The sequence below is a fragment of the Malania oleifera genome, chromosome 7 (genome assembly GCF_029873635.1).
Source record: "Malania oleifera isolate guangnan ecotype guangnan chromosome 7, ASM2987363v1, whole genome shotgun sequence".
Taxonomy (NCBI): domain Eukaryota; kingdom Viridiplantae; phylum Streptophyta; class Magnoliopsida; order Santalales; family Ximeniaceae; genus Malania; species Malania oleifera.
The window spans coordinates 98,683,507-98,755,595 of NC_080423.1; the positions used below are offsets into that span (position 1 = coordinate 98,683,507).

Genomic DNA, 72,089 nt, shown 5'->3' on the forward strand with positions numbered 1-72,089 from the left:
CCCCTCCCATGGGAAACAAACAACTCCTACCTAGTGAGTCAAACTATTGACACCAAAATCATACCTCGATCTTCGCATCCACATATTGTGATGACCACCTACAATCAAGAAGAAAGAAAAGCTTGGGAGAGCTCAATGGTGCGCATCCACAGATTGTGATGACCACCTATGTTGTGATATGGATCGTATAATGAAGATGTACAGTGGAATAAATAATAACAAGTAAATGTAAAAAACACACACAATCAGAAAAAGATCAACACAAAGATTTACATGGTTCGACAAAACCTACATCTACGGAAGTAATGACACACGAATTTCACTAAAGAAATCAAAATGTACACAATACACTTCAATAATAATCATCTCACATCTCAAAATATGCCCAGATGACATATATAGAAGTTCCTTGGAGGTTTCCTCCTGTTTGCCCAACCACTAAATGTTCCCAAATTCAAAATTTAGAAAAACTGCTGCAGCCTAGGCACCTCTCGTCGACGAGACCAAGAAGACCCTTCGTCGATGAATACATGACTCTTGTCGACAATATCAGAAAATTGAAAAATTCCTACTCTCGGTAATTATTTATCGATGAGCTTCAAAACCTTCGTCGATGAACCTTTGTTGTTCCCTCGTCAACGAGCATAGGCCTCTCGTCGATGAGTCCTGCTGTGCTGCCCCCTTTATGTTTTTCCTTGTAACGACCCAAAAATTTTACCATTATTTTTATAATTTACTCTGATACCCCTGTAATACCTACTATAACCTCTCAGGGTCTGGATGACACTAAGGTATCCCTGTACATAAATCGATACACTTATGCAGTGGAAAACATAAAGTTATACATTCGTATTTATAATACCATAATTCAGTGTTTCCAAACCATATATACATATTTACACATCACCCCATTTTCATCTACTCCAAAAATATATTCCCCAGAATACACTTACCCTTTAAGATAGAGTAGTACAAAAGATCCCTCTATCTGCGAGCCTGATCTGCTCGCTTAGCTGGGTCACCTAAAAAACGTTAAACCACACTAGGATGAGACAACGTCAGTATAAGGAAATATGCTATTACTAGTGTGTGGCGACTGAGTTTTATAAACATTATATTAACAATATTTGAAACTGTAAAAGTTGGTAAATCGATATACAATATAACTTTCATTTATCATATTTTAAAATATAACTGTAATATCTGAATTTTCTATTTTTTCATACTTCTAGTATCATACTATATTGCTGATGTTCTATAAATCTATATACATATATATAACTGAAATGTTTACCCTAAAAAAACTGTACGTCATGATTTAACCCCTCATGTCAGGGTTGTGCGGCCCGTAGACGGGACTTAATCTTGGTTGGCCTACCAGGTAAGTCAACTATACTCTACCAATCCTCAGTCTGACCCAAAACTGCAAACTCTCCAAGGCTCGGAACTGGTAACTACCTTGTCAAACCGGTCTCCTCACCCAGAATATTGGGAAGACTGCAATCTCTTCAGACACAGTTAGACGGAATCCACATACTATCTGAGATATGTGGTTGCACTCTGATCTGAAAATAGCAACGGTACCGTGCTCTACTAACTGAACATAACTTGATTCATCAGGGTCTAATACTGTATAAACTATTTCTATAAATATCCTACTATTTTCATCATGATTCCAAAATAACCATAATACTATAAATCTTATTTGAGAATACTGTAATATCTAACTAAAATAAATGTAATATTTGACTGTATAATCTGTAATGTCTGAGTGTTATGGTTATGAAAAGTATGGTATTCTGTAATTACTATAAAATATTGGTCTGTATAATATCTGTATAATATCTATCTGGTAAATATTTGTCTAGTAAATATATCTGTCTATATATATACTGTAAATCATGATATTCTGAAAACTATATAAATTCTGTACTAATCAAATATCTACTCAGGCCACACAATTAAATAATTGGATTCACATGCTCTGAAATCTGTATTTTCTGTAATACTAATATTTTATAATCTGAATAATAATAATGTAGTAAAACATATAATTTTTGCTGATAATCATACTAAAATTCCTAGCATAGCATATTCTTATACTAATATTTCGCTCATGACGTACTATCCCCAAAATCTTGAAATAATACATATGTACATATTTTCAATAAATCAACCATATTTCCCCAAACTCACTTGGTCATAAATTCTCTAAATTATAATTTACCTGGGCTCCTGAAAATATTTATTAGGTCTTCAGCTCATGCCTGTAGGGTCTCAAAACACTATATTCTTGAAAATATAATATCCTAATTTTACTTCACAAAATTTCAGTATATTCGCGTATAATACTAAATCTAACCTCAAATGAACTAGGTAATACTAAAATTGCTCAAATAATCTACTCACCCTGGTTTTTGGATGGTTCCCAAACTTCTCACATCGACATTTCACTCTAGCTATGTTGTAGAGAATCTCCCCAGGATCACCGTGGTAGCTTTTGATCGTCGAACCAGGGAGAGGCGGAGCTAGAAACTTAAAGAGAAGTGAGAGAATCTCATTTTTAGAGAGAGAAAATGAGAGAGAAAATTTTCTACGCTGAAAACCTGTTTCTGCATATTTATAGATGTCTTGAAATGTGACCTCATCAATGAGCCATGCCACCTCGTCAACGAGTCTAAGAAGAGTTCATCGACAAACACTTACTCTTCGTCGACGAAATTCAGGTCTAGGAAACTGTTCTCTCGGTATCTTCTCGTCAATGATTCCAAGAAACCTGTTCGTTGACGAACGCTCCACCCTGCTGGCCTTTTTAAAATTTTCCTTTACTTCCTCCTTTCTTTTATTATTTAATTACCATAATTCTACGGGTTTCTACATTCCTTCTTTTCTTATAAAAAGAAAGTATAAGAGTCATAAATAACAATCTCCACTTTGGCGATTATACGCCCCTTAGGAGAATCTCAAAAACATGAACTGTTTCTCTTTCAACTTGAAAACGCTTGGTTTGGTATGTCTCCCTTCTATCACTTGGAGACATGGAGTAGTCCAACCAATGCTTGAACTTCTTTAAAGTAGCAGATTTAGTCAGAATATCTGCTAAATTATCAAATGTGTGAACTTTCTCCAACACAAGTTCACCCGGAGCAATCAATTTCCGAACTCTGTGGAACCTCACATCAATGTGCCTGGTCCTAGCATGGTATACCTGATTCTTCACCAAGTAAATGACACTCTGACTATCACAATGCAGCACCACACCATCTTGCTGTAACCCCAGCTCTCTGACTAAACTAGTAAGTCATAAGGCTTCTTTAGCAGTTTCGGCAACTGCCATATACTCCACCTCAATCGTGGACAATGCAACCAAAGACTGTACCATGGATCTCCAACATACCAGTCCTTTTACAAGGGTAAACACATATCCCGTTGTAGACCTTCTGTCATCCATATCTCCAACATAATCTGCATCAACTAACCCCATAACTAAAGGACAACCCTATTGCTTGCCGAACATGATGTCATATCCTGATGTACCGAACATGACGGCGTCCCAATGCTGCCTTCCTGGATTAAAGAGAAACTTACTCACCACGCTTATAGCATGTGCCAAATCTAGCCTCCTACATGCCATGGCATAATTAAACTCCCAACAGCACTAGCATAGGGGACCTTTGACATGTCCCAGATTTCCTCATCCGAACTTGGGCAATCTGCAGTAGACAACTTGAAATGATTCGCTAGAGGTGTACACACCGGTCTTGCATCAGACATGCTAAACCTCTCCAACACCTTCTGCACATAACTGCCCTAAGATAACCATAATCTCCCTGCAGTCCTGTCATGGCAAATCTCCATCCCAAGTATTTTCTTGGCTGAACCAAGATCCTTCATGTCAAATTCCTTATGCAACAGGTCCTTTAACCGATTCACCTCAATTAAATCTCTTGTAGCTATCAAGAGATTTCATCCTGTTGATGAAATCTCTTTATGGGCTAAATCTCTTTATTGTACGTCGATGACATGTTAGGTTCTTATGTAATGATTCCATCTCCTCAATCATCGCTCCCATCCACCTATCTTTCTCCTGGTCGTGCACTACCTCTTGAAAAGAAGTTGGATCATTGCAACAAGTAAGGAAAGCATAAGATACTAACTCATCAAAACCATACCTTGATGGAGGCCTGATAGTGCGTCTGGACCTTCGTATAGGAATATCGTCGACTTGCTGGTTTTTCGAGCTAGAGCTCCCTGCAAGCATGGGACCATGATCATTTTCGTTGCTCTGGGCTTCCAACTCCACCTGCACAATATGTTCATCACTACCCCAGCTTTCTGGCTCCTGTTTCTGTTCATCAAACTCTTGAGTACGCTTCACTATAGCCTTCTCATCAAAGAATACATCTCTACTGATCACCACCTTGTTTGCCACTGGGTCCCATAACTTATACCCATTCACACCCTTTCAATATACCAAGAAGATGCGACGACGAGACTTCGGGTCAAACTTAGACCTCTCCTCACTAGACACGTGGACATAGGCTAGACACCCGAATATCTTCAATTCAGAGTAGTCTACTATATTTTCCATCCAAACCTCTTTCGCCACTTTTCCCGCTAGTGATGCCCTTGGTGATCGATTAACCAGAAAATAAGTCATACTAACTACCTCGGCCCAGAAGTTTTTCGGTAGCTCTGCATTCAATCTGAGACACTGAGCCCTATCAACAATAGTCCGGTTCATCCGTTCCCCCACACCATTTTGCTGAGGTGTCTGGCGAATTGTAAAATGTCTCTTGATGCCCTACTTTGCACAAAACTCCATAAACTGAGAATCAGCGTTCTCAGTTCCACTATCTGACTTTAAATATTTGATTCTCCTCCCTGTTAGGTTTTTCACTTCAGCCTTCCAAATCTTAAACTTGGCAAACGTACTAGATTTGTGACACATGAAGTAAACCCAAACCTTTTGTGAATAATTATGAATGAAACTCACATAGTACACATGTCCAGCCTTTGATGCAACTCTAACTAGGCCCCAAACATCTGAATGTACATAGTCAAGAATTCCTTTCGTCTTGTGAGTAGCTGATCTGAATTTTGTCCTGTTTTTTTTTCAAGAACACAAAATTTGAAAAATTCCAAATGACATGATTTTAAATCTTTCAACAATTTTTTCTTGTGTAGTTCTTTCATGTCATGTTTTCTCATATGCCCAAGACGCATATGCCACAAGACGGTCTCATCTAATTCAGTATCCACGGTTGCAATTCCACCTATAACGGTAGTTCCCAATAACGTGTAAATATTCCCATCCAGTTTCGGCCCTTTCATCATAGTCAGATTACCTTTCCATACTGTTAAGACTCCACCTTTAGACTTGTAATTAAAGCCATTACAATCCTAAGTACCAAGAGATATCAGACTCTTTCTTAATTCAGGTATATGTCTTACATTACACAATGTTCTTACAGCACCATCAAACATCTTTTTCTTTACATTTCCTATGCCAATGATCTTGCAAGAAGCATCATTACCCATAAAAACTGATCTAGAATTTACTAACTCGTAAGTGCTGAACTACTCCTTGTGTGGAGGCATGTGATAAGAACATGCCGAGTCAAGTATCCAAGAGTCCGTTAGATTATCCGACTCCGCTAAAACTGATAGAACATCACCATCTTTTGAATCCTATTCTTGAACAACATTCACGGATTTAGAAATCCGCTCATGCTTACTAGCATTTCCCTTATTCCAATCCGGACACTCCGGTTTCACATGCCCCTTTTTACCGCATTTATAACACCGAATTTCTTTCTTTTTCTTGGATTGATTTCGAGATTTCTGATTGGACCCATTTTTAAACTTTCCTTTACCTTGCTTATTACAACCCTTTATCACAAGTCCTTCTCCTTCATCACATATTTTCAATCTTTGATGAAAATTTAACAAGGCACTTGTTACTTCTTCCAAATCAAATGTTTCTTTTTCCCACGTAAGAGTGGTCACAAGATTTTAGTAGGTATGAGTCGAGGGCAAAGAATTTAACAGCATCAAATTCTTATCATTCTCATCAAACTTCACATCAACTCTCATAAGATCACTTATGATTTGATTAAACGCATTGATGTGTTGATCTAGACTAGATCCTTCTACTATTTCAAGCCAATATAAACGATGCTTAAGAAAAAAGTTTGTTATTGAGAGATTTAGATATGTACCGACTTTCAAAATTTCGCTAGATAGCCGCTGGAGAATCCTCCTCCATCACCCGATAGAGAACTTCGTTGGCCAAACACAAGCGTATTGTCGACGCTGCCTTTGCTTTCAAATCTACCCATGTTGTCTCATCCATTCCTTTCGGTTGAGTATCAAGCAATGCTTTAGCCATTCCTTGTTGCACAAGAATGTCTTTCACTCTCCTTTGCCATAAATCAAAGTTTCTAGTTCCATCGAATTTAACAACGTCAAATCTTGCAAAAGACGATCCCGATGCCATAACAACTTCGCTTTGATACCAAGTTGTTGTGATATGGATCGTATAATGAAGATGCACAGTGAAATAAACAACAACAAGTAAATGTAAATAACACACACAACTAGAACAAGATCAACACAAAGATTTACGTGGTTTAGTAAAGCCTACATCCACGGAAGCAATGACACACAAATTTCACTAAGGAAATCAAAATGTACACAATACACTTCAATAATGATCATCTCACATCTCAAAATATGCCTAGATGACATATAGAGAAGTTCCTCAGAGGTTTCCCCCCGTTTTCCCAACAACTCAAAGCTCAAAAATTCAAAATTCATAAAAATTGCCGTAGCCCAGGCACCTTTCGTCGACAAACACAGGACCTCGTCGATGAGGCCTAGAAGAACCTTTGTCGATGATTACATGGCTCTCATCGACGATGCCAGAAAACTGAAAAATTCCTGCTCTCGGTAATTATTCGTCGATGAGCTTCAGAACTTTCGTCGACAAACCTTTATTGTTCCCTTGTCGACAAGCATAGACCCCTCGTCGACGAGTCCTGTTGTGCTGTCTCCTTCATGTTTTTCCTCCTTCATTTTTTGCTTATAAAAATAGAAGTATAAGAGCCATAAATAAAAATCTACAATCAAAAAGAAAGAAAAGCTTGGGAGAACTTAATGGAGCCTTTGAGGGCTTTCTTTAATGCTCAAGTTATTGGGAATGGAAGAAGTAAAGAAAAAGTAGCAATAGTACTTGAAGTTGTTCTCCCAAGAAACCATTTTTGGTATTAAATGTTGTGTTTTTAATTTGTGAGGAGTTATAAGGTCTTAAAGAATCACACCCCTTTATCTTCCTTCCTTTAGTTCTGAGTTACAATCCTTTCATTTCCTTTACTTAACTTGTAATAACCCCAAAAAGGGATATAAGAGATTAGTGGAATGATTTCAAAAAAAAAAATAATAATAATAAATAAATAAATAAATAAAATTAATTAATTAATTAATTACATTGAAAATAAAAAATAAAAAAATAAATGATAAAATAAAAATAAATAAATAAATGAATAATTATTAATTAAATAAATTAAATAATTATTATCATTAATTAAATAATAATATTATAATATACATTATATATATATATATATATAATTAAAAAAAAAAGAAGCAAAGCTTCCTGAAGCTTTTAAGCATCAGGAAGCAATTCAGAGAGATCTAGAGAGTCCTACGCAGCCCCCCTCTGAACTTCTCTCTCTCTCTCCTCTCATTCTCTCTTCCTCTCTCCTTGATTTCGTGGCGGATTTTCTCCCGACCGAAAATCGGAAGATACTGCTGGACTTCATTCTCCGTTGCCATCATTTCTACCGAAGCGGATCGGTGGTAGGAGCGGCGTAGACGTATCTCCTGGGGTAAGCCAATTTCCCTTTTTTCTTTAATTTCTTGCAAATTATAAGCCTGATTGACGAACGAACACCACCACGAGAATCTAGGGATGATTCTCTACAAGTCTAGCGGGACGAAATTCTCATGGGGTCGTCGTGGGCAAAACCTCAAATTTAGGGTATGGGGTTATTAAGGGGCTTATTTTTAATTAATTAAGATTAATTTAGAAATGCTAAAATGTTGAGCATCTAATGTTAAAGTAGGATTTCTGAAATTAAGGGTCTGAGTGAGCGCCGCTGGTATAATTTTGGTACCCGCAGGCAAAATTTAGAAAATTAAGTGGGGGTGTTAAATAATAATTTAAATGATAATTTGAGGTATATGAAGCTTAGGGAAGGTTAGTTGAGTATTGTTTTGGGGGAAATGAGTTAATTAATCTAGAAAAAATGTAAATTGCAGGAGTTGAATTTCGGGCGCTAAGGGCGTAGGATTTGGATCCTAATAAGACTCTCAGTAAGGCAGGTAAGGAGAATAAATTATAGCAGTATTTTTACAATTACTATTTGAGCTAATATGTGAAAACGTGCATATGATACTTTGTCTGGAAATTATTATGATATAAATATCAGATAAATTGCGTGGCATTTGGGTAATTTTAAATTGAGATATTTTAGAGTGTGAAATATAAATATGAGTAATTTCTGAGAAAATATTGAAATGAGAATTATTGATGTGAATAGTGAAAAATAATGAATTATGGTATTTATATGTGAGTAGAAATGTCTTGGCTGAAAAATGAGATTTTGTAAATTACTGATATTGGAAATAATGAAATGTGGTACTTACTTGTGAGTGAAAATTATTGGCACGAGAAAAGAGTTTGTACAAATTATTGATATGAGTATTTTGGGAAAAAGTGAAAAAAAACGTGAAATATGATATATGTACTATTACGAGATGATAGAAAGTGCACAGAAAATGATGAAAATATTTATACTGAACTGAATTGTGATATACTGAAATATAATTAATGAAATGTCAATACCGCATAATGATTGCGGGTATGTGGTAGTAAACCCTGTTGGATGGTTATGATATTGAGCACGGTACCGTTGCTAGTGGTGTTAGTGCAACGACACGGACTCTCGGAGCGTGTGGTGTGACAGTCGACTGTGCCATTTTGTAGGGTTGTTGGGTCCCCTGAGTTCGGATCAGGGTTATAGGCCGACCAGTCGTACTACAGACGCGATATGTGATATGATATTTGATCTAACTAGGTCGGCTAATCGCGGTTAGATCCAGCCTTCGGGCCGTACAACCTTGACCATGGGGGCAAGCATGACGTGGATAGAAAGATCCTCAGGGTGGCCATGAGTTACAGACGCGATGTTGGTATTTGATACCAAGGATACTCATGATTCGGAAAGTAAAATTGAAAACGGAAAGTGAAAGAATGATAAAATTGACTAAAATGAGAAATGAAAGAAAGAATGGAAATTGAGAAATAAAGAATCTTAAATATGAGAAATGAACCGTGTAAGTTAATGACATAAATAATTGAGTTGAAGTGAAACTCTCCGCCTGAGGGCTTACTGAGTAAGGTAAGTGCCCTGATAAGTATCAGATGTGGTCATACTTGGCTGCATAACGTGTTAGGGCAGAGGGAAGCTACCTGTATGGGCGGGTAATCTTCCCTATTCTCAGGAACTTCACGGATAATTATTTGTTGAAATTATTGAATTTAAGAAATGATTTTAAAGCTTATAAAAGCTTGTGTTGTATATCTATATGATTATGAGAATATATTTGCCAATGTATTTTCTCAGGTGAAATGATGATTTGAAAAGTAAGGTGTATTATAATTGTACTCATATGGCCACACACTGTAAATAATTTATTCCTTCTTACTAAGATGTGTCTTACCCAAATTATCTAAATTTTTCAGGGAATAGGGATAGACAAGGTGATAGAGCTCTGTGACCATTGGGAGTTGAGACCCTGATACACAGGGTGAGTTTCTGGACTAGGGAAGGTTTAATTCCCCTAGTGTTGTAACGACCTGCCTAATTATCTGATTTTTTTTTAAAACATACTCTGATACCATAGCATTAACCTAAGCAGCAAGAAGCAAGAATCATACAAACATCCCCATAAACCAATATACACAATACTAGAACCAATACCAGAGTGCTGAAATGTTTTCCAAAATATACAAAAATAATTGTATCCCCAAAAATGCCCTCAACTAGTTAGGACTACAAAAAATCATTCCCAAAAATGATAGTCACTTTCTGATGAAGCATTACAGATGCCCTCTATTTGCGAGCCTGATCTGCTCGCCTACCTGGATCACCTGAAAAATATTTAAATACTAGGATGAGCCAACGCTCAATAAGAGAAAATATGCTATTACTAGTGTGTGACAAATGAGCTACTATATATATCATGAAATCTGTTTCATATAAACATGAATAACTGAGTACAAAAGTACAGTACAAATAATAAAGCACACCACCCCTTTTCCCTATTGCTTAACATATCAGTATTATGTTTATAATTCAAAATACTTCTAATGTATATAAGTAGGATCCCCGTTTCTGTAAATCAATACGTAAGTAATAGTAACTGAAACTGTTCCCTATGGCTGTGTCATGACATGCCTCTCATGACGAGGTTGTGCGGCCCGTAGGCTGGATTTACCCTGGCTGGCCAACCAGGAATAAATCACTAAACTCTATCAGTCGACCTGCCCACCTCAACCCATATCTGGATGGGGAGCCTAACCTCTTCAAGGGCCCAGGTGGTCGACTGTACCACGTATTATCTGAATAGGTGGTTGCACTCATAAAGTAACATAGTATCTGTAGTAACGGTACCGTGCTTTGTAGCTGCAAGTCCAACAGGGTCTGATATCATATAATACTTTTCTATACATATCTATCTGATTTACCATGATTCTGAAGTAATTATATTAACCATGATGCTGCATAACGTACTGAAATCTGAATAATCATAACATGGAACTGCATATTCATAATACTAGAATTCGTATAATCATGGTACTGAAATCCATAACATCATGGTACTGAAGTTCACATAATCATAGTACTTAAATTCGTAAAATCATGGTACTGAAATTCATAAAAATCATGAAACTACAATTTGTAAAACATATCCCCATACTACATACATATTCACAAGCCACACCATACTTTAATACATAATTTTCGTAAATAAATACACTGTATAATATTTAGAAACTTCCTAACATAGTATATTTCCCTTACCTTAATTCTGAAAAACCCCAACTGTACTCTAGCCTGATACCCGCAGGGCCTCCTACAAAACACCCTGAAACCAACATTTTCCAGAACTAAACATTAGTATTTTTTCGCCTACATTATTTTCTATAACTGTCGTAAGGCCAAAAATAGGTTAAAAGACCTTACCCTAAATTTGGGATGATTTCCAACTCTATTTCCCCGACGATCCGCTCCGATAAATGGGTAGAGAACTCCGCCAGGAGCGTCGTGGTAGCTTCGGATCGTCGATCCGGCGACTAGTGGGGCCGGAAATGAAGAGAGAAGGGAGAGAGAGTCGTAGGAGAGAGAGAGAAAGAGGAGAGAGAGAGCGGCTAGAGAAATGACGAAATCCAAGTTTTCCCCATTTTTATACTGCCGAATTCGTCGACGAGACACGTCACCTCGTCGACGAGTCCTTTACAAAATTCGTCGACGAAACCCTGTATTCGTCGACGAAATTCACACTGCCCCAAACCCTCTCTCGGTATTTTCTCGTCGACGAAGCCCTGTGTTCGTCGATGAAATCCTTGATACCTTCATCGATGAAACCCTATGTTCATCGATGAAGTCTACGGCCTCCTTCTGTTTCTGTATCTATTTTCTCTCTCTCTTATTATTAAAAAGCTATTATTCTTCGGGTCACTACAAGTGTTGAGTAGTTTTTTTTGTAACTTTGTGATAATGATGTATATGTTTGTATATAGATACTCTGGATATTGTATTCTAAATGATATAAATACACCGTCTTTCGTTGTTAGATTTATAAATAAAATGACCTTTTACCTGGTACCCAATGTGGGTCGAGTCGTGCAAATGATAGTAGGATTGTTGACGTGGCTGATTTGTGAATGTTATGGATAATGTGTGATTATTTATTGATTTTAAGAAAAAAAAAATTATACGAAAATTGGGGCGTCACATAACTGCCTTCGGTTATACCTTATATGTCAAGGTGTCTCTTTGTCTTTCCAATTATAGATATTATTTTATTCTCTATCATGTGTGTTTGTGTGTGTGTGTATGTGTGTATATTTTTAATCCACTTTTTTTAACCTCTTGGTGTTGTCTTTTCCACAACTAGTATGGTTTGTTTGGCCTAGTGTCACGAGCCAACTATTTTCACACTGTTGTGAAAGGGTCGTGCGGCGCTAGCTAAAGAAATCTTGTTTAATTAACCAGCATATTGTTTACTAACATTCATCCACAAAACACTTTCATTAGCATTCAATCAAATGGTAGCGGAAACAGTAAGCAATCATGAAAACAATGGCATGCAAGCAGTAAACATTGAAACTACGCAATTCATTAACACTTTCGTTGACATTGTGTGTTTAGCGAGGGAGGCAAGTAGGCTAAATATCTCCGTTTGGTTGTAAAAGGGTTTACTCAAAAAGTTGGCTTTGATTATGAGGAGACATTCGCACTAGTTGCTAAGATGACATCTGTACATACTTTCACTGCAGTAGCTTCCATTAACCAGTAGAACCTCTTATAGTTAGATATAAAGAATGCCTTCCTAAACGAGGATATCAAAGAGGAAGTTTATATGTTTCCACCTCCTAGTGTTCCTCATCATCCAAGGGAGGTCTGTAGACTAAGAAAAGCTTTGTATGGTCTTAAATAAGCTCCTGGGGCTTGGTTTGAGAAGTTCTCTAAAATGTTTTGTTCTTTTGCCTTCCGCTCAAGTGATCATGAGTCTACCTTGTTTACTCATTTCTACATCTGTTGGCCGTATTATTCTCCTTATTTATGTAGATGATATGATTCGAACTGGTGATGATACAAATGGGATTGCAAAGTTGAAATCAGAGCTGCACCGCTACTTTGAAATGAAATATTTGTGTAACATCCCTCAATAAAATACAACATAATAAATAAAATGGTCGGCCCGAACCCATGGGTAATGGGGACACCTATCATACACAGCGGAAAACCTAGTAGTAGTAAACATAAAAATCCATACATCCATCCATAAAACATAATATCAGAGCTTTCTATTAACATCAATATACTGTTCATATGTACAACCTCCAAAAAGTCAAAATAATACTAGGACTTTGCAACAAAAATCTCCTAGTCCTAGCTTAGGGCTTACCCTTCTAGTAAGGAAGCACCAATCACTCAACGGTGGCCCTGACCTGCTGGTCTCTCTGGGTTTCCTGAAGAAAAATATGTTAATGTTGGGGGTGAGATACTTCTTAGTAAGGGAAAGTAAATTAAATACAGTTGTGTGGCAACATGAATATTTAAAGTGCTTATACACATACAGTATATTTCATAACTCTGGAAGTAATCATAATATCATGCTGGATAATCATGTATTTTCATATTCGTTAATAAATCATAACATTCATAACATCTGTTATAACTCGTAATACTGAAAATATACCCAGGATGAATAGCTAGCTATTGTCATGTATTACCCCCCATGACGGGTTGTGCAGCCTGAAGGCGGGACCCGACAATAGTTGGCCAACCACTGCCAAATCAAATATGTCTGTAAGTATGATGGGCCCACCACACCCTGGTCCGGACTTCCAGGTGGACGTCCACACTCTACTGAAAGCCACATCGACTATCCATCTCCCATCCCCTCGTGGAATGGTTAGCACTAATACGGCCTCGTGCCAAATCTGATCTACCCATAGCTACGGTACCGAGCTCTTGGTCTAAACTAAACTAACATCCTGGTTGTGATAACATATAATACATGATCATACATAACATCATTACGGCCTCATGCCGAAACATAGATACGGCCTCGCGCCGAAATCATACGTATGGCCTCGTGCCAAAATCATAGTAAATATGGCCTCGTGCCAATAATATCAATACGGCCTCGTGCCGATAGTATAAATACATGGCCTCGTGCCAAAATCATATAAATACGGCCTCGTGCCGAAATCATATAAATACGGTCTCGTGCCGATAACATAAATATGGCCTCGCGCCAAATACATTTCAGGTATTTACATTTGAAAATAACTCATTTATCATATATTCGTCAACTCAATATAACATAACCCATCTTCCCAAAATACCTGAAAATGTATTTTACTCGTAAAAGCATTCATATCATATCTCATTTTACGTAAAATAATATTCATGCCACACATGCTCTATTAAAGGTCATACTTCATATTTTAAAATCATGATTTTCAGACATCTCATACATACATATACTTTTTAAGCATCATAGCAGTATTTTCCCAATCGTACATTTCATTCATAATAAACGAATATATCATATGTTTTTTTGAAAATAAATCTACTCATAATCAATAATAGTTTACATGGAAAAGAACTGTTTTAGTTTACTCCCTTACCTGGCTATTGAGAAAGCCCCCCTAAAATCCTAGCTTGACCCCCCCCCCCCGGTAGGATTTTCTACTCAATATCCTGAAACTCAAAACTCCCAGTATTAAACATCCATATTTTCATGCGTACATCAATTTCTATTACTACCTCAAAGTCTAATTTGGCTTAAAAAGACTTACTTCAACTTTGGGATGATTTCCAACTCCGTTTTCCTGTCGATTCGCTCCGGTAAACTCGTGGGGAACTCCGCCAGGATCGTCGTGGTAGGTTCGGATCGCCGATCCGATGACTGGTGGGGCCGAAAACGAAGAGAGAAGGGAGAGAGAGTCGTAGAGAGAGAGAGAGAGAGAGAGAGAGAGAGAGAGAGGAGAGAGAGAGGCTTCTTAAAAATGATATTTTCCCCGGATTTTCATACTTATAAAACAGAGGATTTCGTCGACGAGCCCGACCTTCGTCGACGAAGTCTACGGCCTTTTTCTGTTTCTGTTTCTATTTACCCCCTCTCTTATTACTCAAATTTCCATTTTAAATTCGGGTCGTTACAATTTGGGACTCCTAAGATACTTTCTTGGCATTGAGGTAACATATTCTCATAAAAGTTATCTCCTTTGTAAAAACCCCCAAAAAGAGATATAAAATATTATTGGATTGATTTCCAAAAAAAAAAAATTAATTAATTAATTAATTAATTAATCGGATTTAAAAGAAAAAGAAAAAGGAAAAGAAAAAGAAATTAATTAATTAAAATTTATTTTTATTTTTATTAATAAAATATATTATTATTAATATTAATTAAATATATTATTATTATTATTATTATCCTCCTCCTGAAGCTTACTAGAAGCTTCAGGAGATTCAATTTTAATTTGAATCTCTTCTTCTATCTTCTTCTGCTATCTTCTTCTTCTTCTTCTTTCTTCATTTATTTATTTATTTTTTACCTGCAACTCTCAGAACTCTCTCTCTCTCTCCTCACGTTCTCTCTCCCTCTCTCCTCGATTTCGTGACAGACTTTCGCCCGATCGAAAATCCAAAGATACCACTGGACTCCATTCACCGCTGCCGTCATTTCTACTAGAGCGGATCGGTGGTAGGAGCGGCGTAAGCGTATTCCCTGGGGTAAGCCATTTTTCCTTTTTTCTTTAATTTCTTGCAAAATATAAGCCCAATTAACGAACGGACACCATCATGAGAATCTAGGGATAATTCTCTACAAGTCTAGTGGGACGGAATTCTCGTGGGGGTGTCGGGCCAAAACCCCAAATTTGGGGTGCGGCGATTATTAAGAGACTTATTTTTAATTAGTTAGCATTAATTTAGAAATGCTAAAATATTAATCATTTGGGACTGAAGTAGGATTTCTGGAATTTAGGGTCCGGGTGAGCGCCGCGGGTCTAATTTTGGGATCCGCAGGAAAAACTTGAAAAATTAAGTGGGGATGTTAAATAATAGTTTAAATATTAATTTGAGATATATAGAGCCTAGGGAAGGCTAGATGAGTATTATTTTGGAGAAATAAATTAATTAATCTGGGGAAAATGTAAATTGCAGGAATTAAATTTCGAGCACCAAAGGCGTGGAATTTTGGGTCCTAAGGAATTTCTCAGTAGGCAGGTAAGGGAATAAACTAAAGTAGTAATTTTTCATACAAATTATTATTGATTATGAGTAAATTTATTTTCAGAAAAGCATATGTTATATTGATATTACGAATGAAATGTACGATTGGGAAAATACTGCTATGATGATTAAAATGTATATGTATGTATGAGATGTAAGTAATTCACGATTTTAGAATATGAAGTATGACTTTTAACAGCATATGTGTGGCATGAATATTATTTTATGTGAAATGTATTATGATGTGAAAGATTTTATGAACAAAGCATGATTTCAGGTATTATAAAAATATGAGTTATGTTGTGATGGTTTTGACGATTATGTGATAAATGATGTATTTTCAGTATATATATATACCTGAAATAATTTTAGCGCGAGGCCATATATTTATGTTATCGGCATGAGGCCGTATTTATGTTATTGGCGCGAGGCCATGTATTTATGTTATTGGCACGAGGCCGTATTTATGCTATCGACACGAGGCCGTATTTATATTATTGGCGCGAGGCCATATGTATGATTTCGGCGCGAGGCCGTATCTATGTTTTCGGCACGAGGCCGTAATGATGTTACGTATGATCATGTATTATATGTTTTCACAACCAGGATGTTAGTTTAGCTCAGACCAGGAGCTCGGTACCGTAGCTATGGGTTAATTTTGGCACGAGGCCTTATTAGTGCTACCGTCCCACGAGGGGATGGGAGATGGATAGTTGATGTGGCTTTCAGTAGAGTGTGGACGTCCACCTGGCAGTCCGGACCAGGGTGTGGCGGGCTCATCGTACTTACAGACATATTTGATTCGGCAGTGGTCGGCCAACCATTGTCGGGTCCCGCCTTCGGGCTACACAACCCGTCATGGGGGGTAATACATGACACCAGCTAGCTATTCATCCTGGGTTTGTTTTCAGTACTACAGTTATAACAGATGATTGTATATATGTTATGATTTATTAACAGTTGTGAAAATATATGTTTAGCCAGTACGATATGATGATGTTTATAGAATTATGAAATGTACTATATACGTATAAATGCATTAAATATTCATGTTACCACATAGCTGTATTTAGTTTATTTTCCCTTACTGAGAAGTGTCTCACCCCCAATATTATTACATTTTTCAGGAGTCCCTGAGAGACCGGCGGGTCAAGGCCGCCGTTGAGATTAGTGAGATTACCCCGTGAGGAGGGTAAGATTTTGTACTAGGGTTAGAATTATTTTGTGTTTGACCCTAGAGATATTTTGATGTATATGAGGATGTATAGTAGTACAGTATCATAATGTTATAAAAGCTCTGGTATTATGTTTTATGATTGGATGTTGGAGATTTTATGTTTACTGCTGCTAGGTTTTCCGCTGTGTTTGACAGGTGTTCCCGCTACCCATGGGTTCGGGTTGACCATTTTATTTATTATGTGATATTTTATGTTAAGAAATTGAGGGACGTTACATCCTCTCTCAGTCTAAGTATACAACATATGTCATTCAAAAAGCTCGTCTTACTAATACTCGAACTGTAGAAACTCCTTTTGAACTCAATGTTCATTATACCTCTTCTAGTGGGGTTCCATTGGTAGATCCAACTCTCTACCATACTATTGTTGGCAATTTGGTTTATCTCTCCATCACTCGAACTGATATTACATATGTGGTTCATATTGTGAGTTAGTTTGTCTCCTCTCCCACTACGATTCATTAGGCTACTGTTCTCCATATCTTACATTATATTAGAGGAACATTATATCAAAGTATATTCCTCCCTTCTACATCTACTTTAGAATTTCGTGCTTATTCTGATGCTGATTGGGCTCAAGCTCCTACAAACTGCAAGTCCACAACTGGTTTTTGTATTTTTCTTGGTGACTCTCTCATTTCCTGGAAAAGCAAGAAGCAATCTGTAGTTTCTCATTCTTCTACTGAGGCTGAGTATCGTGCCATGGCTTCAACTACTACTGCAATAGTTTGGTTGCGTTGGTTACTTGCTGATATGGATGTCTTACTTTTTGAACTCACTCATATGTATTGTGACAATACTAGTGCTATTCAGATTACTCATAACTCCGTCTTTCATGAACGCACTAAGCATATTGGAATTGATCGTCATCTCACATGTCATCATCTTCGCCTTGGCACCATCTCTCTCCCATTCATTTCCTCTACCGTGCAATTGGCTAACTTCTTCACAAAGTCTCACCCTATCAGTCATTTCCAGTTTCTACCCGGCAAACTCTCAATGCTTCTCAGTGCACCATCATGAGTTTGAGGGGGGATGTTACATTATATATATAAGCAGGGGCACTTTAGTCTTTGTATCATTATTAGGGTTAAGGTTTATGTAATTAGATCTTATCGTATTCAATGTGGAAATTAGGCTTGCCCCTTGTGTGTAGCATTGTATCTCTTATGTTCTCCCTCTTTTTGTATTTTGGATCTTGAATATTTTCAAGATCCACCAATCGGATCTAGTTCAGTGGTTCATTTTCAAAACATTTTTCCTTATCAAATTGAATATGAAAGACAGAAAATAACACTTATCTCTGGTCTTCAGCTCCTCCAATCTTTAAACCCCTTTCTTTTGACTTTGTCTGCAATTCTAAATTCCTAAATTCTTATCTTCAAAACTTTCAAACTCTCTGAATTCAGCTCCGGTGCTCCTTCTGCAACCTTATAAATTCTTCAAATCTCAATCTTCTATTATTTACCCTTAATTTGCTTATGTGAAACCAATTCTCTATGTGAGAATTTCGCTGTCTATTTCACTGTGTAAGAAACCTCTATTTATAGGACTTAAGGACTGATTTGCATTCAATAGGATTAACCAATCAAATTTGATTTGCTCAATCTAATTTTAAATTCAACCACCGGTTTGATCAATCAACCTGTCAATCATCTTTATTTCTGATTTCTTTGCACACGTCTAATTTTTCTTTTCTCTTTCTTTGCAAGTTCAAATTGCAAATTAAAGATTGGTAACCCACTTTCTGCTTTTTTTTTTTTTATGTTGTATTTTTGCTCTTTTTTTTTTTTTGTTATGCAAAATTTTAATTTCTCCCTGTATTTTTTTCTGTATTTCTTTTTGTAGTATTTTGTATTTTTTCATGAAAAAAAAATTAAATATATATTTTTTTGGTTATATAAGGCCCGGACCACTTTGCGTGTCCACAAATATGATTACAAATATTAAGCAAAACTAAATAATAATATCCAAAATTAATTTTTTTGGGTGTATCTTTTATAGCTCCCCTTGTAACCCACTATCATATCAAGAAGTACTGTCTCTTGTTTCAAACTCTATTTTCTAAACCAACTCATTTAAAAATTAATGAAAGAGATGTATATCTTTCAAAACTCAAATATCAAAGAAGATTTATAAAAATTTTGAAACCTCAAAATAAGTTTATGTACATTTTTTTTTTTGGGTTAAAACATGAATATTGTATGTTTAGAGAAATTTTGATTTTAATTTGTATTAAATTTGTATAAGATATAATAGATTAAATTAAAATTTATCCAAATTAATCCATCTAAATTCAAATCTGAACTTCGAGATCCATGCTCAAAAGTAAGCTCCAAAATGAGCTATGAATTTTTCAAAAGCTGAAAGCTCCGATGCATAGCACATTAAAAATAAAAAATTCAAAAATTTTCAAAAATTAAAAAAATAATAATTAAGGTTTGTTTAGTTGTGAAAAATTATTTATATTTATATTTTTTGTTTTAAAATAATTATAAAACTGCATGGCCCATTTTTTAATATTTATACATAAATTTAAAATAATAAAATATTTAAAAAATTAAAAGTGAAGAATGAAAAAAATGTCATTTTATTATATAAAAATTTTGGAAAATAATAAAATTTCCTATTCTAATATTTCCAAATTTCTTGAAAATTTTAAAATATTAAAAAAATAATTATTTCTTACAAGATAAAAGCAAAGGAATATTTTCCATAACTAAACATGAACTCAAGTTTTCTCAGGCATCATTGAGTTTTTTTTTTTTTTTAATTATAGGCTAGGGGTTAGGGATTTTTGACTTGAGGCAACAAAAAGTCTCATTATTTTTTCACTTCTTCAAACTAGCTGGCCAAGAAGATTGGTTTGGAAAATTGGAATCCCATCTACAGTCAATTATGGTGCCCTAGCTAGCCAGTTTGTGAATGTGAAAGATTCATTTTTCATTTGCTGTCAAAAAAAAAATGAATCTGGAGATATTGCCTTTTTTTATTTGTCACTACTAAGAAAATCTCTGGATGCACATCTCTACCAATTCAGCAATAGGATTCTTATTTTCACAAAATAGCCTACAAAATAAAATAAAATAAAATAAAGGCTAGAAATTGAAAGATGCATAAAAGCATATGATTGCTCAAAGAAATAAAAAGTCACAAGAGTAGGCCTCAGTACTTTTCTGATAGCTCCAACTCTACACATATAGGATAAGAGGGAAGATTCCTAACCTTATCATTATTCATACATACAAAGTCTACATGTGGCACAAAATAGGAGTACTGCAGAAACAAGGTTGATCAAACTGCAATGCACGGCCAAGTTTCTCAAGAGACTCTGGTGGCCGTGGCTGCTAGCACCGTGTGGGGCGTCTACCGAGGCCTAGAACTCGGCAGGCTGGTCGATGAACTACTCCCTGATGTTATTGGCAGGGTAGAAGTCGTCGAGGGCGATGGAGGTGTTGGCACCATTGTAAAGCTTACATTTCCACCAGGTACACATATACATGCATGCATACAGATTCACAAAAAAAATTACAACTTCATTTAGGGAGGGTATTGACTTAGCTTGGGTAAAGAATTTGTGAAATGAACAATTAGTTTTACTATATGCTCTTGAATATTAGTGAAAGTTGCCAAATATCTAGCTCATTTAATTATTATTATTTAAAGAACTTTAGTTGCTCGAGTAGATCAATCTGATTTTGACCCAAATTTTTATTTTATTTTTTCTGGGTTTCAGCAAACAGTATAGATGTGGACTAAAAAATTATTGTTGAATTTCATGAAGCTTTTACAAATATTTCCTCTTGGTAGAGTGTCCTAAAAGTATACAAATGTTTTCCATTTAGATTTATGCTTAATTTGGTTTGGCTCCCAGACCAGTTTCCACTTTGCACCGGAAGCTGTGGTATTGTGTGTGTGTGAGAGAGATTGAGAGAGATTCAGAAGGCACCAAACCCTTTTTTGTTATAAATAAGCAATTTTCATTAACCCAAAAAATATGTATGCACAAAGATCAAATCCCAAATCAATCAATACTGGCAAAAGACATCTTCTCACAGCAGAAACTAAACCTGTTGTAAACAGCCAACTAGGAAAAGATGGTTATCCTTCAATTTCAAACTACACTTCAACCTTAAGTTCACAATGGGAACACTATTTCTTTAGAACTGCAGGACTTGTGTCTATGCCTTGGGCAAGGCAGAAGCAGAGTCTCCTTTAAGAGGCAAGGCTAGACCATGATTTGATCTCTTTTCGGTGTCATGATTCTGTCAGGAACACTTGGGGCTGGTTATCTAAAGGAAATATTTACTAGGATTGACGACGAGAAGCGCATTAAGGAAACTGAAATCATTGAAGGAGGATATAAGGAGCTTGGGTTTCAAGTGTATCGAATTCGCCTAGAAATCATTGAAAAAGAAGCTGAATCAGCCATTATCCGATCAACAATAGAGTATGTTGTGGATGACAAGTTTGCTGACAATGCTTCTCTTGTCACCACCAAGCCATTAGAAACCATGGCAGAAGCAATTGGCAAGTACCTTGCTGAGAAGAAAACCAAAGCCTAGCTAGCTAGAATGTATTGATTTCCTTAAATTCGCTCTTTACCAGTTTGAAATAGTTACGCTTTTTTGTATGTGAGTGATGATTAGAATGCTTGGTGAGAAGAATCCCAAAGACAAACAAATAAGAGCTTGAATTTGTTGTACTAACTTTCAGGTCAGTGATGCAACATATTGTTAACATATTTTTGCGCCCGAGGATATGGAAAATGTTGGAAATTTACCTTCTGCTTGCTAGTTTCTTTAATTCGCCTCCATGTTCAGTGGATCAACATCGTTTTCATCAGCGTGTAAATTGTCAATGATATCGTCATCTTCTGTTAATTCATTTAATTTTCTTGATGATCTTATATCAAACTGTTCTCCGCCAGGCACTTCATAGGAAGCATCGTGGAACCTTCTTTTTTTGCTCAACCCAACCAGAATCCTGGAAAAAAAAGAAAGTCAAAAATGGATTGGATGGGTGGTTGGTCTTGTTGGCCTGAGCTTTCCCAACCTTCTCATTTTGTATTATTCATTTTGAACTTGATTAGTAAAATGTTGAAGAGTATTAACCTGCAACTAAGACCACACTAGGTCAGCTCAGCCGGCAATCTGTTTTCCAATTGAAAGAAGCAGACAGGGTTAAAATGAGTGAACCCAAATTCGATAATCTTCTTCCCAATATTTTAACGTGTTTCATTACATGTAATAACGAAAGGTATTGGAAAATCAACTGCAACAATCGCATTGGTCCTACTTGCGGTACATTTGGTGCATAGGAATGGCATGTAATCGAGGGGATTCAAATCAAATTTATCACTTGGTTTTATCATGCTTCCCATTCAATTTTTCATTCCATTCCTTTCCTATTAATGTTTTTTGACAGAGAAAATCTAGAAAATGTGCAATTAATAGCAAGTAATTATTCAATTATCTATAGGCATATCAGCTCTTGTGCACTCATAAGCTCTTTGGGAGTTCCCAAAGAACTCCCTCATCACGAATAAGCTCTTTCCGGCCCTCATTCGCTGAGAAATAGGTAAAGCTATCCTCGTGCCAGTTCAGCTCCTATTGACAAAGATCTGCCATTGGTTTCAAAATGAATCTCAGATGTTGGGTTTCATCCAAAAACAGAAAATCATACAGAATAGTTAATTTTCCCCCATCCCCCCATCCCCCCGAAGTTGAATCTGATTGTCCAAGATTATTACCTAATAAACTTAAAGTCAAGCTTCACTGCAAGCTTGACTCTTTACGTGCTTATAAAATATATGAGCAGGAATGCATTGGTACCGTGACCAACTCCTATCAGTAGAAAAACTGGACATTTTCCTTTTCAATTAGTCCGTTCCACAAAACAATGCCAGCCATCCATATTGACCCATAAACATCTTTTCTATGCTAACTCGCCTAAGAATTCACAGGACTCTAATGCTATACTTTATTTTTATTTTTATTTTATTTTTTGTGGTACATACCTCCATATACAGCCATTTGGTTAATTTGAGAATGATGATCATTGGAACATCATAAAAATATGATTGAAAATGATATCAAGGAAGAGGCTGTTACTAATTCTTCACATCACATACCGCTATCAGGCCGCCAGGTTTGAATAGAACTAAAAATGCACATTAAGTTTAAAGCATACTGACCTATCAATAAATCCTCAATAATTTTAACACCTTCTGAGAATGACTTTGAATCATAATGCAGTGTGCAAGCATGGGAATAATTGAATATCATTTTGCTTTTGTTAGGACATTTTATCACAATAATATCTTTCAGATTTTAGGGCACTATTATTAAAGCAACACTTGAGTTTTTTTCCTGGTTTTTAAAAATATTTTTATCACTCTCCAAATGTTGTCAACCTAACTGATTTTATAAAATGAAATATAGAAACTTTTAATTCGGGTGGTACCAGAGGAAGTTAGGACTTAGGAAGTTTGCCCTGCACCACATACACAAACTTTTGATTCCTTATAATACTGGTAACTATAACACTAGACAGAAACAAAAACTATAAAACATAATCTGAATGAATCAAGCCTGCCCAAGAAAGAACTGCATTTCAGCATGACAATTTATAAGCAATAAGCATCCTTGGTTCACAGAAGTAATATAAGAACTTGACTAGATACCGCAAATTTTGTGCATAGCTGTTGAATATCATAAATTAAAGGGAACTTGACCTAGGGAGACATCTAAATGCACCCTAATGCTTACCTTCTTTGTCCTTCATGGGGAAAATTGTCAAAGTGAAGGTCAGAAGGAAAAGAAACTTGGGTAATTTTATATTATAGGAATTCCATTACAAAGAACTCCACAGAAGTTAGGGTCATTGAGATGCAGAATCTCATTGAAAATCAGTATGAAGAAACATGACTCGCTTGCTGAAAGAATTCCATTACAAAGAACAGTGTACAGAATATATACAATACATAAGGATGCAAGCCAAATGCAACACACAAAATGCATTCAACTTATTCTTAACAACACTATAAGGCATAAATGCAATTTTTGTAATGCAATTTCTCAAAATTCAAAGAATAAGAGATGGACTACCTCTGTAGAGGTATGCAGCCCTAGGGTATCCACAGACCATTAGTATGTTCACCTTCTACTCTCTGTGAACTCCTTGGATGTATCTCCTAATCTTTAACTGCATGTTTGGTGTGTAGGAATGGAATGGAGTCGGATGGAATAGAATCAAATTTATCACTCAGTTTCTTCACATTCTCAATTCAAAATTTCATTTCATCCCGTTCTCACTCCCTTTAAAGAGATCATCACAGCCATCCTCTCACTCCCTCAAAAAAAAATCATTACAGCCATCCTTCTCACATAATGAGTCAAGTTCAGCCTTGAAGGGTGCTTTGCACTTGTCTAGCATTTTCCTAACACCGTTCTCGAATACACACAGGCTGCTCATCTATTGCAATGGCTGTGATGCTTTGCAATGGCTGACAAGCCATGCTCATCTATTACAAATGTACCATATATGCATGAGTTTGGAGCATTCTTCTTATGCAAAGAACCCACGTTGATCTATGTGGCAGGGGATCTTCCGATTCACATCAAGTGTGTTCCTACTACTTAAAACAAACAATTTGAACATTCCATATACATATATATATATATATATATATATATATATATATATATATATATATATCAGCATATAAAGTCATACACTCCACTATCAGTCCCAGCTTCTTGGCTAAACAAGTTGAGATGGCACTTCGTGGGTACGGTTTCTCTGCTTCGGGTTCAGACCGTAAGTTCTCTCGAGGAAATTATCAAACACCTTCTGTGTTATCTGTGTTTGGGTCTTTAGCAGTTTCAATTACCTGTATGTAAGCTCAGTTGCCAGACCCATGTGATGCAATTATGCAATGGAAAGCACAAGAAATGCTAAGGTTACAGTTGATTCACTTTTCTGAGAGAATTAATGAAAATTGTACAGGATGTAATAATTTGGAAAGTTCTTCATATAAACGCTTGTGTTATTCCATCTAAAATAAAGTAATATATAAAATTTATAAATAGTTATTCCTCATCTATTCTTAATTATGAATTTATAAAATCTTTGACATTATTATATGCTTTATAATAATAATAATAATAATAAATTTTATATGTAAATTATCAAATTCTGTTCTTGTAACTATCATACTGTTAAGAATAGACATCCGAAGTGAAAAATTGATACACAACCTGTATGGCTGACTGCTGAAGACACAATTGCAGTATGGGGAGCCCCTAGTAAACAAGAAGATTTGGTTTGTGCATAACTATAAAATTTCCCCCTTTGCTCGAATGGCCACACTAAAATATGTCTTTGTGCCAATGACCACATTAAAATTTTTAAAACATCAGGATTATGTTGAAATACATTGATTTTACTATGTTCTACTACTAAATTGTATAACAAAATTAATTTATTCAATATAAGAAGTACAAATGAAAGAAGTGGCTATGCTTTGAGAAAATAATAGTGTCCATGTTATATATTTGTTTTTTTTATTTTATTATTATTTTTTTTACCACATAGCATACTTTATAGTTATCAATAAATAAATGGAGGTATCGTCCTTCTTTTAAAAAAAAAAAATAAAAACTTTATAGTTAAATCATATAAGATTGAATAGAATAGCAATCTACCTAAATGTATTTATAATGTTTATAGTTCATTCCTATCTGACTGGATCCGAAGGCCTACCCAACTAGGAGTTCCAGCTCATAAAAGTACATATACTCTAAATGTATAGTCTACACATGTAATATACGGCGGTATGATCCTTTATTTGTAGCTTGCCGTAGCTTGCCTAGTGAATTATCGCACTTGACACCGCCTGAGTTAGTTCTAAGGACTTGCCCAAATAGAAATTTCAGGTCATTAAAATAAATAATTTAAGGCTTGAACATGGTTTTTCCAGACGACTGTATCATCAAATGGGTATGACACATGAGGCCCACCAGCGAAGAAACTTGATATGTTGGTTTCTCAGAAATAATTTAGACAGTTATGCAAAGAATAAACGAGTTTTCCATGACCTCTCTTCTCTTTCCTTAAACACAACACATATTTGCAGGTTGGTCAAATAAGTGTCATGCAAACCTCAAATGCAATTTCCACAGTATTTGCAGGATTTTTCCCCAACACCAAATTTTCAATATCCCTAATGTTTGGAGCCATGAAGTTCTAACTTTGAATTTAAATTTATGTCAATCTGAATAAAATATAATACAAAATAATAATAAATTTCATCCAAAATTCACATAAATTCAAATCAAAGTTAAAATCCATACTACCAAATGCAATGCATGTTCATCTCGGTGATTGCAGAACATGTCGAACAACCAATTAATATCTCAGAAGTGTACAATGCGACATGCCAATCCAAATTCTATTATGCATCAGAAACCTCATAAATAACTAAAGCAGTTCGACAAAAGAAAATTGTAGTTATACATTCTCAGTAATACATCCAGCAGAAACTTGAAAAATATCCATGGCCCTACGAAGCAGCAAACTTGGGATGAGGGAAGGAAAAATTACAGATGGGAAAGGTCAATCCTAGTTGTGTAACCAAAGGCCCAGTATTCCCCCAGGCCCTCTTTTCTGTGATGGGGTTACATTTGGGAAGGGGGGTAAGGGGATCAAAACGCATAGGAAAAATGATGGTGCAGTAGATAGTTCTCAGATCCTAACAGTGTCTGATGTAATGCAAATGAACTCCAACACTTAGTTACATCTCGTATTTCTGATCATCAAGAGAAACAGATATGGGAGGAGAAGTACACAGGTTTCCTTCATTCAGTGGCTAATCAACAGCCATGGCTTCTGAGACCCCACTAGCATCCTCCACCCCATTCTTGTGTTCTTCAATCGTCATTCTCTTCTCATCAGCCAGATTCTTCTGCTCTTCCTCGATGGTATTCTGCAACTCATCCACCTGCAGATGAATTAACAGGGTAAGACACACAAGATTGCTAACAGCACCAAGTGTGATAGTCCCATCCCACCACATAATGAAGTCCAGCAATAACATTGACATCTATCTATAACATGTTTTCAATAAATGGACAGGAGCAACTAAAAATGAACAAGTAATTACAATCTAAAAATACCTGACAATGCAGCAACTAGGGATAAAGGAATTGAAAAAAAAAAAAAAAAAAGACAATGGAAATAAAATCAGCATCATAACATTTATGTTAAAAGAGGCACAAAACTAAAATTTTATTAATCGCATTTGAGAGTCCAACACATGCTGAATGGCTCCATCTTTCCAATTGCTGTAAATTTATCATCCATAATGATGCCATCAGAAGTTAAGAGCTCTAGAATTATTATTATTGATAAAAAGAACCAATAACAATAGGCACAAAGAACGAACTACAGTACACATGAAAAAAGATTCATGAGCTCCAGAGACCCCCCCCCCCCCCCCTCTCTCCCAAACTCCATCAAAAACTATGGACAAGAACCCTGATATTTACAAGAAAATTATGCATTCCAATTTTAACTTTTTACGGTCCATAATGGCTAATTCTCAGTGATCAGTTTGCAAGAAAGAATAAAACATGAAACACTCATAAATCAATGTCTATGAAATGCTCAAAGCCTCCCTTAAAAGAGCTTTTAAAATCTCATGCTCAAGGCTGTTTTCAAATTTTCACTACAGTAAGAAGACCCAACTGAATTATTCATTCCAAGAGATGATGTGTTAAAAAATTAAAACTAGAGTTTCATAATTCATCATGCTAAAATCAGGGTTGTCTTCCTGAAAAAGTCAATATCTTTATGGACAAAACTCATTTGCAGAGAACATTATATATGTAAAACATCACAGGCATATTTTAGAAGAGGTTTTGTTATATTCTAAATATTGTAATTCATCCTTAAATTCATCCATTTTCTTTTTTTTTCTTCGTGCTCAATAGGAGCTAGACAACAAGAATCAAGCTCTTCTCCACTAGCACTGAAAAGCTGCTTCACTGTGATAGCAGAAAATATCGAGTTCCCTCAAAATACGGCACAGCTGTGTCAGAACCACAATTCCAGGGAAACCCCAAGCACCAATTTTAATACGTGAACAAATTCAGAAGGTTGACCTGACAATGGTTTCACATCGCGTGTCATGCCTAATAGTGTTTCTTCCCTTGTCCCATGCTGGAAAGTGAAAAGTTAGGCGGGTTCCTCCAAAGTAGAAGAACAACGGCACCAGGAACCTCTCTGTGTTCTGGAGCATTTGGGCAGAAAGAAATGGGAAGGTTTTTGAAGGGACAGCTGCCGGTACAGATTGAGAAATATCTTAATTCACATGTTAATTTTCAAATCAGATCTCACTCCTTGCCATGAGTTCTTATTTTTATGAGATTAGTTCTTCTTTTGGGATGGCACCCCATTGGTGCCCTTTAAAATACAAATTATCTCTTATATATAAAAAAAGGTTGCTGCGAAACCACTTCCCCTGCATCCAACAAGTAATCTCAACTCTCTCTCAAACCCAATTCAGCAAAGCCTCAAAGTCAAAATTTTCTAGTTACATTCAAGAGGACCACAAGTCAACAAGAGGCATCAGGAAAAAAAAAAAAGAAATGAATGATTACAGAGTAACGCCCCAAGACTGCTGACAAGATCAGACCTTTAGGTTCTATAGGTTCTCTTAAACTTGCTCTCGGTGGTTGTTTTGAGGAAGAGTTTTCTAGCTGAACCAGCACCACAACAGTGCAGGTACAACAAGGATCTAAGGGATCACCTTGGATATTTTTATACTGGTTCACTTTGAATATTTGTGAACTGGTGTAGCACCACACATTTTTAGGGGGAAAAAATCACCACAGCTCATTTTGAACAACACAATGACCATAATAAAAACACCAACAATATATTTAAATTGGTACATACCACATGCAACAAGAGAGAAAATTGTTTCTTGCGAAGCTCCAGTGTCCTAGAACTGGCTGTGCTCTCTGCCTCCAAAGCTGCAATCTCTTTCTCCATTTCTGTTATGGTCTTCTGCATCTCTGATCTTGGTGGCTGCACAGCAATTAATCTTCTGATTGCCTCACACTCCTCCTTGTGCTGCCTTTCAATCTTGCTCTCTTCAAGTTGTTTCTTCAGATCATCAATGTCCGCCTGCGCCTGGAGAATCTGCTGATTTATCTCATCTTCTAGCTCATTAAAATTATCTTTCTCTCTGAGGTTGGCATCAATAACAGCTTTGCTTTTGAGGAGTGGGAGCTCAAAAGTGGCAATTTCCTGTAAGAAGGCTCTAGAAAGTCTCTCGCAGTCATTATAGTTATCTGCATCCTTCTCAATCTCAAGGGCAAAAGCAGTAAACTTCTTCTGAAGTTTCTTTAATGGGGGCTCCCCTCTTGTGGTGGTTGTGCGTGTAAGAAGCCTGTGCTTTATGATTATGTCATCTTCGAGAGGGCTAAAAGCATAGTGTGCTGTCACGGCTTCTCCCTTGCCCACAACTTTCCTTCCTTTTACCAACATTTAAACGACTTGTAGTTATTTAATCCTGCAACATAAGTTTGTACATATAATTCAAACTCAACTCAACAATGCCTTATAGTCCAACTACTTATTGTCAATTACATGGAGAAATACATTGGCATATACACATCCAAGTCAGAAAAGAGATGTTTAATAACAATTGTATCTTTGGGGGTGCTTTCTCTAAGAACATTGTATTTTTTTATAATTAAATTTAAAACAATACAATAAACAGTGTTTTCAAGGGAAAAAGCTTAAGGATTGGCATTTTAACCCATGCAATGCAAGGCACATGCCTCAGGTTGTCTAGACATAAGCATTTCAAGTTTGGTATTTTTTGTGTTAAATTATATTATAAGCAGAGTACAGGCATACACATTGAATTTGTATAAGAAAGGGATTTGAATATTTTAATTTTTCTTACCCAAAATTCTTGAGACATTATAGGCTAACAAGATTGCTTAATCAAGGCAGAGAGAAATAACACACAAATAGTATAGTATTAAGTTACAGAATTAAAGACCAATAAATTCAACAGAACCGCTAAATTCAACAGAAATGCTGTAAGGTCATGCAATTGTCTTTCACATTCTTCCACAAAAAGTCATATCTTTGGCTCATGTTTGTCAATAACAGTTCAAAAAATTGCACGTCTTGAAATTCAAATGCTAACAAAACTATATAAATACAACTCAACAAATCATTGATGCTGCCCCACCACCCATGCCAAACACAAAACCCCAATCCACCCATGTCATATACAAGTTTGGACATGAGCCCTAATTTTCTCAAAAAGGGTGGAAAAGAATGAGAATATCATCCTTGTTAAGACATGTTACGAAGTCGGCACTTACCATCGTCATACAATTTTTGTTCATCTAATACCATGCATAAACTCAAATTTAGGACATCATAATATGCACAAACAACAACAACAAAACAAGCCCCAAGTCACACTAGGTGGGATCAATTACATGAATCCTTTTTCGCCAATTAACGAAATCATGCTTACAATTGGTCAAAACAACTCAAAAGGAATACTCACCAGACACGGGCTGATTTGTAGTGATTCTTTCTTGATTTAAGCAATTTATCTATAAATTTATATGTATAAATACCCTTACAGTGCATCGTAATATTCATACCGAGAAATACAAGATATACATTTCTCTTCCTCTCTTCTTCTCTTCCTCCAAGTTATTTTACATTATGAATTTCTTCATGGTATCAAAGTGTGAAATTTCTTTGGGATAAATTTCTTTTCTCTTCTCAATTCCTCTCTGTTCTTGCTCAGAAATATCAAAGTTTTTCTTCTTTTGATTTACCATCAACGTGACTGTCACACGCTGATTGGCATTCATTTTCCCTTTCATATATTGGCGTTGCTTCTTTTCTTTCTATAATTCAAAGTCGAGGCGTCGTCCTAAACACCTCTGCCTAGAAATTTTTCTTTCTCTCGATTCTTTGTCAAACAGGTGAAATACACCATCTGAAATTCACTGTTCAAGGCTATTGAAGAAGAAGATCACGTGACTAGCACGTGATTCTAAAAAAAAAATTAAAAAAAAAAAAAACTCCTCTAATTCCTCCTTCCCATTGGCTTCCAATGTTGAAAACACATAAAGTTCTCCACATTTTGATAATCCAAGTCATGCCTCGTATCTTTACAATTTTGACAATCCAGGTGTTACTTTGGTCTCTCATCCATTGACCAAAACCAATTACACCACGTGGAGTTAATCCATGCTCATTGCACTCAGCACCAAAAACAAGGTCGGCTTCATTGATGGCACCATTCCCAGGCCTTCAAAATTGTCAATTGCAGAATACCGCCAGTGGTTAAACAGCAACAATATGGTAAAAGCATGGTTAATTAATTCTCTTTCAAAGGATATTTCTGCTAGTGTTATTTTTTGTGATCTTGCTCGAGATATTTGGGTCTATTTGAAGGACCGTTTCTCATAAGTCAATGGTCCTCGGATGTATCACCTAGAACAAGAAATTCACAACCTTGTCCAAGACAATACATCGATAGCCACCTACTTTACTAAGCTAAAGTTCTTATGGGATGAACTTGCATCACTCCAATCTCATTTGTTCAAAGGAGATATAGTTCAATACCAACAGTACCAATGAACCATAAAGTTCCTCATGGGCCTTAATGAATCCTATGGTGCCATTCGTGCTCAGATCTAGTTGATATATCCGCTTCCCACAATCAATCACATCTACGGCTTGGTCCTTCAAGAGGAGTGTCAACGGAACATTCAACTTCCTCCACCCATTGACGGCGTTGCATTAGCAGCCAAAGGTATCCTTTCCACTCCAAAAGACGGGAGACTTTTTCGTAGGACCAAACCGAAATGCACTCACTGTCACAAAGAAGGCCACAGTATTGATCACTGCTACTTCATCCACGAGCTCCCACCTAGCTCCCGCAAGATTGGATCGGGTCCCAAACCAAGTGCTCACCAAATCTCTTCTGCTAACAACCAACCATCCACCAGCAATTTCCCTTTCACCAACGATCAATGCCAACAACTTCTAGCCATGCTCAACCATGCCACTCAAACACCTTCTATGGCACACCATGTAGGTAATGCTGAGTCATCCTTATCAGGTATACCATCCCGTCTTTCTCCTAAAACTCTTTGGATTCTAGACAGTGGAACCACCGACCATATGGTGTGTTCTACTGCTGATTTAACCTACTCGACCCCTGTGCATGATAATACTATACGACTACCAGATGAATCTCATGATGTGGTAACCCACATTGGATCCGTTGTTTTTTCACCTCCTCTCATTTTAAAAAATGTCTTGTGTCCCTTCATTCCACTTCAATCTTATATCCATTCGTGTGTTATGCCAAACTCTCAAATTGTTTAATCTTTTTTCTGCTCATATGTGCCTAATTCAGGACCTACGATCGATGAAGATGATTGGACTTGGAACTTAGCGGGATGGCTTGTATTACTTTACAAAAACAAATCCCGCTCGTTGTCAAGTGGCTACATCAAATTCCCAACTTTGGCATCGCCAACTCGGCCATTTATCCAATAAAATTATGTCTTTACTTTCCAATAATTTTTTTGGCATTTGTTCAAGTTTAGAACCTTGTTTTATTTGCCCATTGGCTAAACAAACTCGCATTGAATTTCCTTCCAGTTCAATTTCTTCTCCTGCACCTTTCCATTTAATACATGTGGATATTTTTTTTTGGGAGGGGGGGGGCGTAGATGGTTACTGTGTTCCATCTCTCACTGGGGCTCAATTTTTTCTGGCCATTGTAGATGACTACACTAGATGTACATGGGTATATTTAATGCGTCATAAATCGAATACCTGTCCTTTACTCCAATCTTTCATTCGGCTCATTAAAAATCAATTTTCAACCACTATAAAGAATATCTGTAATGATAATGGGCCAGAATTTGATATTTCCTCGTTCTATTCAGAAAATGGAATCATTCATCAAACTAGTTGTATCTCTACTCCGCAACAAAATGGAGTAGTGGAACGTAAACATCGTCACCTTTTGAACGTTTCTCGGGCCCCTAAACATTTTTGGGGTAATGCTCTCCTCACAGCAGCTTACTTGATAAATAGAACACCTACTCCTATTTTGGGTGGAAAATCTCCTTATAAAAAGTTATACAACACCCCACCAAAATACAATCACCTTCGAGTCTTTGGATGTATCTATTATGCCTCCACTCACTTCCACCATCCTTCAAAATTCGATCCTCAAGCCATCCACTGTGTCTTCCTTGGATATCCATACGGACAAAAAGTTTATCAACTTTATGATCATACAACTCATAACACCTTTGTGTCTCATGATGTGGTATTCTACGAGGATCAATTTCCATTGAGCCAAAATATTTCTGAGTCACCCTCTCACGTTTTACCTCATCCCATTGACTCTCCAGATCTTCCCTCTGAGCCTTCCACCCAGACACCTCCTTCTCCTATACTTGACTCTTCCCATTCTCCCACTCCCACCATCCCAATTCAGCGATCCACATGCCCCATATAGCACCCTGCCTACTTACAGGATTTCCAAGTCGAACAAGCACTCCCGTCTCGGCCTGCTCCATCCTCTGACTCGGCGTCGGTCCACTCCTCAAGTGTTCTTTATCCCCTCTTACATTTCCTTTCTTATGATTCTCTTTCCTATGCACGTTGTGCCTTCACCACTGCCATATCCATTGCACAAGAGCCCAAGTCCTTCAAACAAGCCATGCAGGATCCTTAATGGCATGATGCTATGCGTGTTGAGATTGATGCTTTGGAAGCCAACTGTTGAAAAAAAGGATCGGATATGGGATGCATGGCAGAATAAATAAAACACAACCAGAAAATTGAGAAACAACAAGAATCAACACAAGAATTAACGTGGTTCGACAAAGCCTACATCCACGAAAGCAACCGCACAAGAATTTCACTAAGAAATGGCAAAGTACACAATACACTTCACAAATGATCTCTCTCTTCTGTGCTCAAAAGAACATATATAACAACATCTCGGAGGTTTCCCTCCAAATTCCCAACCACCCCAACGTTCCAATTGAAAATTCAAATTATTTCTCGCAGCCCAAGCTCACTTGTCGATGAGAACAAGGCACTTGTCGACGATTCAGTGAAAAACACTCATCGACAACCCCATTTTTCTGCTCTCGGTATCTCAGAAACTCTGAATTTTCCTTGCTCTCGGGAACTACTCGTCGATGAGTCCCTACTGTGTTGAACCATTATGCTTTTCTTCCTTCCATTGTTTATGAAACCCCAAGTATAAGAGCCACACCATAAACAACAATCTCCACCTTGATGATTATACGTTCCTTAGGATAACCTGGAAAAACATGTCTAACTACTCCACCTTGAACTTGAAACGCTCGGTTGGGCTTGTCTCCCTTCTATCAATTGGAGACATAGAGTAAGTTCAAGCAATGCTTGAACTTTTTACTAGTAACTGGTTTAGTCAAAATATCCGCTGCATTTTCAAACGTGTGAACCTGCTCCAATATAAGCTCACCTGAAGTAATCAATTCCCAAACCTGGTGGAACCTCACATCAATATGTTTGGTTCTAGCGTGGTACACTTGATTCTTTGCTAAGTAAATAGTGCTCTGACTGTCACAACGCAGCACAACTCCATCTCACTTTAATCCCAGCTCTTTGACCAAACCAATAAGCCATAAGGCTTCCTTTGCAGCTTCAGCAACTGTCATATACTCAGCTTCAGTCGTGGACAATGCTACCAGAGATTGAACTATGGATCTCCAACATATAGGTCCTCCTACAATGGTAAAATCATAACCCGTTGTAAACATTCTGTTATCCATATCTCCTGCATAATCAGAATCAACGAACCCCATAACTGAAGGACAACCCTATTGCTTGCCGAACATGATGTCATATCCCGATGTACCCCGTAAGCATCTGAATATCCATTTGACAGCTTCCCAATGCTGCTTCCTGGATTAGAAAGAAACTTACTTACCATGCTCATAGTATGTGCCAAATCTGGCCTCGTACACACCATGACATACATTAAACTCCCCACAGCGCTAGCGTAGGAGACCTTTGACATGTCTCGGATATCCTCATCCGTACTTGGGCAATCTGCCGTAGACAACTTAAAATGACTCGTTAGAGGTGTACACATCAGTTTTGCATCAGTCATGCTAAACCTCTCCAACATCTTCTGTACATAACCGCCCTGAGATAACCATAACCTCCCTATAGTTTTATCTTGGCGAATCTCCATCCCAAGTATTTTCTTAACTGAACCAAGATCCTTCATGTCAAATTCCTTATGCAATAGTTCCTCTAACTGATTCACCTCAATTAAATCTTTTGCAGCTATCAACATGTCATCAACGTACAATAACAAGAAAACAAGATAACCATCCTCAAGCTTGTTCACATTTACGCAACAATCATACTCACACCTTTTTTAGCCATTTTTGATCATGTAGGAATCAAATCTTTTATATCATTGCCTTGAAGACTGTTTCAACCCATAGAGATATTTCTTCAACTTACAAACTAAGTTTTCTTTCCTTGGTTCAGTGAATCCCTTCGGTTGTACTATATAAATCTGTTCCTCCAAATCAACATAAAGAAACGTTATTTTCACATACATTTGTTCCAAATGAAGATCATAATGAGCTACCAATCCCAACACAATCCTAATAGAAGTATGTAGGACCACAAGTGAAAAAATCTCATCATAGTTTATCCCCTTCTTCTTAGAGTACCCTTTTGCCACCAACCGTACTTTGAATTTCTCTCTTTCCTTTTATGAAATTGCTTCCTTCTTCCTGTATACCCATTTGCAACCTATCGATCTCTTCCCATCTGGAAGCTCTACAAAATCCGAAGTTTGGCTTTTATGAAGTGATTCCATCTCCTCAATCATCGCAGCCATTCACCTCTACCTTTCTCCTAGCCGCCCACTGCCTCGTAAAATGTAGTTGGATCGTTGCAATTGGTAAGAAAAGCATAAGACACTAACTCTTCAAACCCATACCTTGGTGGTGGTCTAATAGTGCGTCTAGATCTCGATATAGGAAGATCGTCAACTTGCTGGTTTCCTGAGCTAGAGCTCCCTGCAACCATAGGACCATGATCATTGCCGTTGCCCTGAGCTTCCAACTCCATTTGCACAACATGTTCATTGCTACCCCAGTTTTCTGACTCTTGTTTCTGTTCATCACAATCTTGAGTACGCTTCACCACAACCTTCTCATCAAAGACTATATCCCTACTAATCACCACCTTGTTTGCCACTGGGTCCCACAGCTTGTACCCCTTCACACCCTTTTAATATCCCAAAGAGAAGCAACGACGAGACTTCAGATCAAACTTAGACCTCTCCTCACTAGACACGTGCACATAGGCTCACACCCAAATATTTTCAATCCGAAGTAGTCTACTGCATTTTCCGTCCATACCTCTTCTGCCACTTTACCTTGTAGTGACGCCTTTGGTGATCGATTTATCAGAAAAAAAAAGTCATACTAACTGTCTCGGCCCAGAAGTTCTTCGGTAGCCCTGCATTAAGCCTGAGACACCGAGTTCTTTCAGCCAGAGTCCGATTCATCCTTTCCGCCACACCATTTTGCTGAGGTGCCCAGAAAACTGTAAGGTGTTTCTTAATGCCCTGCTGCTCACAAAACTTCATAAATCGAGAATCAACGTACTCGGTCCCATTGTTTGACCTCAAACATTTGATTCTCCTCCCCATCTGGTTTTCCACTTCTACCCTCTAAATCTTGAACTTGGCAAACGTATCAGACTTGTGCCGCAAGAAGTATACCCAGACTTTCCGTGAGTAATCATCAACAAAACTCACATAATACACAAGTCCACCCATTGATGCAACTCTAATCGGGCCCCAAACATAGAAATGCACATAATCAAGAATACCTTTCGTCTTGTGTACAGTTGGTTTGAATTTTGCCCTGTTTTGTTTTCCAAGAACACAAATCCTGCAAAAGTCTAGCTGACATGATTTCAAACCCTTCAAGAGTTTCCTCTTGTGTAATTCCTTCATACCATGTTCCCCCATATGCCCAAGACGCACATACTACAAGACGGTCTCATCAGATTCAGCATCTACGGGTGCAACTCCACCTACAATCCAAGGAACCAAGTGATATCAAACTCTTCCTTATTTCCGGTATATGTCTTACATTGCTCAAGGTTCTCACAGCACCATCAAACATTTTTATCTCAACATTTCCTATGTCAATGATCTTACAAAAAACATCATTACACATAAGAACTGAACATGAGTTCACTAGCCTGTAAGTGTTGAATCATTCCTTTTTTGGAGTCATATGGTAAGAACATGCCGAGTCAAGTATCCAAGAGTCCATAAGATTATCCGACTCCAATGAAACTGAAAGAACATCACCATCACTACAAATTGAACCTCCTTCTTAAACCACATTCGTTGATTTCGAAATTCCCTCATGATTTTCAGCATTCCCTTTCTTCCAATCCGGACATTCCGGTTTAACATGCCCCTTTTTATCACATTTATAACACCGGATTTCCTTTTTCTTCTTGAATTGAGTACGGGATTTCTGATTTGACCCACTTTTAAACTTTCCTTTGCCACGCTCATTGTTACCTTTCACCACAAGTCCTTCTCCTTCATCAAATATTTTAAGCCTTTGATAAAAATTCAGTAAAGCACTTGTTACCTCTTCTAGATCAAGAGTCTTTTTTCCCCACGTAAGAGTGGTAATTAGATTTTCATAGGTATGAGTCCATGGCAAGGAGTTTAACAACATCAAAGCCTTATCATCTTCATCAAACTTAACATCAACTCTCATCAAGTCACTTATGATTTGATTAAAGACATTGATATGTTGATCTAAGTTTGATCCTTCAACCATCTTTAGCCAATAAAGATGCTACTTAAGAAAGAGTTTATTATTAAGTGATTTGGACATGAATCGACTTTCTAACTTTCGCCATATAGCCGCTGGAGAATCCTCCTCCATTGCACGATAGAGCACTTTGTCGGCCAAACACAAGCATATTGTTAGCCTTTGCTTGCAATTCTCCCCATGTTGCCTCATCCATTCCAACCGGTTGAACGCCAAGTAAAGCTTTTCCCATTCCTTGTTGCACAAGTATATCATTAACTCTCCTTTGCCATAAACCGAAATTTCCGGTTCCATCGAATTTGAAAATGTCAAATCTTCCAGAAGATGATCCTGATACCATGACAACAATCGCTCTAATATCAATTTGTTGAAAAAAATAATCGGATATGAGATACACAGCGGAATAAATAAAACACAACAAGTAAATGAAACACAGCCAAAAAATTGAGAAACAACAAGAATCAACATGAGATTTAACATAGTTCGGCAAAGCCTACATCCACGGAAGCAATCGGCACAAGAATTTCACTAAGAAATGTCAAAGTACACAATACACTTCACAAATGATCTCTCTCTTATGTCAATACATGCCTAGAAGAACATATATAACATCTCAGAGGTTTGCCTCCAAATTCCCAACCACCCCAACATTCCAATTCAAAATTCAAATTATTTCTCGCAGCCCAGGCACACTCGTCGAAGAGAACAGGGCACTTATCGACAATCCAGTGAAGGACACTCGTCGACTAGTACGGCCACTCGTCAGCGACCCGCATTTTTCTACTATCGATATCTCAGAAACTCTGAATTTTCCTTGCTCTAGGGATCTACTTGTCGACGAGCACAAGACACTTGTCGAAGAGTCCCTGCTGTGTTGCACCCTTATGCTTTTCTTCCTTACTTTGTTTATGAAACCCCAGTATAAGAGCCACACCATAAACAACACCAACCATACTTGGACTTTGACTCCTCTTCCACCCAATAAGAAACCCATTGGTTGCAAACGGGTGTACAAAATCAAACACAACCTAGATGGTTCTGTGGAACATTACAAAGCTCGTCTTGTTGCCAAAGGCTACAATTAGAAAGAAGGTATCAACTACTCTAAAACCTTTGCTCCTGTTGCCAAAATGGTTACTGTTCAGATAGTTCTCACCAGTGATTTGAAGGTGTTTTTGAGGTGCGCCTCAAGGCGTTTTAGGCCAAAAATGCACCAAAGAGTAAGTGAAAAGGCGTAACTCCATTAAAGCGTACGCATCGGGCAAAAAGGCATACGCATCGGGCAAAAAAACTCACTTTTTTACGCCTTAGCTTCAAGGCGTACGCCTTTCGGTATTCCTTGCTTAAAACACATTTTTAAAAGGCCAAAACCTAGAATGCACTAAAACCCTATCCTCCCCCTCTCTCTCTCCCGCGAAGCTTCTTCTCTTATGCTCTGTCAACGAAGCCTGACGAAGCCTCTGCTCTCTCTTCAAAGCCTCGAAGAAGCTTGACGAAGCTTCTACTCTCTCTTTCAAAGCCTCAACGAAGATCGATGAAGCCTTTGTTCTCTCTCAAAGCCTCAACGAAGTCTCTGAGCCTCAATGAAGCCTCTACTCTCTCTTGAAGCCTTTGGTCTCTCTTTCGAAGTCCCTGTCCGACAGGTTTGAGGTTCTCGTCTCTTGTCTCTGAGGTTTTTGTTTCAAATTTTAATTGCTTAAATCTTGTTGCACCTGCTGAAACATGTCTGAAGCTGATTCCAAGGAGCAGAAAAAAGATTTTGTTTGGAAATACAAAAAAGAAGTTGATGGAGAAAAATATTTTGGATGCAAATTTTGTGATCAACGTTGCAATGGGACTGTCACTTGTGATCAACGTTGCAGTGGGGCTGTCACAAGATTTAAACATCATTTGGCTGGTACAAGGAAGGGAATGAAACCTTGCCCAAAAGCCCCTCAAAATGTGAGTGATGAGTGCAAGATTGCTCTTGAAAATTTCCGAGAAGAGAAGGGTAAAAGAAATGAACTTCTTGAAGAGATTGGGCACGGTCCAGGAGGAGGGAGTCAGAGTGCTATGTCTCCATTAGTTGGAGATATTGAGCAACAGAATAGTGGGAGTGGCAATACTCCTAGGGGTAAAGGTCCAATGGATAAGTTTTCATTTTCACAGACCAAACAATCCACTCTAAACTCAAAATGGAAGTAGGAAGAAAGAAATGAAGTGTGTAGGAAAGTTGGTCGTTGTGTGTTCAACAATGCTTTACCATTTAATTTGATGGATGACGTATATTGGCATGTTATGGTGGATGGTATTGCTAATTATGGGTCAAGTTTCAAGTCTCCATCTATGCCTGAGATGAGCACATAGATCCTTAAAGATGAAGTGAAAGAACTCAATGGCATGTTGAAAGACCACAAAAAAAGCTTGGAAGGAATATGGATGTTCTATCATGGTTGATGGATGGACTAATGGTTGTTCAAGGGTCTTGATTAATTTCCTTGTGAATAGTCCTACCGGTACATGGTTTTTAAAATCCATTGTGCAGGTGATAACTGATAATGCTAAGAACTTGATAAATGGAGGAAAAAAGCTTATGGAAAAGCGAGAGAAGCTCTATTGGACTCCATGTGCTACACATTGTTTGGATCTCATGTTGGAAGATATTGCAAAATTAAAGATCCATGCAAGCACAATCCTAAAGGCTAAGCAATTTGTGAAATTTATTTATAATCATTCCTATGTACTTGCAATGATGAGGAAGCATTTCACCAACAACAAAGAACTCATCCGCCCTACAGTGACGCGCTTCGCTACTGCATTTTTGACACTTCAGAGCATTTACAAACAAAAGCGAGGCCTTCAATCTATGTTCTCTTCGGAGATGTGGTGCACTTCTACATATGCAAAAATGCATGTAGGTATAAGGAGTCGCTCAATAGTTTTATTTAACCAACATTTTTGGCCTCATGTGGCATATGTTATCAAGAGTGTTGTGCCTCTTGTGTGTGTTCTAAGGGAAGTTGATTCTGATCCAAAGACCAGCCATGAGGTTTCTCTATGAGATGATGGGTTCAGCAAAGGAAAAAATTGTTGCAAATATTTCTAGAAATGAAAAGTATGGACCCATTTGGAGCAAAATAGATGATAGATGAACTTCACAACTCCATCGCCCTTTACATGTTGTAGGATATTATTTAAATCTCCAATTGCGTCATTAGGAGAACTTCTCTGATTGTAAAGAAGTGAAGAAAGGGCTATTTGAATGCATGGATAGATTGTTGTCATATGAGGAGAGGCTAGCTGCAGATGTCCAATTGGATTTGTTTGATAATGCACAAGGGGATTTTGGGTCTTGAGCGGCTGCTGACTCCAGAATGTTGAGAAGCCCAGGTAAAAATAATATTTCAGTAAAAATTAGTTAATTAGTAGTACTCTCCCCTTATTTCTTCTTATAACTTGGAACTTAAACATGTTTTTTTTCTTTTGTAGCTGATTGGTGGAAGCATTTTGGGACAAAGACACCAAAACTGATGAAGCTTGCTATTCGCATTCTTAGCTTGACATGTAGTGCTAGTGGATGTGAGAGGAATTGGAGCACGTCTGAGCAGGTTCTTAGTTCTTAGTTCTTACTCCTTACAAATGCCATGTTATTATGGTTTCGCTAAAATATGAAAATATCTTCTAATATCTAAAAATTTAAATGGCTTAAACTCAATTGAAGATTCATACGAAAACAAGGAATGGATTAGAGAACAAGAGATTGAATGCTCTAGTTTACGTCAAGTACAACACCAAACTGAGGGAGAGAGCTATAGGAAGAAGAAAAAATTATGATCCAATATTGGTGTCGGAAGTAGCTTCAGATGATGAATGGATCACAAAGAAGGAAGAACCATCCTCCCAAAAGATACTTCTTGGTTTGATAATGAAAATCTTCTAGATGTTGATGCTATAAGAGCTTTGCCCATGGTACCTTTTGAAGGAGATGATGCTCAAGCAACACAAGCTTCTGGTAGCTCACATTCTAATCTTCCTAGCAAAAGGAAGATTAATGATTACTGTGAGAACTTGAGTACATACATATCAATAGTCATTTTTGAATCTACTAATTTATAATTCTCCATTTCTCCTAACTCCTAACCTATAGTTTTATTGAATATGTAGGCACTCAAGACAAAGGCAAGAGGCCAACATTGGGCACAATTGAGGTAGACAATGACGTTGAAGTGGGAGAGGAATTTATTAGTGGAAGAACTCCTATTATAGATTATTTTGATGAAGATGGGGACTTTGATGAAGATCTTAATATAGTTCCCTCTGAACTTTGTTGATTAGGATTTAGATTCTTAGAAATTAGAATCTTGGATGATGAGACATTGTGATGCTGTAATATAGCTTTTGCTCTTCTTTTTTGTAAACTTATGGCTTATTTTTAACATGCATTGTTTGAGTTTGTTAGCTAAAATTGGCCTGCATGATACTTAAGAAATATGTTTTTATTTGTTTCTCCATTATTCTAACATTTTTCTCTTTTTTATACTATAGATAATTTTTTTATTCATTAATTATTTTAAAAAATACAGTCCCAAAATGCTTATGCCTCAATGCCTTGAGGCTTACGCCTCACCTCGCAGAGGGTAAAATGCCTCGCCTTACGCCTTCGCCTTTTAAAACACTAGTTCTCGCCCTTAATGCTGCACAAAATTGGCATCTTCATCAACTCTTGTCAATAATGCATTCCTGCATGGTGACCTTGATGAAGACGTCTACATGCACCTTCCTCCTGGTTTCAAATGAAAAGGGTGACTAGAATCCGCAAACTCAACAAGTCCCTATACAGCCTCAAACAAGCATCAAGGCAATGTTATGTCAAGCTTTCTTCAACCGTCATTAGAATCGGATATAAACAGTCTAAAGCAAGTTATTCTATGTTCGTCCGATTCCACAAAAACAATTTTACCATTATCTTGGTATATGTAGACAGCATCATCATGGCAGGAAACAACTTGAGACAGATTGATGCACTTAAGAAATACTTAGAAGAATGTTTCAAAGTCAAAGACCTTGGTACTTTGAAATACTTTCTGGGGATAGAAGTGGCTCGCTCAAAAACTGACATCTCTTTATCACAAAGGAAGTACGCCTTGGAGATTCTTGAGGAAACTGGATTTCTTGGTGTTAAACAAGGAAACCTACCCATGGAACCAAATATGGCCCTTAGTGAGACTGATGGAGAACTACTCTCAAATCCATCTTCATATCAACGATTGGTTGGGCAACTCAAATATTTGTCCATCACAAGGCTAAACTTAGCATACACAATACACATACTGAGTCAATTCATGGACAAATCTCAAACATCTCATTTGGATGTAGCACATAGGGTCTTACAATACCTCAAAAAATCCCCTGGCCAAGGAATTGTTCTATCAACTTCCAGTGATATTCAAATACATGCATTTTGCGATGCGGACTGGGCTCAATGTAGAGATACTCGGCTATCTGTTACTGGGTATTGCATCCTACTTGGAAAATTGCCTATCTTTTGGAAGTCCAAAAGGCAAAAAACAATTTCACAATCCTCAACTGAAGCAGAGTACCGATCTATGGCATCAACTTGTTGTGAAGTCACTTGGCTAAAGCAACTTCTGATAGATCTCCAGATAGCACATCCACAACCAGTCAAGCTATATTGTGACAACAAAGCAGCCATTCATATTGCATCAAACCTAGTATTTCATGAGCGAACAAAGCATATAGAGATCAATTGTCATGTCATTTGAGAGAAAGTCCAAACTCAAGTTATTTAAACTGTCCACATACCCACAAGTGAGCAGCCCGCAAATCTATTTATCAAAGCACTTGGACCAACACAATTCTGCCTCTTACTCAACAAGTTGGGTGTCATTAATATCCACTCTAACTTGAGGGGGTGTGTTAAGGGAATTGCCCAAACAAAGGCAAATTCACCGAAAGCAAATAAATGCAGGAAATTATGCTTGGAATTGGTCAAAACAACTCAAAAGGAATACCACCAGAAAAGGGATGATTTGTAGTGATTCAAACTTAATTTAAGTAATTTGTCTATAAATCTATGTGTATAAATACCCTTACAGTCCATTGTAATATTCATATCGAGAAATACAAGATATACATTTCTCTTCCCCTCTTCTTCTCTTCCTCAATGTTCTTTCACATTCTAAATTTCTTCATTGTTAAAGCTTGATATACATTGTTGGCCCACAACCTAACAGTTTAAGCTTTTAGGTAAAGTGGTAATCTAACATGGTATCAGAACTGGTTACCAGGAAGTCCTGGGTTATAGTCTCGTCGCCCGCATTTATTCTATGGTATTTAAAAATTTATTGTGTTTTTGTTTATCCACGTGCTGTCGGGTTGCACGTGCGGAGGAGTGTTAAAGCTTGATAAACATTGTTAACCCACAACCTAACAGCTTAAAATTTTAGGTGAAGTGGTAATCTAACAATTAAATCTTTATTCACTATCTCATTCCGAGTAATTTAAGGTCTACCCCTTCTACTGCCCCTTGTAATAACTCACTCTTCCTAATTGGTGCTCTAGTGATTTACATTATTTTAGATCTACCCCTACCCCTTCCACTGCCTCTCATAGTAACTAACTCTTCCTCACTGGCGCACTATAGACCTACATTACAAGTGCTCAAACCATCTGACTCATTCCTCACTTATATTATCTTCTACAGAGCTACGCCTAACTTCTTGCGAATATGTTCATTCCTTAATTTATCTTTTAAGGTTAGACCACTCGTCCATCTTAACATTCTCATCTCAACAACTTTTACTTTTTGGATATGTTGTATTTTAGTTGTCCAACATTCTAATTCATATAGCATAATTAGTCTTATAGTCGTCCTATAAAACTTCCCTTTTAAACTTCTCCATTTTTACCTAACCTTCTTTAACTTTATACAATACATCTTCTTCAATTTCTTCTTCATCTTACATAATAGATCCAATAGATCGCAATCTACTAGTGCTTTTGATTTCTTTATCATCATAAAATTTAACTTTGTCTCCAATATTCGTTCTATTATCACTAAAATTATAATTCACATATTTTGTCTTATGTCTACTTATTCTAAAGTCTCTAAATTCTCAATCTTCTCTGCATAATCCTAACTTAGATTCTACTCCACCCCTAACTTCATCAATCAAGACAATAACATCTACAAACTACACACAACATGAATTTTGGAGGCTCCTAGTCAGTTCATCCATCACTAAAGTAAAAAGATAATGGTTCAAAGTAGATCCCTGATTTAGACCTATTGTGATTGGAAATAACCTAGTCTATCCACCTATGGTTCTAATGCTAGTCATTACTCCATCGCACATATTGATATCCTTAATGACATTATTATACCCACTACATACACCCTTTTTTTTCTAAATCCCACCATAGAGCTTCCTTAGGTATCCTATCATACCCTTTCTCTAAGTTAATAAAAATCATATGCAAGTTCCTCTTCTTTTTCCTAAACTTTTTCATTGCTCTTCTTAAAAGATATATAGCTTTTGTAGTAGTTCTCCCATGCATAAAACCAAATTGACTTTCTGAGACCTTCATTTATATCCTTAATCCTTATTCAACCATCCTTTCCCATAATTTCATTGTATGACTCATAAGTTTAATTCCACAATAGTTATTACAATTTTGAATATCTCCTTTATTTTTGTATATAGGTACTAAAGTGTTTGTCCTCCATTCGTCTAACATTTTCTTAGTTTTTATAATTGTACTAAATAAATTAGTTAATCATATATTTACGTTATTACCTAAGCATTTCCTAACTTCAAGTGAGATGTTATCCGGTCATATAACTTTCCCATTTTTCATCTTTTTTAATGCAAAATTAACTTCATGAACTCTAATTTTGCGAATAAATCTCATATTTTTAGCCTCTTCCTCATTTTTCAAGTCTATGTTTAAGCCTTCTACTTGGTTTTCTTTAAATATCTTATTTAAGTAATTTTGTCATCTTTCTTTTATGTCTTCTTCCATAACCAATATAATATCATCCTCACTTTTTATGCATTTTACATTAAGTCCTTACTATTTCTTTCTCAAGCTCTAGCACTGTATTGTAAATTCACCAACATAAATTTATATGTGTGCCTAGGGTCTAACTTTATTGTAGTTGCCAATGTCTAACACCGCAGCACGCCATGTGTGTATCAAAATGCAACATCCATTCATGGGTCAGACTATAGTTATAGATGCAAGGGCCATAGAAAAATTAAGAAGCGTGACTTTTAAAATTTAGGGAGGCAATCTAGGGTGTATTTGGTTTTAAAAGGAAAAGGTTCTCAATTTTCATTTTCAAATTTTCAAACAAAAATAAAACCTTGTTTTCCAATTTTCCAAAATCCATATGTTTTGCAAGTTTCATACGCACATGTTGGAAAATTGAAACACAAGAAGGTTTTTTTGGGATTCTTTACAAAATTGATTTCATTGGTAAAAAGATCCCTGGTATTCGATCTCTCTCTCTCTCACACACACACACACAACACACACGGAGGTGCGCAAATAAATTTTATTAGTCACAAGTCCTCTTCAACAACTTCTCTGTGTAAGCCAACAAAAACTCCAACAGTTATCACCTAAGTGGGCCGGCATTGAAGCACCCCATCACCATCACCACTCCCAACAATTTTTTAAGATTTTAGATCATAATTGTACAATTTGAGATCAAAAATGAAAGGTTTCCCCAATAACACTATAATTTCAATTAACTAAGTTCACAATTCTAAGGATTTGTAAGATAAAATAACACTGAATCAAGAAAAATTCAAAATGGAAGTGGAGGGAACAATATCAATCATCCTATTTATTTGAATGAAATTTAATAATTTCAAATTTCAAGCATAATGCCTTAAACACGGTGCCATAAAGAAAGGCAAAAATATTTTTAAAAATAAAAAGACTAAAGCAATGAAGAAGATGATGATGAAACCCTCATTCGGAAAGACAGTCTCTTTCCCAAATGAAAATTTAGGGTTTTGAAAACAAGGATACTTCTACAGTTGAGAGAGAGAGAGAGAGAGAGAGAGAGAGAGAACCTAAAAGCAACAACGGTTGGATGCATGGTCCGCCGGTTAGGCTCCAATGGCAGCAAGCGCTCCATCCAAGATGGTAACATAGCACAGGAAGAGAGAGAGCTTGATCGGATAATTTAGGACAAAATGGGAATAAAAGAAATGGTCAGGGACTCAAAAATTAAACGAAGTCCAAGAGCGAGTATGTGTAGTCGTGAGTAAGGGTGTGCAATCGATCAGTTCGGCCAATTTGGCCAATTAACCAAATTATTTTGGTTAACTCCACCCCATAACCGAACCGACCGAATTGGTCTATTTAACCGAACCGTACCCGACCGAGCTGAATTGTCGAGTAATTCAGTTAACCGAATTTAACCGAATAAAAATAAAATTAATTATGAGAAAAAATGTCATAATTGGGAATAGGTAGCCAGGTAATGCATGGTACTGATAGTAGGCAAAGCTTGCGAACATGAAAATAAGGAAAAATTTCATCCGGGTTGGGCCATCTGATTTTGATTCATTTTCATGGAGTGCTCTGTGACAGAACCCCTTCTTACCTATTTTGCAGGTTTGTGAGCTTTTTGATTATTTTCATATTCTTCTTTCCCAAGTATTAATAACTACTTCATCATTGTCTTCTGGAATAAAAACCATATGCAAATTCTCCCTTAAAACAACTAAGTAATTCTCAAAAAAACTTCATCCTCCATCCTCCATCCTTTTATCTTCTTTCTGTCCTTTATTTTATACTTTTGTACTCAAAAAGAGAATTTTGCATCAACTCATCAGACAAATTCTCAACACCAAAAAACTTTTCCATGATACGCAAACAAGGGTTATTGGTAAGAGCAGGGAAGAACCAAAGAAGAAGAGAACAGGGCACTGGACTTTGGGTACAACAAAAGTAAGAAAACACAAATATAAAAAAAATTAAGAAGGAACAAAACTCAAGTTCAATGAACATTCAAACAAATATGAACAAAGAACACAAAGAAAGCCATTTTAAAGAGGGAGACTGATCAACATGAATATAATAATATGGAGGAAATATTCTTTCATACATTTAATCAAACACATTGTGCTCATCTTAGGGTATTGTAAAATTTCAACAAACATCAAACTGCAAAGACTCTTGAGTTTTGAACACAACGGAAAAACGAAAAACCTGAAGGACGGAAGGTCCGAAGGAGTACTGCGAGTCTGTGAGAGTGCGAGCTGCGAAGTTGGGAAGGTGGAAGCCCAAGTCCGAACGGGAGGACTGGATGTGCCGATCTGGAACAGGAGATTCGAACTCACCGTCGCCGACTGTGTGCGAACTATGAAGTGGGAAGGGAACTGAGAAGGGAAGGTGAAGCTGAAGGGAACTGGGACTGGGAGTCAAGGAGTGCTGGCTGCCGGCGAAGTTGCGACTTGCGAACTGCAAACTTGGGAAGTGAAGAGCCGAAGAGGGAAGAGGAAAGACTGGAAGGGGAAAATGGGAAATTAGGATCGAATCCCGAATGGAACGCTTGCAGCCAACCTAGCCTAAAAATTAAAATCATAAATAATATAATTTAATAATTTATATTTAATTATTAATTAATTAAAAATTTAGGTAATTCGGTTAACCAAAATACAAATTATTCATAACCAAACCAAAAACCAAATACCTGAAATTACCCTATTCTAAAACCAAATTAAACTGAACTATAAATTTCCCGAACCGAGCCGAACGAACTCAATCGATTAATTCGGCTAAAACCTAATTATGCTCACCCTAGTCGTGAGTAGGAATAGGCTAAAAAAGGGGGAAAATAGAAACTACTCACATTTCAAGCCATAAGAATCGAGAAATTTTTTTTTTCATTTAAAATTTGAAAATTCTTCTATATTTAATGATTCGATTTCGATTAGTAGACTATTAATTGAATTAAATCAATATATTATTGGTAAGAACAAAATATGTTCTTTCGTAATAGAGGCTATTTAACTATTGAATATAAGTGCTTTTGTAAGAACCCGACCCGAGAATTTCAGAGTTAATAAATAACAAAAGGGTAAAAGGGTAAATTTAGCAGGCTTTGTCGGCGAAGTCATCGTTCTTGTCGACGAAGGCCTTTATACTTTTCGTCGTCGAAATTCAGAGCCTCGTCAACGAAGAGATACCAAACGAGTTGTAAAATATCATAATAGGGTTCGTCACCGAAGGAACCGGTTCGTCGACGAAATGCGTAGATGATTCGTCGGCGAAGGCGCCGTCTCGTTGACGAATTAGACCAGGTCAAAGGGGTTATAAATATCATTTTCATTTCTTCATTGCTAAGAAAACTCAAATCTCTCTTTCTCTTTCTCTAGAACTCGAACCACTCTCTCTCTCTCTCTAGGGTTTCAGGTCGTCTGTTGCCCGAATCAATGATTTGATGTTATCACGTGGATTAGGAGGAGAATCTCTATGTTTATAGCGGATCAAAATTTCGTTTTGAGGATTTTCGGGTTTTATCCTAAAATCAAGGTAAGGGTCCGATTTCATTTTTTTTAGGTAGATATGTAGTAGATAGGATTATATTGAAGTATAGTTCTTCAATTTTTAGGTTTTGGGGGTCCCGCGATGCTGTTTTAGATCGATTTAGTTCATGTTTTGGTTTTCGGGGAAAGGTAAGGGGTTTCTATTTATATCAGTTGTTTTTGTAATCTAAATCGGTAAAACTGTAGTTTACGATTCTACAGATGTTTTGGTTACTTATTTTTGAAAATCTATCAGGTGAAATTACAGTATTTTTGATTTACAGTTTTTGAAAAAATTAGGGGTTTCGGGTATCATCTTCATTTTTTGTTGGAAAACTTTATATTGGTATAAATTGTGATATAAAGATGACTGTGTCTTGGATTATTTCAAATTGTACTCCCAGAATACCTGATATGTGATTGTTTGTTTACCCAAATAAGTGTGGAATGAGATGATGAATTTGAATTATGTATTTTGTGTGGAAAAGTGTGTCGATTAACTACCGTAGGCTGTGAATTATTCAAATGAGATATAGGAACGTGAGCTCCAAAATGTTCCAAGTTTTGTGAAAATGCTGAGTCGGGATAATACTGTAGGGGATATATCAAAGCGAGCCGGATTAAAACATCGTAGGCTGAGATATTGAATCGAGTCGGAATAAGACCGTAGGCTTTGATGTCCGGCTTTTACCGAAGAGTGCACAATACCACTAGATAGGCTGATTTTTACCGAAGGGTGTGAGAACACCATATCTGCACCGGTTCAACGCTGTGGGGGCTTATGCTATGCCAGTTACCGGGAGCATCGACTTTTGCCGAAAGGTGTGAAATACCACCAGATAGTCCGGCTTAGACCGAAGAGTGTGACAACACTAGATCGTGTTACTTTGTATCATATGTATACTGGAACTGTATTTTTGAAAATACTGATATTGTGAAATGTATGTTTGCTATTGAAATAACATTCATGTATCCACACACTGATATAACATGTTTCTCCTTTATTGAGAGGTGTCTCACCCCTATCATACAAATGTTTTTCAGGTCCTTCGAGTAGCCGACACTAAAGTCCTAGCGGTTTAAGAGTGTGGTGGTTGGTTAGCTGTGTAGAGGTACTTGTGTAAGTACTTGTCCTTTGTTGGGTGGTCATTTTGGGTTATGTAGACACCTGGGGTATGTTACGTTTTTTGAGGAACTAGACCCTATTTTGTACAGACTCTGGTATGGTTTTATGGATGTATTAGGCTGGATTTTTCGCTGCATATATACTGTGTATATGATAATGGATAGGGTATGCGTGAACCCTACGGGGTCGGACCCTTATATTATATAGTATCATGGACTATTGTATGATATAGGGACATGTTAGGTTACTAAATCACACTCTGGGGCCCATTTTCGGATTCGGGGCTTGGTATCAAAGCTAACCAGGTTGTTAGATTTTGTAGACTTGATTAGGGATGATTTTGTGAACATACCAAAGTATAAGACGTAGGGGATAGGTAAAGTAGGTCGAGGGTTGTCTTGTAACTAGACAGGGATTTATTGACGGTGTTCTATGTTTTTCCTAGAATGAATATTTTAGTAAAATCACAGCAAACCATTGATGGTTTCGTGTTTGTGCGGTAGGGCAAACCTAGGCCTGAGAGTTTAGAGTTTAACATGATTAATTTGCAATGATTATGTTAATTGTGCTATGATATAGGAATGCTAATTTATTCCTATACTATTTAAGTATAGAGCCCAAAGATAGCAATTGGGATAGTAGTTCGGAGGGGATTGTGAGTGAAGGGTCACTTTCCGTGCCTCCGAGTTTGTCTAGGCAGATTATGCGGGAGATTGGGCGAAGTGTTAGGGGATGGAAGCGTCCACCTACAGATGCGGGTTGCACCATTGATAAGTTTACCAGCATGCATCCTCCAATGTTTACTAGAGGATCCAACCCGATTGTGGCAGAGAACTGGATGCAGAAGACAGAGAATACTGAAAGTTTTACATTGCACCGACAAGTAGAAAGTTCTCTATGTTATGTTTCAGCTGGCATGAGAAGCTGAGAGGTGGTGGGTGGCTGTGAGTTTCTTGAGGAGTAGAGAGCCGATTCACTTGGGATGATGTGGGGCCGCTTAAGGAGGTGTTCTTCAAGAGATACTTCCCAGCTTCCATCCGTGATGCAAAGGTAGACGAGTTCTCAAGTTTGACTTAGGGAACCCTGACAGTGTAAAGTTACGCAGCTAGATACATCGAGCTGTCTCGTTTTGCACCGTGTATGATCTCGAATGAGTACGAAAAGGCTTGGAGGTTCGAGAAGGGTTTGAGGACATCCGTAGGCTAGTAGGAATGCTGTAGATTCGGGAGTTTCTGGTTCTAGTGGAGAAAGCTACCGTAGTTAAGGGCTAGTCTCTAGAAGGATGAGGTGGCACAGGATCAGAAGAAGAGGTCGGTACCTTCTGGTTCTCAGATTGGTTCTAGACAGAGACAGTGGAAGAAGAGGAATTATGGTTCAGGAAATTGCCAGAATACGGAACGGCAAGGTCCATAGGGGGATCCATCTTACGTGCGTTGTGCCAAGTGTCGTAAATGGCATGATGAGGAGTGCTAGCCATTCATGAGTAACTTTTACTATTATGGTGAACAGGGCCATGTATCCTAAAACTGTCCTACACCGATGACTGGTATGACTGCACTAAGTCAGAACCAGGGACAGAACTAAGTGCCTCGGGGAAACGGAGTATGAGTTCGTAGGATCATGTGTGCGTTCGATGCCACAAATTCTGTCAACGATGCAGGCGAGAAGGTTACTCCTGGACGGTTGTCAGGGGTACCTAACTTGTGTGAAGGAACCACCTCAGGATGATCTGAAGCTCAAAGATATCTGAGTGGTTAATGAATTTTCGTATATTTTCCTGGAAGAGTTACCCGGTTTACCTCCTGATCGGGAGGTGGAGTTCACTATTGAATTGTTGCGAGGCAAGACACTGATTTCTAAAGTTCCATACTAGATGGCTCCAGCTAAACTTAGAGAGTTGAAGAAGCAGTTGGAGGAACTACTGGAGAAGAGCTTTATCAGACCTAGTGTTTCACCTTGGGGAGCTCCAGTGTTGTTCGTGAAGAAAAAGGACGGGTCAATGAGAATGTGCATTAATTACCGTGAGATTAACAAGGTAACAGTGAAGAACCGATACCTGTTACCTCATATAGATGATTTGTTTGACCAGTTATAAAGAATGTAGGTCTTTTCAAAGATTGATCTACGATCAGGGTATCATCAGGTGAGAGTTAGGACTGAGAATGTTACGAAGACTGCTTTTCAAACCAGATATGGTCACTACAAGTTTCTGGTCATGCCTTTTGGGTTGACTAACGTTCTAGCAGTATTTATGGATCTAATGAATAGGGTTTTTCATGAATACCTGGATTAGTTTGTAGTGGTATTCATCGACGATATTCTGTTATATTCTAAGAGTTCAAAAGAGCACGAAAACCATCTAAGGTTGGTGCTTCAAGTACTACGGGAAAAGAAGTTGTATGCCAAGTTGAAGAAATGTGAGTTCTGGCTGAAGCACGTCGCATTTTTTGGCCACATCGTGTCAAGAAGTGGTATCTCAGTTGATCTAGGTAAGATAGAAGCAGTGGTCGACTAGGTGAAACTGAAGAGCGTGCAGGACGTTCGGAGTTTCCTAGGACTGGTTAGGTATTACCAGCGGTTCGTGAAGGGATTCTCTAAGTTATCTGGCTCTTTGTCACGGTTGACGAGTAAGAGTGTAAGATTTGATTGGACCAACAAGTGCGAGCATAGTTTCCCAGAGTTGAAACATCGTGTAGAGACCCAGTGAATTATATTAATTAAATAATAGGAAAAGGAGAGAAAAGGAAATTGTAAATTTGGAGTTCAACATTTCATTTTTTCTTGGTTCCATCCCTAATGGTTTGTTCTTCACCTATTGGAACAACAATAGTAAGTGCAAATTAGAATGAATTGACTACAATCTTAACTTTGAAATAAGCGGTACCTGATCCAACTTGTCCATGCATCATAGGTTTTTCCTGTAAGGGAGCAAAACAAGAGAGCTCATCTATGATTTCCTCACGATTAGCAAAGTGTTCATTTTGCAGTTATTTCTCATTCTTTTGATATTGGGGAAAAGGGTATGAGAAAAATTAGAACATTTTTTTTAAGTCTTTTGAGCGACTAGCTTATTTAGCGAGTCATTCTTCCAATCTAGTCCAATTAAATCCAATCCAATTCAACCTTCTAAATCTTAACCACTAAACTAGACACGCCCTCATTAATTTTTAGGATAGAAGTTGTATTCTAATGTTTTGCCATATGTCATATTATTGATCATTTTCCATTTCTTATTTGCTTTCAAACCGTATTGCAAAAAGCGCTAGAAGTCATTTGTCATTAATTCCCATAGATTCAATCTCGCTGGGTTGCAAACTTACATTATTCACATGCAAAGGCAATCTTTGAGTACCATGAAAGGGTTAAATACTTGTATAGCAGGCGAACCTAGAACTGGTGAGCAAGATTAGATAGTCGAGTAAAATTTGATGAGAACGAGAAGATATTAATGGGAACCAAGTCCTAGTTTAACCACTCAGACCGATTGGTTGGGTCTGGTTTTCAAAACACTATTTTTGACCAAGCATAATTAATTTTATAATATCTTTGTTCCCATGATAAATAGTTTTGCATTTGCAATAATGTCCCTCAAATTTGTCAAAAGAAAAAAAGAAGAAACATGTGTGCACTGCCATATATGAACAAAAACTCAAAGAGTATGAATATGGATTATGCTCACATACTCTCAATGAGCAGCTCTATTGATCATGACCCGCGATCATCAAGCAAGTTCACATGACAAAAGGTCACAGGCCCTTCTCTTTTGTTCTCTTCTCGCCACGTAAGTCTATAATGTCATGAATCCGTGATGTCCCGTCTTTTTCGTTCTCAATATATAACAATTAAACCCTCATTAGTTGTTTCTTGCGTCTGTGCGTGTAGGAAAGCATGTAGCAGCTAGCAAAGAATTACTAATCAATTACATGGTAGTCCAACAGGACTTTGTTTTCGGGCTCCACACTGCTGGGAGCAAGAATTTCTTCCCATTCACACCGTGTGCATTGAATGCTCCACCACTCTTTGGGTCAATTCGAACCTTACCGGTGTATCCGGCAGTTGCACCGCTCCCGAAGATGCCGGAACAGGCTGTGGCCGCCTCAATGGGTTCAGAGATTTCACCCTGAAAGAACCCTGTGTTGAAGGGGTTGGTGACGGCTTCGGCGAGTCCCGAGGCCAAGGCGATCACCATGGAGTCAGCACCCACGTTGCCATTTGGAGGTTGGAACACCGGACCGTTCGGCCCATCGTCCGCCTTGTGGAATGGCCACGCGCACGCCCCTGGGCACTCCGTTTCCGGATTCATCACCACAATGTAGGGCTGCTTCTTCGGACCTATATACACATATAAAAATAAATTTTATCAAATCTAAGATGTTCGAGTTGACAACTTGTCTCAACCCTAATTATTGACAACATAAGTGAAAGAAAATAAATGTGTGTTACTCCAAATAATTACCATTTCCAACAGCTCCATGTAGTGAGCATTTTCCCATGCAGAGTCCTTGTACGGACACCATTCTATCGGTGAAAATAGCAACAACAACATTAGGGTTTCCGCCGGAAGCCTTCTGCACCAATTGTGGAATAAAATCTGCGGTGATGATCTTTCCCACGGAGTACCCCGTGTCACTGACCTGCCTCACTACCTTGACCTTGATCCCGGGGCTCCTCCCGTGGCCACCGCCGGCAGCGGCGGCATAGCTCTCGACTGTGCGCCACCACCCGGACACGCGCGGCTCAAGATTCGCGTTCCCGTAGGAGTTCAAGGACTTAAGGAAGTGGCGGATGACGATCTTTTGGGTGCGGCCAAACTGGCCGTACCATACAAGGGCGAGGTTGACGTTTCCGGTGAGGAGGGGGCCGTTGTGGTAGGTGAGGACGGCGGGAGCGGCAGGGGCGGCGGCCTCCGCGGAAGGGATGAGGACGAGGAGGAGGGAGAAGGCGAGGGAGAGGAGGAGAGGGCGCTTTGGGAGAGAAGAAGAGCACTCCATTTTTTTTCTTCTTTCCGAGGAGTTACTTTGCATGGGATTGGATTTTATACGTATGCACGCAGTGATGTGAGCCACAGAGGAAGGGCAAATAAATTAACAAGCACCACGCGGTGGCTATTTTGGTGGCGAGACCTTAAATTGTAGGGATATGAGTTGGGTGGATCGTCGTTAATGGTGTGAATTGGATCGGGAGTGAAGAAGAAGCAGTCAATGCGGCCAGGCAGATGTGAGGTGTGAGGAGCTCTTTTAGGGGAAAGTTGATTTTTGCACTTTTAATTTGAGCCCTCATGCATTGAGCACCTAAGATAAGTTAAGAATTAATTGTTTTAATTTTCTATTTTTGTATTTTATGTATATATTTATAAAATTTACTTTTAATAGATGCTGTTTAATATTAAAATTAAAATCTTTAAATACTATTATTAAAGAGCCTTAATATTTAAATGGATAAGAATAGTTAGATTCATTATTTTTGGTAGATTAATAGAATAGTCAAAAGGCTTTGGACCTCATTGTTTCAAATAAAAAATTATCATCCTTCTACAAATTCATATATATAATTTGTTATCTCCATACATTCTTGATAAATTTTTTATTGAGTCTTTTCATCTCCCTTGAGTTAAGAGTCCATTAATTTTCTTGGATTTTTAATATTTTGGTCAGAAGCCTTTTCAATTCCTTTGAGTTAAGACTCCATTAATTTTTACTCTTTCCTATGATTTTGACCCTTTATAATCCTTCCCCTCTCTCTATTCTTAAATCAAAAAATTGCAAAATTCATAAAGATCCATTTTTAATTTTTTCATGCAATTCCCTGCAATATTTTGTGGGTAATTTTTATTATGTGAATTCCATACAAGAGACTTGGATGAAATTTCTCCGAAACGTGTAGTACGGTTTTTTTTTTTTCGTGAATTGAAATGAATTCGAATCTAGAATATGAAATTGACAAAATTAGGTGAAATTTCCTTCAAATGTATAGTAAGTAATTTATCTTTTTTAAATTTGATGCGAATAGGGTTTTTGGGCATGGTTCCATGGCTTCAAACTTAAAGACTTATTAAGTTGGTATCTCTTTCCTCTAAAAAATATGGAGTGGGTTATGGTAGGTGCTTCTATAAATCTTATTTTGATGCTACATAAGTAGATTTATGGTTTGATTTTGAGTATCGACATTAATTTTATAGCTAATGTACGTACAAAGAAGAAGGTTTTATGAAGACTAGAAGGCATCAGCAATTTTCTACTCAATCGTAATAACAATAACTAAATAAAATTGATTCTCAACAACTAATTATTCTTGACTATTGTTGAAAATTAAACTTGAACAATGGGATAGTGGCAAAACAATTTGACGGCCGGCAGCCCACCTCTGTTGAATGGCAGGAGTCGGCCACTAACTTCACCAATCAGCCCACAATTGTAGATTTTAATCTTCACTTGTTCTGCTATAAATAGATGTGTGTGTATGTGTAATGTAATGTGTGGTGAAGTGAGGGTGAATAACCAGTGAGAGATTTTGTTTTGAATTCTTCTGTATTTCTTTTCCAAATTGAAATTAATTGTTTTCCGATTGAGTGCAATACTCATTGAGTTTCAATCACAACCAGTGATGAAGTGAGTCCCCTCCACCCATCAGTGGTATCAAAGCGTCCATGTTTGCTGAAATTCGCCAAACAGAGGCGAACTAAGGGAAATTCAATTTTTCCCAGGTTTGAAGTTGCTCAAAATCCAAAATTGAGCATACCATTGTGCAATTTGCATCGAGACGATCCCAAAGGTAAAACTCGTGCTTCAAACAGAGTCCGGGAGCCCTCGCAAGCGATTGCACGCGCCAATAGATGAAAAAGCATGTTTCACACCCGTTGCACGCGCCGACGAAGATACTGACTGCTGGCTGCATGCCTCTCACGTGCCCGCACGCGTCTTCTTCACCTAGCTCGTGAGATTTGACTTGGAGACCCGAGACCCGATCCGCGACCTTGCCCAACAACTAGAAACCTGGAACCTGACTCGCGAGCACGACCCGACTCGGCTGATCGACTCGCGTTTAAACGCCAACACGCAGCATGCCCACAAGCCACCATGTGGCCCTAACGGTAATCTTCAATGCCGTTTATCTCCGTTAAATTAAATCGGTCCAGTTAAACCAGTTCAAAATTGTTTTTTGGCCGGTTCAGTGATTTTTAGACCAGTTCTTTGCAACTTAAAATCGATTTCTAAGGTTTTTTGACTTCTGAACATATTGGCGGCATCCGATTTTCCAAAATCAATCCCCATCTCTTTGTTTTTTATATATTAAATTAGATGACTAACGGTACTACACAAGCGGTCATTCCAAAGTTGACTCGGGAGAATTATAACAACTGGTCTATTCAAATGAGAGCCCTTCTAGGTGCTCAGAATGTCATGGACATCGTTGAATATGGGTACAGAGAAAGCCCATCAAAAGAAGCCAAAGCAGCTATGTCCGATGCTCAAAGAACAATCTTGCGAGCCGATCGAAAAAATGATTGCAAGGTGAAGTCCATAATCTATCAAAGCCTTGATGAGGCCACGTTTGAAATCATCACCTCCGCCAAGACATGCAAAGAAGTTTGGGACTCTCTCTATCGAACACACAAAGGTGCAGACAAAGTGAAGAAGATTCGTCTTCAAACATTGTAAGGTAATTACGAATCTTTGAGAATAAAATCTACTGAATTTATTTTTTATTACTATACATGAGTTATGGTAGTATCAAATCAATTGAGAAGAAATGGAGAGATCCTCAATGACAAAAGAATTTGTGAGAAAAGTTCGCAATCTTTGGATCCAAAATATGATTATATAGTTGTGACCATGGAAGAAACAAAAGATTTGAAAACCATGTTCGTAGAAGAACTTGTGGGCTCACTCCAAGCCCATGAATAGAAAGTCAATAGAAGGAGTGATGATAAAGCACTAGAGCAAGCCTTCCAAACGAAATTGTCCCTCACTACAGATAGATACGGTAAAGGGGGGATGTCACTGCGAGGAAAAGGAAGAGGATGAGGACGAGGATCTCGTGGAAGAAATTATGAAAATTTTGAATCCATAGAAGGTGGCAGAGGCGGAAGAGGTCCCACTAGAGAATGATGCAATCAACAAAACTATGTCCCACGAGGCAGAGGATAAGGAAGAAAAGGGGGATACAATAACCGTCCAAATGTAGACAAGAGAAACATTCAGTGCTACAAATGCCACAAGTACGGGCACTACAGTAATGAGTGCAGAGGTAATCCCCAAAATCACGAAGTAAATGAAAATGCTAACTTTGTAGAAAAGGAGAAATTCGAAGGAGAATCGTTGATGCTGATGGCAAACAATTCAATTCACTAGGACCAAAATGTTTGATACCTTGACTCTGGAGCCAGCAATCACATGGCTAGAAGAAAGAACCTGTTTAATGAACTTGATGAGAAAGTTCAGGGAGAGATATCATTTGGTGATCTCTCTAAAGTCCTAATTCGAGGAAAGGGAAATGTCATAATCAAGAGGAAGGATGGAGACCATGCTTTTATCTCCAACGTGTACTATGTGACAGCCATGAAGACTAATATACTTAGCTTCGGACAACTTGTGGAGAAAGGCTACCGAATTAGCCTTAGAGATAAGCAAATGGTGATAACAGATGCTCAAGGTAAGCTCATTACTTGAGTACAAATGGTAAAGAATCGAATGTTTCCGCTCGCCATTCAACATGATATGCCAAGGTGTTTTTGAACGCTATCATCAAAGACAAAGACAGGATATGGCATCTCAAGTATGGACATCTTAACTTTGAAAACTTGAAACAATTGGGAAGCAAAAAGATGGTGAAAGGCTTACCTAACATCCACCACCCAATGTGCTATGTGAAAGTTGTTGTTGGAAGTCCCAGCCCGGAGTATATAGTCTAGAGGGGGGGTGAATAGACTCTTTTCATGGAATACATATTTTTCTACAAAATAAAAACTCTTGGCAAGATACAAGAAATTATATTGTAATATAAATATAAATCATGCACAAGATATAAAATAAAGAGTGTAAGGGAGAGAAAGAATAACACCGATATTTTTACGTGGTTCGGCACCAAGCCTACGTCCACGCCTTAGCACCAAGCCAAGGATTCTACAATCCACTATAATCGCTCCTTCCACAATGGAGCAAGCCTTACAAACTTGGGAACAAATCCCTACCGCTCACAAAGAGCCTTTACCGATTCGGTTCAGAAAGAACCTTACAACTTGGTTCACAAAGAACCTTTCATAAGAAGATGGAAGATTACAAAGAATGCTCCTTACAATGAGCAAATATGATTTACAACTCAAACCTCACACTATTCTCTCAAGAATTGAATCAAACACAATAAGTGAGCAAGAGAGAATGAGCGCATGTAATGAAGAACTAATATGCAATGTGCTAGGTTTTGTATAAAATGATGTTTTTTACTAACAATGATCAAAGACCTTCAAAACCTTGTTAATATAAGTCTAATAGCTTGTATTTATAGCCCAAGAACCTTAGGAGCCGTTAACTAGCCGTTGGGGGGAAGAAAAAATATTTTATTTGGCAAACTAGCTATTTTCCGCCCGTTGGAGTACTTCTACCCAGAATTCGTCGACGAAATCTGAATTTCGTCGACAAGGTTCTTGAATCAGAAAAAGTCACCAAAATTAAAGTTGTGGAATTTTGTCTTAGCTTTCCAGGGACACCAAGATCGTCCCATTTGGACTTTTTTAGAAAAAGTTATGCCTAAAATACCGTAAGGTATTAAGGACTCAAGACTACACTACGGGAGTGACGATCACTTTGTTTTTCCTTGTCAAAAAGTGTTTTAATGACTCAAATCATTCTTGGACAAAATTATATGAAATATATTAAGTCTAATGAAGATTAAAACTTGTCCAAATGATTTTTCTTTTGAATATAAGATATTTTAATTAATAAAACACGTTTGAAAACCCATTTTGATATCTTATATGCTTAGTATGTCTTTTTGTAAATATACTCGACTTTCTTTGAACCTTTAGGACATTAAACTTGTTTTAACACAATCAGGACTAAGTATAAAAATGTTCTTAAAACTAGGATGTTAAAAACTTATCCCTTTGAAAACATATTTGAGTTTTAGGATTCATTTAACAAACTCTTATTTTAACTTAGAAAGTTATGAAAGGTGAGTTTGTGTTTATGTCTTTAGTGCAATCCTATAAACTCATGTGTCCTAGTATGCATGTGCTTTGCTCAACTCTTGCTCAGAAATCATGCAAGAAACACATTCACAAGAGTTACAAAACATACTACCTCACACAACTCTTATTACAAATAATTCTACAATTAAACTTTCTTTGGTTATGCTTGGGTCATTCCGAGTACGTGTCCATTTGATTTTTCCTTGTTGATGTCTACTCGGTCCGATCTTTGCCTTCGATCCAATAATTCATGTACGAGTACCTGTACTAAACATGATCTGCAAAGATAGGAAAACACTAGGAACAACATATAGGTTAATATCATCAAAACACATTAAACAATGATGGTGTAGCCACTAAGGCTAACATTCTCCCCCTTTTTGATGATGTCTAACCTATTACTAATATACTTAGTCTTTACATTTATATTTATACTAATCATGGCTTGATATGCAAAGATAAGCTTACCTAGAACCATTAATGGTTTGTTATCATCAAAACAATGCAAATAAGCTCACATAACCTCTAAGGCTAACAGTTATGTTCTGAGTAAGCAACACGGAAACAACTTTGGAAAGTAAGCCGACTGGAGATCTACCATACTGCTCCAACTAGTACACATAGACGTGTGTGGTCCATTGAGATCATTTTCAAATGGATAGAATTGATACTTCCTCACCTTAATCAACGATTACACCAGGAAGACTTAGGTTTACTTCCTAAAAAGGAAGTTAGAGGTGTTTGACAAGTTCAAAGAGTTCAAAGCTCTTGTGGAGAAATAGAGTAGCGATTGCATCAAGTCACTCTGATCAGACCAAGGAAAAGAGTACAAGGACGAAGCTTTCCTGGAATTTCTTAGGCAGCAAGGGATTCAAAAACAGTTCACACTAACCTACACTCCCCAGTTGAACAATGTAGTTGAGAGGAAGAACCGCACGATCCTTAACATGACTAGAAGCATGTTAAAGGATAAGAATGTGCCCAAGAGTTTTTTGGGCAAAAGCAGTATCATGTGCAATTTATCTTCTTAACAGGTGTCCTACGAAGAGTCTTGATACAAAGACACCACATGAAGCCTAGAGTACTCACAAGCCCAGTGTGAGTCATCTTAGAGTGTTTAGCCCCATAACCTACGCCAAGATCCCAGAAGCAAGAAGGGCGAAGCTGGAAGATAAAGGAAAAAAGTGTATCCTTGTTGGATACAGCGACAGCACCATGGGATATCTACTCTACAATCCCATAAAAAAGAAAGTCATTCACAGTCGGGATGTCATTTTTGAAGAAAATGAATCCTGGAAGTGGGACCGGACTGAATCCTCCACAAATGCAGAATTGACACTTGAAGGAGAAGAACCCACACTGATAAAAGAAGTGGCTATCGAGTCACAAGTTCCCGAGCTGTAGACACCTCCACATGGTTCATCACATATGAATGAATCTCCATCACCAATTGAGCGTGAAATCTTAGACATGAGGCCTAGAGGTGCTCGTAATCTAACTGATCTGTACAAAACTACATAACCAATAGAAGAATATGTTACACTATATTGTCTATTGTTGACCAGCGACCCAGTTAGCTTTAAGGAGGCTAACGAAGAAGATAAATGGAGAAAATCGATGGATGGGAAGATTCAATCCATTGAGAAGAACAAGACTTGGGAGTTGACAAATCTCTCGAAGGGCGGCAAAACTATTGGTGTGAAATGAGTCTACAATACCAAGAAGAACGCTTAAGGAGAAGTTCAGAGATACAAAGTAAGACTTGTCGCCAAAGGCTACAAGCAGAAAGAAGGGATTGATTGTGGAGAAATCTTTGCCCCGGTTGTCAGGCTTGAAACTATCATATTACTAATTTCACCATCAGCACAAAATAGATGGAAAATTTACCAACTGGACGTGAGATCAGCATTTTTGAACCGTTTTATGGAAGAAGAGATCTATATCGATCAACCACTTGAATATGTGAAGAAGGGAAAAGAAGATAGAGTGTACAAATTGAGCAAAATGCTTTATGGCTTGAAGCAGACACCTCATGTGTGGAATATGAGGATTGATAACTACTTCTAGAAGAATGGATTTAAGAAGTATCCCTACGAATTGACATGCGTTATACAGGAAGATGGAGACAAACAGAAGCATGCTGATTGCCTGCCTATATGTTGATGATTTAATTTTCACTGGCAATAATCTAGAGATGTTTGCCGCTTTCAAAAGGAGCATGGTCAAAGAATTTGAAATGACGGATATTGGCCAGATGACTCATTTCCTTGGCATAAAATTCGTGCAAAGTGAGAAGGGAATCTTCATCTCCTAGAACTACTATACAAAAGAAGTACTAAAGAAGTTTGGGAAGGACAAATGCAACCATGTGACAACTCCAGTTGAAACGAGATTGGAATTGAGAAAGAATGAGCAAGGAGATGTTGACCCCACATATTTCAAGAGTCTAGTTGGAAGCTTGAGGTATTTGATGTGCACTAGACCAGACATACTCTATGGAATTAGACTTGTCAGCAGGTACATGGAGACTCCTGACCAGTCCCACTTGAATGCATCGAAGAGGATACTCCGCTATGTCAAGGGTACCATGACTAATGATATGTTTTATTCATCAAGAGGTGATTGCAAACTTATTAACTATTCAGATAGCGATTGGGGAAGAGATCTTGATGAAAGAAAAAACACGACTGGATTAACATTCTTCATGGGAGATACAACATTTACATGGTCATCGAAGAAGCAACCCATCGTAACGTTGTCATCATGTGAAGCTAAGTATGTTGGTGCTAGTTCAGCTGTTTGTCATGGTATATGGATCAGGAATGTACTGAAGTATCTGAGATTTCTCCCAAATGACCCCACAAAAGTTTACATCGACAATCGATCAGCGATTGCACTTGTGAAGAATCCAGTTTACCATAAAAGAAGCAAACATATTGATACTCAGTATCATTTTATCAGGGAGCATGTCAAGAAGAAAGAAGTGGAACTGATATCTTGCAAAACGTATGATCAGATTACTGACATTTTCACGAAGTCACTCAGGCATGATATTTTTTGCAAGGTTGAAGACAATGTTCGGAATGACAAAACTAGGAGAGTCAAGTTTAAGGGGAGATGTTGAAAATTAAACTTGAACAGTGGACGATGGTAGAAAAATTTGACGGCCGGCAGCCCACCTTTGTTGAATTGGGCAGGAGTCAGCCACCAACCTCATCAACTAGCCCACAATTGTAGATTTTAATCTTCACTTGTTCTACTATAAATATATGTGTGTGTGTGTAATGTAATGCGTGGTGAAGTGAGGGTGAATAACCGGTGAGAGATTTTGTTTTGAATTCCTCTATATTTCTTTTCCAGATTGAAATTAATTGTTTTCCAATTGAGTGCAATACACACTGAGTTTCAATCACAACCAGTGATTGAGTGAGTCCTCTCCACCCATCAACTATGGCTTAGGAATATATAGGTCATGACATTTTGAAACTAGGCAATGCAATGTTGAATATATGAAGAGATTTTAGTATTCAAGTTTAAATTTTTTTTAAAAATAAGAACCCAAAAGGGAAATTTTTCTTTTTGTTAACCCTCTGTGAATACATGCATGTAACAATAATTTGCTAGTCTCCCTCAATTAATTTTTCCATGTTGTGTACTCTTCATGTTCTTGTCTTGTTTCTCCTACACCTTGGAATTGAATAGTCTCATCTACAACCTTGTGCAATAATTTTTTTTTTTTTCAAACTATGTTTTTTCTATTATTATTTTGATTCATTTCATTATTCCCAAATAGATCTATTAGGAAATTTAAATTTTAACTTAACAATTAATACAATAACGATGAGTGTAACTAAACAATAACTAAAACTAATACAATGGACAATTCTAAAATTTTATAACAGTTTTGCATCAATTTGGGTTTTGTGTTATGTTCATTCGTAATTTCCTCACAAATTTCTATATATTCTATATAATTTTTTGTTGTAATTTTGATGACAACAATTAGATTGCGTTTGCAAATCATAACTTATGTAAAACAATAGTCCTTAGATGACTAATTTGACATTTCCAAAATACTTATGATCGATATTTGTTACCCCTACATATTCTTGGCACTATTCGATAAATTTTATGAGTCTTTTCATCTACCTTTAGTTAAGAGCCCATTAATTTTCTCTCCTCCTAAACTAGAAACTACAAAATTTATAAGACCCATTTTAAGTATCATCCCTTGCAATATTCTGTGAATAATTTTTGTTATGTGAATTCGATGCAAGTAACCTTGATTAAATTTCTCTTAAATGTGTAAGGGGATTTTTTTTTGTTGTGAATTGACATGAATTCTAATTTAAAAATGTGATATTGACAAACTCATGTGAAATTTCTCCCTAATGTATGGTTAGTAATATACCTTTAGTGAATTTGATGTTGATGGGGCTTCTGAGTAAGGTTCCATGGCTTCAAGCATTTGGTGTCCTTACCTTTACAAAAAAAAAAAAATGGAGTTTAGATATGAGGAGATTTTTTTATTGAGACACCAATATTATTCTATTCAATCGTTATGGAGACCTAAGTCATGACATTTTGAAATAAAAAAAAGAGATTTCAATGTTTCGAGTTTAATTTTTTTTTTTAAAAATAAGAACATACAAAAGAGATAACTTTTTTTTTTTTTGGTGATAATTTTGTTAACCCTCCATGAAGTAAGAGTAATTTGGTCATCTTCTTTACTTAATTTTTATATTTTTTAGACTCTTCAAGTTTCTATGTTATTTTTCCTACACCTTTGAATTTAATAGTTCAATCTATTACCTCATGCATTAGGTTTTTTTTTTTTTTTCAAAGCACGTTTGCCCATTATCATTTAATTCATCTCATTCTTCCCAAACAAACCCTTGAGAAATTAAATTTTAATTTAATGATTAACACAACAACGATGAGTATAATTAAACAACAATCGAAACTAATACAATTGAAAATTTTAAAATCCTATCACAATTTTACATTAACTTGGGGTTTTGTATACTACATTCTTATGCAATTTTCTAACAAATTTCTATTACATTTTCTAAAACTTTTTGTTGTCAATTTGATGACAGTAGTTAAATTGGGTTTGTAAACCATAATTTATGTAAAATAAATTTTTCCACGTGCAGGAGCTTAAAAAAAGAACAGCCCAGTGCACATTGATAAATTATTTTCACAAGTTTAAAAAAAAAAAAATCACTTCTAGAAAAATAACTTTAGTAAATTTATAAGTTAGAAACACAATTTCAACCTTTATATTTGAATTTATATAAATGTATAAAAAATTTTATACAATTTTATATTATATTTTATTCAAACTTATACAAATCTAAATTCAACATCTAAAAATAACAGTGACGCGTGAATTTTAGATCTTGAATTTGAATTAGGATGGATTTGAACAAATTTTAATACAAGTTTTTTATTACATCTTATCCAAATCAAATGTGAGTCTAAATTCAATAACTTTCCAAAACATAGGATAAATTTTTTGAAGTAGCAGCTTCATTAATTATTTTATTTTATTTTATTTCATGTGGCATCGTTAAACTGGCATGATCGAGCACACTTCCAATCAAAACCCGTTGAGATTTTTATGCCAACAGCGTACCATCATGAGCTTCCTCGAAATATTAAGACATCATTCAAAATCACTTATAAAAAAGTTTTTCTTTTTTTCAAAAAAATATACTTATTTAAACAATATTTTTTTAAAATAAGTACTTATTTAAATGTGAACCAAACACCACTAATTGTTTTTAAGACGTCCCAAACAGGGACTTAGCCATGTCCTCTAAACGGCATTGAACATTTTCATGCATTGCAGAAAGCAATCCTGAAATATCCATTCTTGAAACCATGACAGGGAGAGCTCTAAACGGCATTGAACATTTTCATGCATTGCAGAAAGCAATCCTGAAATATACATTGTTGAAACCATGACAGGGAGGGAAGCCAAAAACAACCCTAAAATTACGAAACATATTCATGAGTTCTCTCAGTAGAACGAAACCTACTTCTACTTATTTTATTTTAGGGGCGAAAAGAGAGAAACAAAGATCAAGATTATGCATAATTACAAATGCAAAAGCTCTTGCAACACATTATTTTGTGACGGCATTACATATATGAAGCGCAGTAAAAAGGATGAAGAAAGGAGAAGATTGTACATATATAATCTGTCTATGAATGACCTCAGGCATTCTGCTTTGGCAACGGCAATGGCAGCAGCATTCAATCAACATATACAAAAACTAGACACAATCGTACCCGGTAGCTTCAGTTGTGAGGACTCTCTTGTTCTGTGTCTTTGTTACCAAGCAACAGGTTTCTTTGTATTTGAACCTTTTATGACCCTTCTTCTCTTCATTCTTCCACAGCCTCGCAGACAAAGACCTCAACCCACTTCTCACATGGGTCACCGCAACTCTGGCGAGCTCGCTGAAAAATTCAGCGATCGCCAATTAGAAATACAAACCATAGCATCCCAAATTAATCAAGGATGCTGCATTTATTAATTGCAAGCGATGATGGGAAATTTGTACAATAGAAATGATTCAATTTCATAGTAAAAAATCTTTGTAATACTTATGAGACAAAATAAAAATAAATCAGCTGAGTTTGCATGCACCATTTTTGCTATAGAAAGCTCAAAAATGCATGTGTACATTTTTTAGATAAATAAATATCACCATTTCCACAAGAACAAATTATTAATTAAAAAAATAAGCAGGTTAAATAAATTACATTTGTACTCCATATAATCATTTTTCTAACAAGGTTTACCTCCCCCCCACCTTGCAAAAAAAAGTGAAGCAAACAACTATATTGGAGAAACAAACATTTCACGTTTAATGATTAGTTCACTCTTGAAGGAGAAGCCATTGTAAATCTTATTCATTAGACAACAAAACAAAGCTATGCACCCATAATCCATAAAACATTCCTAACGTCTTTTCACAAGCATTTCTACAAACATCTTCAAAACATTTTTAAGAATATTTCATACAATGAAGTTTTGAACTCAGTAAGGGCGAAAGCACACAACAACCCAGTAAATTCTAAATGGATATTGATACTCTGCATTTTTCTGCTTTAAAAAGGTGAGCAACCGCCTAGTTCAGAATGGCACCCTTAACGAATAGATTTATTACAACACTTTGATTGAGATGGAGCTATTGCATCAGCCATGTTGGGAAAAACATGATTATTTTTTTACTTCAAAACTTTACAAAGGGGATGATGGCAAGTTGAAGAAAGAAGCTAATGTTTTGAATATGATCTTGATGAAATAACAATGGAGACGGCTCTATGGAAGCCTTCATAACAGGAACAATGCTATTAATTGCAGAACTGCATCCTTGGAACAAATCACTGGTGATGTGGTTGGCTCCACATCACCCATAACTGCTTTTTTATTTTCTCCTTGTCTCTTTGCTTCAGCAAAATGAACAACTGTTTGTATAACACTAACAGAGAGCTACACCTCTCTTCGATCCTTAGCCCCATTTCCATTCAGTCATCTTTCACCTTGTCTCTCTCCCTCACTATGACTAAAGAAAACCCATTAACCAGCAATACCTAACAAGCTCCCAAGCATAAATAAAGCTGGTTGAAGTAGAGTACCTAGATGAAATAATTGGATCAGATCAGCAATCAATCGGTCGTGTGAGGAACAGAAAAGGCCAAAGTTTATCCCAAAGAGAAAATGTGTGTTCCAGCGAAGAATGAATCATCCTGATTTCTGAAGCAACATTATAATAATGTTATAATTTGTTTGTCTATTTATTAAAAGGACACCACTAAATAAATTTAATCATGCATTTTCTAACAGATATATAATGGGGTTGATTCAATGAAGTTGGTGGGAGATTATAGAGGAGTGGGTCTATAGTCGGGGTGAGATAAGGACGAATGTTGATGACTAAATGGCTGCTGATGCAGCGTGAAATCAAGACCTTCTTCGATTTTTGCCTCCTCTTTCCTACCCAAAGCCAAAAAATAAAATTGATGCAATTAAAGAACCTAGATAAAAAAGAATTGGATCAGATCAGCAGACAATCCATCAAAAGGAATAGGACGCTTTTCCGGATTTCCGAGGGGAGCTTATGACACAGTTATAATTTATTTATTTATTTACTTATTTATTGAAGGGCAATGCAAATTAAATTTAATACACATTTTCAATAAAAATATGATGGGATTGATTCAATTTGTCAAGATTGAAGATGACCATCTTCACCACATAACTGGGATCACTGTGAACAAAATGTGGGGACAGAGTCCCATCTCAGTCCTCAACTCGTCCTCCTCTTCCATTGGCACAAGTAATAATTCTACAATTCATTTTGCTGAAACAAGGAGATAAAAACTGATTCCAACAGGACAGAGAAAAAAGAACAGTGGATTCTTCAACTGAATCCCATGGTGGTGCATTCCCGAGAATGAAATCCCAAGATGAATAACATTTGTTATGTAACAGAACGTTGAGTATTATTTTTTAAGAGAGAGAGAGAGAGAGGAGAACTGGGATTAGTACCGAGGCCCAGAGGAAGGTTGCTGGGTGATCTCAATTTGGACTACAAATATGACAATTATGATAGCTAAATGGCAGCATATGCAGAACAAAATCAAGACCCTCCTCGATTTTTGTCTCCTCCACAACCCCCACCCCTTCCGCCCCTCCAAAAAAAAAAACAGAAATTTTGAAGAGTGAAAACCAGTAAATCTTAACAACAAATGACAAAGAGCAGACCAATTAGGGAGACAACTTGCAAGGCTTAAGTACACAACAAAAAAAATCTTGGCAGAGTAAACACCAAAAACAAAACCTTGTTGAGCAAGTCCGGAAGAGAGGTCGAGCATAATCAAGGAAAAATGTCTCAGTTAAGAGAGGGATTTGAATTCACGCAAAACACACATTGTTTCGTTAACCTTGTGAAAATGAACGTCATTTATTCATTCTTGCACAAGTACTATACATGATTCAAACTGCCTAACAAGGTCAGGGTAAGCCCTGACCGGATTGTAATGGTGTTACGCTTAAAAGGTCATAAATTGAAGTCCCAGAAACAGCCTCCCCAATTGAGGAGCTAAGGCAGCATCTATCATACCCTCTCAAACCCCTTGTGTGATTTTGGAGCTTTGTGCACTGGGTGCTGCACTTTTCATTCTTTCATTTTTTTTTTTAATTATTTTTATTTTTTTGTGTGTGGGGTGAGGTCTGCGCCCATTTCACATTAATGAAACAAAGGAAACTTACTAAAATGCAGGATGTAATTGAGTTGTTTAAGAAAAAAGGTAGTTCTATACTTACAGCAGTGAGCAAGGAGACTGGCCACCATTTACATAGTATACAAACAAGTATGAGTCATAATGCTGGCCATTGATAAGATAAAAGTCGTGCAACCTCCGTACGCACTTGAATGACATTTTCTTGTACAAATGAATTGCTGCATTGTTGTAAGAAATAACATGCAAGTAAACTGCTTGGCAAGTTGGAATGCTAGAAGCATATTTCGCAACCTCCCGTATAAGTGAAGAGGCTGCAGAATCAACCCCTGCTCTAGTTATTGATCAAAAAAGGATGGAATGTTCAAAATATTCAAAAGAAGAAAGAAGCAGGTACCTATCCCAAGATTTCTGTAGGATTCCACCACTCCCAGTGTCAGAATGTAGACCAGAGTTTGATCTGATTTTACAGAGTCATATCTGAGCATATCCCCTATCTGTCAGGCCAACGGAGGACAAGGAGAAATTTAAAATATATAAGAGAGAGAGAGAGAGAGAGAGAGAGAGAAATTCACCATCATATAGAAACCATTACAGAATGTATATTACCAGCACCATATATTCTTTCAGATAATCAATGTAGACACCCCAATTTTAACAAGACCGTTCTGAGAAGGCCCTTGGTGCTAAAAAGTAGAACTTGTATTCCCAGAGTTAGAAGGATCTGATTAAGTCCCAGTTGAGTCTCGTTTTATTTTTAATTGAGTCCAAGTATTTTAAAATTAAGGTCTAGTATTTTTTATTTAAGTCTTTGTATCTTTTTTTAGTCCTTTGGATTTTTAAAAGGAGTCCTAGTTATTTTTATATAATAATTTTTATTTATTTATTTATTTATTTATTTTTTTGAGTCCCATCTAGACATAAATTAAGTCTTTTAATTTTTAAAAATTGAGTCTTTTACATTTTAAGTTAGGTATTTTATTGAATCCCTTAAAATCGAGTTTTTTTTTTTTTAATTTTTTTGAATCATTTTATTAAATAGAGTTCGGGTTGACTTTTTCTCCGGGAATCAAGTACTATTTATTGGGCCTCACCTTTATTTTTTAGAGGAAAAAGATAAAAACTAAAGAGGTTTTGTTTTTTTAAGTGCAGCCAGATTAAAGCCCAGCCGCACACACCCACGCCTTTCTTAGGATAGCTTAGGGTTTAGGGTGTTTTTGGCTTATAAAAGCCATGGAGCAAAAGCAAAGAAAAGAAAAAGAAAAAAACCTACTGCTCCTCTCATCTTCACGGCCAGACAGAGGGCGGAGACATTCACAAAAACAAAACAAAAAAACCTATCTTTTTCTCCCTCAGCTGTCGCCCCCCCCTGTTCTCTCATCTCCATCTCTCTCTGCTGCCCCACCAGATCACACAATCACCCGACACCAGAAGCTCCGTAGCAACACCAGCAGCATCCGGTTGCTGCCAGTCGGACCACCAACCGAGCAACCCTATGCCTCTCGGCCACATCTCCAGCAACAGCCAGCCTCCTGCTGGTTCTGCAGCCACTCCCGTGCAGTTCCTCTGCTCCAACCAGCCCCACAGTCCCTGGCGGACCTTGCAGCCCCTCAGGTCCCGGCAACGCCCACTGCAACTCCACAACCATCACAACTCCGTCACCACCTGCC

The 72,089-nt window shown here is 37.2% G+C and overlaps 4 protein-coding genes across 13 annotated transcripts in view; 1 reads left to right on the forward strand and 3 right to left on the reverse strand.

Moving 5' to 3' along the window:
• The first annotated feature begins 20,468 nt into the window (after window positions 1-20,468).
• LOC131159304 (norbelladine synthase-like) lies at window positions 20,469-22,127 on the forward strand. Its single transcript, XM_058114078.1, has 2 exons — window positions 20,469-20,828; window positions 21,613-22,127. The coding sequence occupies exons 1-2, from the start codon at window positions 20,645-20,647 to the stop codon at window positions 21,903-21,905; spliced, it is 477 nt and encodes a 158-aa protein (XP_057970061.1). The 5' UTR covers window positions 20,469-20,644; the 3' UTR covers window positions 21,906-22,127.
• A 4,653-nt stretch (window positions 22,128-26,780) lies between these two features.
• On the reverse strand, window positions 26,781-48,897 carry LOC131159305 (THO complex subunit 7B-like). Its single transcript, XM_058114079.1, has 3 exons — window positions 48,531-48,897; window positions 29,302-29,920; window positions 26,781-27,343 (listed from the first exon to the last, which is right to left on the reverse strand). Exons 2-3 carry the CDS (start codon window positions 29,893-29,895, stop codon window positions 27,212-27,214), a joined length of 726 nt encoding a protein of 241 aa, XP_057970062.1. The 5' UTR covers window positions 29,896-29,920; window positions 48,531-48,897; the 3' UTR covers window positions 26,781-27,211.
• A 5,997-nt stretch (window positions 48,898-54,894) lies between these two features.
• On the reverse strand, window positions 54,895-55,966 carry LOC131160952 (protein EXORDIUM-like 2). The gene is made up of 2 exons (XM_058116822.1): window positions 55,432-55,966; window positions 54,895-55,307 (listed from the first exon to the last, which is right to left on the reverse strand). The coding sequence occupies exons 1-2, from the start codon at window positions 55,964-55,966 to the stop codon at window positions 54,895-54,897; spliced, it is 948 nt and encodes a 315-aa protein (XP_057972805.1).
• An 11,224-nt stretch (window positions 55,967-67,190) lies between these two features.
• Window positions 67,191-72,089, reverse strand: part of LOC131159306 (histone acetyltransferase MCC1) — an 11,984-nt gene continuing 7,085 nt past the window's right edge. For 5 of the 10 annotated variants that reach the window (XM_058114084.1, XM_058114083.1, XM_058114082.1 and 2 more), the window contains 3 exons: window positions 70,817-70,916; window positions 70,505-70,733; window positions 67,191-67,629 (listed from right to left, as the gene is read on the reverse strand). In XM_058114084.1, the coding sequence (XP_057970067.1) occupies window positions 67,443-67,629; window positions 70,505-70,733; window positions 70,817-70,916 (516 nt within the window). In that variant the 3' untranslated portion in view covers window positions 67,191-67,442. The remainder of the gene's footprint in view (window positions 67,630-70,504; window positions 70,734-70,816; window positions 70,917-72,089) is intronic. The other 5 variants (XM_058114090.1, XM_058114085.1, XM_058114086.1 and 2 more) reach the window with 1 other exon arrangement.

Excerpts from the sequence above, each read along its gene's own strand:
- LOC131160952 (XM_058116822.1), bottom strand. The coding sequence starts at position 55,966 with ATGGAGTGCTCTTCTTCTCTCCCAAAGCGCCCTCTCCTCCTCTCCCTC. Across the intron at positions 55,308-55,431 it reads ACATGGAGCTGTTGGAAATG|GTCCGAAGAAGCAGCCCTAC; the intron begins GTAATTATTTGG and ends ATGTGTATATAG.
- LOC131159305 (XM_058114079.1), bottom strand. The coding sequence starts at position 29,895 with ATGTTGGTAAAAGGAAGGAAAGTTGTGGGCAAGGGAGAAGCCGTGACA. Across the intron at positions 27,344-29,301 it reads TTTCTCTCTTGTTGCATGTG|GTGGATGAGTTGCAGAATAC; the intron begins GTATGTACCAAT and ends ATTCATCTGCAG.
- LOC131159304 (XM_058114078.1), top strand. The coding sequence starts at position 20,645 with ATGCACGGCCAAGTTTCTCAAGAGACTCTGGTGGCCGTGGCTGCTAGC. Across the intron at positions 20,829-21,612 it reads AAAGCTTACATTTCCACCAG|GAACACTTGGGGCTGGTTAT; the intron begins GTACACATATAC and ends TGATTCTGTCAG.